This window comes from Pygocentrus nattereri, chromosome 18 (genome assembly GCF_015220715.1).
Source record: "Pygocentrus nattereri isolate fPygNat1 chromosome 18, fPygNat1.pri, whole genome shotgun sequence".
In the NCBI taxonomy this organism is placed as follows: domain Eukaryota; kingdom Metazoa; phylum Chordata; class Actinopteri; order Characiformes; family Serrasalmidae; genus Pygocentrus; species Pygocentrus nattereri.
In genome coordinates this window covers 12,589,067-12,659,666 of record NC_051228.1, presented here as the reverse complement: position 1 = coordinate 12,659,666, position 70,600 = coordinate 12,589,067, and the positions used below count along the sequence as shown (strand labels likewise).

At 41.4% G+C, this 70,600-nt stretch overlaps 2 protein-coding genes across 23 annotated transcripts; one reads left to right on the top strand and one right to left on the bottom strand.

Moving 5' to 3' along the window:
• Positions 1 to 10,461: 10,461 nt before the first annotated feature.
• On the bottom strand, positions 10,462 to 49,257 carry rps6kb1a (ribosomal protein S6 kinase b, polypeptide 1a). 20 transcript variants are annotated; one of them, XR_005131782.1, is made up of 8 exons: positions 48,867 to 49,253; positions 48,300 to 48,343; positions 47,864 to 47,981; positions 46,025 to 46,081; positions 45,754 to 45,794; positions 45,481 to 45,534; positions 44,450 to 44,540; positions 34,028 to 36,370 (listed from the first exon to the last, which is right to left on the bottom strand). XR_005131782.1 is itself a non-coding variant. In XM_037547006.1 (7 exons), exons 2-7 carry the CDS (start codon positions 48,323 to 48,325, stop codon positions 11,238 to 11,240), a joined length of 486 nt encoding a protein of 161 aa, XP_037402903.1. In that variant the 5' UTR covers positions 48,326 to 48,343; positions 48,867 to 49,255; the 3' UTR covers positions 10,462 to 11,237. The 20 variants fall into 20 exon arrangements, 8 of the variants coding, with proteins under 8 accessions (XP_037402903.1, XP_037402901.1, XP_037402904.1 ...); XR_005131775.1 differs by having other exon boundaries at positions 45,703 to 45,797; positions 48,867 to 49,250; XR_005131776.1 differs by having other exon boundaries at positions 45,703 to 45,794; positions 48,867 to 49,250.
• On the top strand, positions 26,287 to 30,700 carry rnft1 (ring finger protein, transmembrane 1). 3 transcript variants are annotated; one of them, XM_017717463.2, is made up of 10 exons: positions 26,287 to 26,321; positions 26,410 to 26,477; positions 26,849 to 27,312; positions 27,406 to 27,482; positions 27,914 to 28,014; positions 28,164 to 28,317; positions 28,421 to 28,579; positions 28,842 to 28,907; positions 29,099 to 29,200; positions 29,738 to 30,700. In XM_017717463.2, exons 2-10 carry the CDS (start codon positions 26,452 to 26,454, stop codon positions 29,870 to 29,872), a joined length of 1,284 nt encoding a protein of 427 aa, XP_017572952.1. In that variant the 5' UTR covers positions 26,287 to 26,321; positions 26,410 to 26,451; the 3' UTR covers positions 29,873 to 30,700. The 3 variants fall into 3 exon arrangements, with proteins under 3 accessions (XP_017572952.1, XP_017572953.1, XP_037402899.1); XM_017717464.2 differs by having other exon boundaries at positions 26,287 to 26,325; XM_037547002.1 differs by lacking the exon at positions 26,287 to 26,321 and having other exon boundaries at positions 26,332 to 26,477.
• Positions 49,258 to 70,600: the final 21,343 nt, after the last annotated feature.

The window sequence follows — 70,600 nt, the reverse complement described above, 5'->3', positions numbered from 1 at the left end:
GCACTCACCAAGACACATTCGAAGACGTGCAATATGCTTGGAGAAATAAACTGATTGTGATTTTGATTCTGATAAGACTCTTGAGGTCAAAACAATCATTTTGCAAGACACTCTTTAAAAAACAATTAGATGCTTTTATAGTTTCCTGGCTTTGCTGCATTTTCTTAAAATAGTGAAAAGTCATTAGTAAAAGAGCCTTTCTTCAAAAAATCTTTACAATTAACTTTTCTGTAGAAAATAATTCCAACAAGGACATTTTTATATCTCTCGTTAAGGGATCTTTTTGGGGACCTTTTCATAGAAACCCATTTAACTAGGATCTCTGATACATAAGGTTTCTTTGCAAGGAAAATGTTTGGGTTTGTTTTTTTTTTTTTTTGCAGTAAAGGACCTTTACTGAGATTTGTCCTCTTCACTAGACAACTCAGTGATGAATTAAGTGTACAGCTGAAGCAAATTCAGAAACATTGTCTCTGTCATCACTGGATTACTCAGTACCTGACCACATGTTCAAAACTTTAATAAAATTAAAGCTAATCTTGGATGTTGATAGGTTGGTAGAATGTACAGAAGACAGCATCTGGATTCACTGTGCCTGAATGTATGTGCAGGGATCTCTACTGGAGAGATACATAATTAATGGGGAGCGTGCGATTTCTCTCAACACACAGGGCTTCGCTCCTTTCAACTGCATCTCAGCCCCCTGCAGGGTTATCATGGTAGACACACTCTTGCGTGCTCACACACACACACACACACACACACACACATTTAACCCCCCTGGTGCCCCCACTTCCTTACTCCATGAAAAAAGACAAAAAGAGAACAACCCTTTCGGTGTTTTTTATTTGTTGTCTTTTGCCTGCCTGTGTGAGCCCCAAAGATGTGTTCATACTTTTTTGGTTGTATCAGTATGTTGAGGGTTGATAAATAAATTTGGTGGCAAGAGAGAGAGAGAGAGAGAGAGAGAGAGAGAGAGAGAGAGAGAGAGTGTGAGAGAGAGAGAGAGAGAGAGAGAGAGAGAGAGAGAGAGATGTTATGGAAAAAGAAAGATAGGAAATGGCATAGAAATAGAAAAAAGGGCCACTAATGATAAATGACAGAGTAAATGCTTGAGGGAACAAGATCCTGTGGAACAGACACCACATACACAAGCTAAAACACAAAGCATACAGCAAACAACATAGGGAAACATGGCCAACCATACATTTCTTAACAAACATGTCTTTGTAGTGGAAATATTTGTACTTTACTTGAGTGTTATTGAAATTGAATGTCTGTACTCTCACTCAATTTCTATTCGAAAAAATATGCTTTCTACTCCATCCATTTACATTTAGACCTTAGTAGTCATTACAGTGCCAATGGTCTTAGTCTTGCCTTTTTTAAATGAGAGCCCAGCTTTGTAAAGTGAAGAGTATTTGACACTAGAATCAACTATTGTAGTGGATGCAGTGGCTAGCTCTTTACACCGGTCACACGTGGCAGGTTACAGCAAAGGCCCGTTTCAGCATTTTGTGCCACTTGCCGCTAAAAGCATCTACAACATTTAACTGGTGTAAACAAGCAAAGTAGAAACCCCTCACTTAACCATCATGCTGCATGGATTCTGGTATAAAGCAAGTATGCATTATTCTAAAATGCTGTTAAAATTCCTCAACCAGCTTCAGTCCATTCAAACCTCAGCAGCAGTGAGAGTCCTCTCTTCTACCATCAGCTTCATTGCTTATCCTCCTGTGGTAAGTATCAACTTCTCCTTCTAACCTTCAAAGCTCTTCATGGTCTCGCCCCTGTTTACCTTAGTGAATTATCTTCATCCATACTGTTTCTCTTGCTCCCTCAGATCTTTACTGGACTTCCTGTTGTCCCATGCTCAAGACTATGGGTGACATCTGAAGATCTGATATACCAATACCAGTCTTTTTGAACACAAATGGTACTCCACATCCATATGCAGTGGTCATCTGAAAATAAGCTAAACAGCAGAACAGAACTGAAGAGCACAACAGAGCTGAGGCAGAACAAAGTTAACACTTGAATGAATCACACAGATAGTGGTTAGTTTTATTGTTTAGATTTAAAAAAACCTACTGAGTTCATAAAAATAATAATCTCTTTAGAAACATCCTGCAATTACAAAAACAGCCCACATATCAAAGTACACACATATCAAACACTTTTTTTAGGAGTACCTCCTTGTTTCTACATTCATTGTCCATTTTATCATATACTTTGTAGTTCTACAACTACAGACTGGAGACCATCTGTAGCACAGACTGTGGTGGTGGCATGTTAGTGTGTTGCACTGGTACTATCCACTATCAGACACAGCAGTGCTGCTTGAGTTTTAAACATTGTGTCCATTCACTGTCCACTTTATTAGACACTTTACCTTGTTGCAAACTCATCTGTTGCTGCACAGTCAGTGTTGGTAATCCACTAGTCCTTTGTTGCAGGATGCTTTCCACAGGACGCTGTTGGGGGGAAGGTTTTGGTTGGTGGACTATTTTCAGGCCAGCAGTGACAATGAGGTGTTGAAAGCTCCAGCAGTACTGATGTGTCTGATCCACTTGTACCAGCACAACACACACTAACAAACCACCACCACATCAGTGTCACTACAGTGCTAAGAATGATCCACCACTCAAATAAGGCCCGTTCTCTGGTACTTGGCAACTTGGCAAGAACATTTTGCCATTGATCAACATCCAGGCTATGGTAGGAGTACCTTCAAAATATCTGTCATTAGCTTGTCCTGACAAACAATTAGAGACAGAAAATATCCATCAACATGATGTACACAGATAAGCAGCATTGGCACTCTCATTGTTGTACATTCTCCGTCACATGTAAGTGAATCAGATCAATCTTGACAACAACCGAAATAGACCCGCCTGTGTCATCATCAATTCAGTACCTTCATTTTTTTTCTCATGTCTTTTACTCAGTGAATGTGTGTGTGGCTGTATATGTCTGCCTGTTTGCCCTGCAATGGACTGGCAACCTGTCCAATGTGTGTCCTGCTTTTCACCCAATGACAGCTGGGCAAGGCTCCAGCATTCCCCTGTGACCCAGAAAGATAAGCGGCTTAGGAATATGTGTGGTTTTTACTCAGCTCTTTATAAAGATGGAAAGATTGAAATGCTAAGCACAAATCCAAAACTGCTCATGTTGAATGTGTATTTGAAACCATGACGGATTAAAAACGATTTTAAATTAAAAGATGAAGCACTAATTTAGAAAGAATTTGGTGTGTCCTTTCAGGTCATTCTAGAGATATTATTTCTGTCGTCTAACCCTTTCAGGTCCTCTATAGTTGCTTTAGTCTCTGCTTTCCTTAATGAGATAGCTTGCCACTTCCCACTTGAGACACTGGCACAGGAATGGCTCCTCTCACTCCTCCATGTACTTTTCTGTTTACTTTCTGGTCGTCCACATGCATTTGTTGTGTTTATATTCCCAGTCCAGCCCCCTTGTTTTGTTACTCCACCCCTGATTGTTTCCACCTGTTTTCCACCTGTCGCTCGTCATCCTTGTGCTATTTAAGCCCTGTGTTTGCCCTTTGTTTTCGTTGGTCTTTGATTTGTTTGACATGCTGTCTGTATGTTTGATGTATGGTCTTTATTGTTTTGTTTGGTGTTTGTTATTCCAGCCCCGTTGTGGTTTTCCTGCGTCTCATTCGTTATGTCTAACTCTGGATTTCTTCATCTTGGCTCATTGACCTATCACTGTTCTGACCATGACCCTGGATTTGCCCTCAATAAATCTCTCTTTTTCAGCACGTGCGTCCACCTCATCACTCCATGTTACATACTGGAAAACTTGGAAAATCATAAAAATCTAGATACTAGGTTGTAAAACACCTGACAAAAGAGATGAAAGTGTATTCATATTTAAATATGTTTAATAGAAAGTCTACAAGCAGGGAAAAAATATATACGATCAGGGGAAGTGAGGGTAACTATCCAGATCCCGTCACTCATTTATAGATTTTTTCAATGACTGTAGATCTAAGTTGACATTGTAAATTTGAAACAGCTATTGTGCTGAGGGATATTTGTGCATAATTAAAAATAATTTTCATGTTTCAACAGACTCTAAACTAGGCTTATTGGTAACAGTGAAGAGCTATAAACGCAGACATTTATTTTTATGTGCAAGACCAAAAGACTCAAGGTATTAACATTTCTTCATTCACTCTATACCATGCACACACAGCAAAGCCACATATTCGGAACAGCAGCAAGACAGGAATTGTCTTTCACAAACACATGCATACACCTTACAACTGGTGATAGTTTCACCACCCTCCCCTGCAACAGACATTTACAGTCAGAGCACTAACAACACTCACCCAAACACACAACAGTTGGCCCACTAACATATCTGACCCTTGGGTCCTGTCTGATTGAGCGCAAGTGTGACAATCATGGGTAGGGAGTGTAAGAGAGGTACTACACATGTGACTCACTCACCTACCACCACCAAATTCACTGTAGTGGCTATAATAGCCTTAATTCCTCTGGGAAGGCTTTTTAACAAGATTTTGCAGTGTGTCTATGGGAATTTGTGCCAATTCAGTCAAAAGAGCATTTGTGAGGCCAGACATTGATGTTGGATGAGAAGGCCTGGCTTGCAACCAACATTCTAGTTCATCCCAAAGGTACTTGAGGTCAGGGCTCTGTACAGGCCATGAGAGTTCCTGCATACCATACTCTTCAACAAATGTCTTTTTGGTCCTAGTTCTGTGCACGAGGGACCTGTTGTGTTGGAACAGCTAAGGGCTTCCCCAAACTGGTGCCACAAAGTTAGAAGCATGTAATTGTCTAAAAAGTTGTATGCTGAAACTAATGGGCCTAGTCCAAACCTTGAAAATAACCCCTGACCATTATCCTTCCACCATAAAACCTTACTGTTGGCACTATGCATTTTGGTAGGTAGCGTTCTCCTGGTATCTGCCAAATCCAGGATCATCCATCTAATTGCCAGATAGTGTAGTGTGTACTGAGCTCTTCAATACGACCCATTCTTCTCATTTTCCCTCCAAAATGTCTTTGGCTCCTTGGAATTGAGGTTGTGGTAAGTCTTGAAATATGACTATTGCCACATCCATGTTGACTGCAAACTAGCACTCTTGTGCACTGAAATTATGTTGCATGTAAGTATCTCTACTACTATGCCATAGTACTGTTATATAACAACAACTGGTACTCTAATTGTAGGCAACTGCTGCCAAAGCAACTGTAGTTAGCAATCATGTTGGTTTTCATGGGGTATTTTGGAAAGATTGTAAGTCAGTCTTATATGATATCTGTTTAATATGCAGAAGTACTAGCTTTCATGTAGCAACATCTGTATTTCAACACTTAAATGACATTTAGAAGAAATATGTACATACAGCAAAACATATCAAGTTCAGGACATTTTTGGCATAAGGCATGATATCCCATACATGATTTCCCATACACGCTTCCCAATATGGGCATGACGTCAACTATAGCATGACATCGTAACTTCACAGGTCTGTTTAGGTGTATAATCACTGTCAGGGCCAGTGTGCCAGTGGCAGAGTTCTGTCCTACAAGTTTTGTCTCTTTTTATTAAGATATCAGTGCCATATCCTCATGAGATATGGTCAAATATGTGATATGGGGTTAAAATTCATCTAGTATTAAAGAGAATTACTAAGAGCCACTAATGCAATGTTAGGCTTTCTTGGCCTTTTTAAGATCTGAGCTTTGCCTGGAGCTGGAGGAAAGACTGACATAGGGACAACTCCACATCTCAGGGGGAATCAGAGCAGAGAGAGATATTGAAAGAGAATGGAAAAGCAAAAGAGGAATATAGCAAGCATTAGTTCAAGGGCACATTTGCAGAGGGAGCATATCCTGTAGCATGTCAAAGGCATCTGCACCTGTGTACATAAACACACACACTTACATGCACTTACATTACTTAGTAGTAGAAGGAGGTTTGGAAATGTTAAAAATCCTGGACATGCTTTAAATGAGACTACCTTGACAGCATATACTGAGCCTGCAAGGGGGCAGTACTTTAGGTTTGAGGAGTTGCTCTTCATTCACCTGTGCCATATTTTCCTCTATTGCCTGTGTAGAAAATCAGCAGATTGCAAGATTCAAAATATTTGTAGGTGTCACATATAGCTTATACTTTATTTTAAAGGTCCCATATAGAAAAATTACACCATTTTCTAAATTTTTCTACATAGTTAGATAAAATGTTAAAACATTTTTTAAAATTAAAGTGGTTTGAAGCGAACCAGATTAATTCCAGTGTCTGAGAAGTTTAAGGCCTCTAAAAGCTACCTCACAGAAAGCTATTAGATTAAATAGTTAAATTATGTTACATGATGCCTGAGATATTGTTTTATTTTAGTTTTGAGATAAGATTTTGGTCTAACATTGATTTAACATGCGTTCATGGCATTTGTGATTTTTTTTATTTTACCATTATCATTACACATACAAACTTGTACATTCATTGATTATTTTGGATAGCAGGTAAAACAGCTTTATTTGTATAGACATGTTTACTTATACAATTACATCTGAATGACTAACGTAGAATTGGCTTACTCAGAAATTTAGCAAAAAGTAGAATTCCTCTTTAGTAAACTGGTGAAATCTGGTGAAATTCAAGGGACTATCAGCAGTGCTAGGGTTATGATGAGGATTAGAACCTAGGGTTTACCAAGGTTAAATGGGATTTAAAGTGTTAACAGTAGATCATCATAATAAGTCTCACATGCATATGCTTCTAGGTCTGAGACAGGTGTTTATGGAAATCAAGAGGGTTTGCAAGTATCAGTATCATCATTTGCCTTTTTCAGTTAGTTTTGTTTTTCAATTTCAGTAATGTAATCATAAATGCTAGTCACAGTACATGTTTTTTGGTGTCTAACACCAATCTATAGGGCAGAGGGGAATCATATGTTCAAGAATATTATACATGCTATGTAATGACTTCAAATATGGGAGACAAAAATACAATTTAGAGTCATGCAGTTACAGTTTGAGAATGCCTTATGCCAAATTTATACCACCATCCTGAAACTCACAGGCTTTCATTTTTTTCACTGAGTTTCAGCTTGGCCTTCAGCTGTTTCAAACCACTTAGACATATGGCAGTTGCGAGCTGTAAGAGACACTGAACTAAATTCTTGCTTTGCTCCATTATCCATTTGCACACTCATTTACAAGTGGTTTAATAGTTCTAGAATGCTCTTGTCCATATACTAATATTTAATTTGGCCATTTTTTTCAGGAGATTCAAAACCCACTTATCAACAGCAGCATGTTGTGTAGGAAAGTTCTTTATTAGGGGTTCTACATGCAGCCTGTATTTATAACAAAGTGAAATAATTCTAATAATTGACAATCTGCTGAGAAACAGTGTTACCCAGTAGTTATGAATTTTTCATCAGAGTAAGTCTGATGGAGAAGACATTAGCTAATGACCTTGTGCATTCAGCCCCCAGTGTGTGATGTATGCAAATGTATGTACAATAATGAGAAGTGATTTTAATGGACAACACACACATTATTCACCTCACTGATCTACAAGAAGGCATGTTGAAAACAGGGCCATAACTATAATACAAAAATTAAGTATGGACCATTTTGCAAAAAAGCCTACATCACAAAGTGGACAACTGCCAAATATGTCTATTACACCGATGATGAGTTTCATCTTCAGATTTTCAACCAAATCATTGCTCCATTTTTTTACCAGTCCAAGATTACTGACTCTTTCCTTTCATTTCTTCTTTTCCCATCCCCCTAATTATCCATAAACTGCTGTTACTGATCTATAAACTCACTACCTTATTTAATTTAATTTAATTACTTATTAAAGTATTTATTTACACATTTATTCTCAGCTGAAAATACATGCTGACAACCTACACTATATTGCCAAAAGTATTCATTCACCCATCCAAATCACTGAATTCAGGTGTTCCAATCACTTCTGTGGCCACATGTGTATAAAACCAAGCACATAGGCCTGCAGACTGCCTCTACAAACATTTGTGAAAGAATGGGTCTCTCTGAGGAGCTCAATGAACTCCAGCATGGTACCATGATAGGATTCCACCTGTGCAACAGGTCCAGTCATGAAATTTCCTCGGTACTAAATATTCCACTGTCAACTGTCAGTGGTATTGTAACAAAGTGGAAGTGACTGGGAATGACAGCAACTAAGCCATGAAGTGGTAGGCCACATAAAATGCTGAGACGCATAGTGCGCAGAGGTCGCCAATTTTCTGCATAGTCATTCATTACAGACCTCCAAACTTCATGTGGCCTTCAGCTCAAGAACAGTGCCTGGAGAGCTCAATGGAATGGGTTTCCATGTCCAAGCAGCTGCATCCACGTCACTCTGGACTCTAGAGCAGTGGAGACGTGTTCTCTGGAGCAACGAATCACACTTCTTCCTCTGGCAATCCGATGGACGAGTCTGGGTTTGGCAGTCGCCAAGAGAATGGTACTTGTATGACTGGACTGTGCCAAGCAGAACACCTTTGGGATGAATTAGAACGGAGACTGTGAGCCAGGCCTTCTCATCCAACATCAGTGTCTGACCTCACAAATGCACTTCTGGAAGAATGGTCAAAAATTCCCATAAACACTCCTAAACCTTGTGGAAAGCCTTCCCAGAAGAGCTGAAGCTGTTATAGCTGCAAAGGGTGCGCTGACATCATATTAAACCCTGTGGATTAAGAATGGGATGTCACTCAAGTTTATATTGTGTGTGAAGTCAGACAAGTGAATACTTTTGGCAATATAGTGTGCAAAGACTGAAGGGTCAATCGCATTTCTCCCATTACCCCTACCACTTACCCCTCTGTTTTGTTAGGGTGTTCCAATTCTTGTTGAGATAGAGAGGTAGAGTGAAATGTCAAGGCTACATGGCTCTCCAAAGTGAGACACACTCGAAACGGAGTGAAAAAATACAATAATCATTGTATTCTCTTAATTTAATGTTGTTTCAGTGTATTGTGGTCCTTTTCTTCACAACAAGCATAAAATATTGCTAATAGTGTGCTAATGTCTCGGTAGCTAGCTAGCTAACTTTCCCGGTCCACCTTAAATAGTCCAGCAGTACTGATGCCCAAAGTGCCAGAATGTAACTGCTGCTCCATTTAAGGTGGATTGGGAAAAATCTAACGAGAAGCTAACGAATAGCTGACTTCAGCTTCATATCAATGAAGAATTAGAGGTGGGTGAAATAATTGCCCACCCTCCCTTTGAAGGCACATGATGCCTTAAATGTAACTGAAGCCCAGCAGCGAGGTTGCTGAACTTCACCCTCCACTGCTCTCACTGCAGACTGGCAGGGTTGCCTACAGAGCACTGTTAGAAGCATTTTAATGAAGCAATGTACTTTTTTATCTGTTGACTTCTAAATTACGTTACATGACACTGGAGATACATGAAAAAACCCTTCTGAAACTCTCTGATATGAAGTTAAAAGGGCACTGGGTCTCTACAGATCTATATGAACTTTTTAATTGATATTAATATTTGGAAAACCATTAATCAAACCAAAAAAATAACATTTCTTGTGGAGTCCCACATGTTTCAGCTTTGGGGCCCTTGTGGTTATCTTTGAGATTGATTTTCACAGCAATGAAAATGACATGCAACTACACCTCTCCATTCCTTCTGAAAATCACAACTTTGCTGACATGCTTACCAGTTGTGTGTCAGATATTTCTTGGTGGGTGTCCCTTTCTTTCAATGTTTTTTTACAATTAAATCAAGAAAAAAACTAAATTAAATCATGTGACCTGCAGATACTGCAATTCTGATATGACAGATATGTATGAAGTCAACTGGTACCATAATTACATGACAATTTTTTCTTTTATATTCATCCCAGAATTAAATGTATTTTTTGTTATCTGATTATTCTTAATATTATACATTTTCCTTTTGAATTGTCATTTGCTATGTTTGATTTCTAGTGAACTAAACTACATTCTAAAATTGTAAAGCTTAGTATGATTTTTGACATTTTACTTCATACGTGTGTACTTTGTGGCTGAAGTTATGTACATGTACACCTCAGCAATTTTTGTTACAGTTGCATTTTTGGGAATCTCAAAGACAATTTTGCTCAAAGACAATCATTAACTTTACAGTACAGAGATGGAGCACCAATATACTGTCCAAGTGGCTTCACATTAGTTTCCATCTATGGTTACTATGTGCCTACACTGTGCCAACAATTAATTAGGCAGTCATGAAGTATTCACAATTTTAAACTTAACACTGTCCAAAAAATCTGTTTAATCCAATTTTTATTTAAAAGTTTACTTTGTGTTAAATTTTTAATTCAATTTATGCTACTGTCTCAGTATTTTAATTAATACTCAATGTTCATTTACTCAGTTTTATTAGTAACAATAATGAGTAAAGGATGAAAATCATTAAACCCAACTTCATTTTCTTTTACTACTTATTATTACAACTCGGTCAAAGATGCTAACCGAAGACGGACGGACGGACGGACGGATAGATACTTTATTGATCCCGAAGGACATTTAGCAGAGAAACGGTTCAGAATGTTCCTCACACACAACCTTTATTTAAAAGCCAATATAATAATCTATACATTACACAGTGAGTTCATACACAGTTCTGCAAATGGAATGGAATCCTGTTACATGAAAGAGGAGGCAATATGTTCTGGAACAACAGCTTCTGTTGCTTCTCCATATGGGATCCATGGCAACAAGCTTGAAAATTACCTAACCACTTTACACATGGCACATTGTGACACTGCAATTTAGTGGTTATCATGTATGGACAATATTAATAATTTGGAATCTAATTTGAAATGGAAAATTTGTATATGCATTTACATTGGATGATAAGAATTTTGGTTGATAAGAATATAAAAAAACTTTAAACATTAAAATAATGATAAGTAGAGGTCCATTTTTTATTATGATTATGAGAAACTGTAAATTAGACATAGATACAGCAAACACACACACACACACACACACACACACACACACACAACCAAGTGAGACGCATTAAGATGAAAGACCTTCAAGACAAGGCACAACAAGTTTAGTAACCTAGTAACCTTGTTTCTAATGTAATGAAGCAACAAACATACATATAGTTAAACACACATACACACACCTGAGGGCAGGTGATCATCTCACTCTCCACAGAGCACCACATCCACAAGAGAGCAGGTTGTCATGGTAACTGACCCACAAGCGGATTAAGCAGCCTGTGATTGCTAGAAAGAGTGAGAATGGTGGAGTAAATGAGACACTACATATGGACAAAAGAAAAACATGGCAGACACAATTTGCTTTCCTTTTTCTTTGAAATCATAATGGCAGTGAATACAAATCATAGTCTTCAGTCACTTTAGTCAGGCAGAACAGCAGTAATCCAATTCCATCCAGAAAATTGTTTTACAAGTGTTACAGACCATTAAATTGAAACTAATTTAGATCAGTGCAAGGCTTTTTTGTGCACTTTCCATTTTTTTCCTTTGAGTTGGAAATCCTGAGGAGCTGCATCATAGCATCTAATTGAAAATCTCTCTTTCTCTCCCTCTCTCACAGACACATACACATCTTTCATCTTCTTTTTCTCTTAGCATTCACACAAACACAGTACTCTACGGTTTCTTTGTTGTAAGACAACTCCTAGCCATGTGGTGCCATCTGGTGTTTGTTAAAAGAAAACACACTCTGTGAACAAATGCTTTAAAGGAGAAATGATATTTCAAAATCTCTGAATAATTAAACCATTAAGATGTGAATGAAGTCATTCAGAGTGGTTTGCTGTGAAATTCTCTGTTCTAGAAACATATGTATTTTAGCAGCAGTGTAGAAAAAAACAAATAAACATTGCACAAACGGGCAACATTGAGTTATTTTGAACAGGCACTTCAATGGAGAAAGAAATACCCAGCCAAGCACTATTCCTACACAAAACACAGGCATGGGGTAACCCGAGGAGGGAAGACACTTCCAACACACTGTAACCCAACCTTCTTGGTCATAATAACTCTAATTAACTACAAACAAAACCACCCAGTGATAATGACAAAGCAGTGAAAACAAACATTTTTTAACCAAATAAATTTTTTTTAAAAAGACCTTTTTAACTTGGAGGATGGCACAATCTGAGAGCCACAGTCCCTAAGCTCCTCATGGATGTCATACAGCCTCACTCAATGGTTAGCCGTCCTGGCGATCCACGCAGTCACCTGCTCCGTCAGGTGTCCTCCCCAACTGTTTGCTGGGCACTTCTCAAAGCTCACAGCATCAAATCTGGTGCTACTAGGGCAGCAGCAGCAGCGCTCCACTGTGTCATCAATGCCAGCGATGGTGCTGCTCATGTGCATTGCCCAAGGCCTTCAGGGACCCATCCACCAGCTCTGGCGCAGCATGTTCAGCTCCTCCTGCATTGGAGGCTTCACCTATGAAAAGCTGTAGTCCCTTCAACCTGACAGCACACTCCACCACTCGGGGGTCCACCAGCCAACTGAACCGAAGGCTATGTTGCCAGGGGGCCCTGACTCTCTGCCTTGGCTCCACCACTAGCAGCTACAGCTTCACTTTTCCCATCTCCAAGCCCAGTGTTTCCTTCCTGAGGTTCAGTAAAGCCCCAGCTGCAGCACTGAGTGATGTATTGTCCCTTCGTCCTGCAGCACCAGCACAGCATTCACTCAACCGCTCTTTTATTTAATTTCAAAACAAAAATCTTTTTGAAAAATCATCTGTGCGGTAAATAAAAAATATCACTGAATCCTCTGAATTATGAGGTCATTATTAAAGAGTTGAATACTAATATTATTACATGCAAGCTAATGCTGCTGTGCACCAATGTGACTTTACTAAGTTACACAAAAGTAACTGTTAAAACAATAGAGTATATGTATATTTTTGCTCTGTTGCCTGGTTTCTTTCTTTTTCCTTTTTGATTTACCCTCATTTAATGTTTGAGGTTGATGCATTGTGTATATTGATATTGCTGTAATTGTATTATTTGCAAAAAAAAAAACACACATAACCTCAAGAATGCAAATTTAAAAAACGTGATGGAACTTTTTGCGGTAGATGGATGACACCAAACCAAATATTGTGATGAACTGTAATCTGAAAATATACATTGGCGAGCTCTACTGACATAAACCCATCCCCAGGGTGGAGATAGCCTTCTTCTTTGTCACTACTGGGGCCTTCAGGACCCGGAGGGGAGGACCCTTTCCCCAGTCTTCATTTTTTGAGTGGCATGAGTTTTCCTTGGGTGACTGAGGCTTAGGAGGGGGATTCCCCAGAGAAACTGCTGTGGCAGAACTCTTCAATGGTGGAAGTGGCATGGAGGGCTTGCAATCACTTGTATGCATTTTCTGATTCATCTTCTGCCTTAGCAGAATAAATCACAGGGTAAAATTATATCATAGCTTAAATTTGACATGGATGGCTTTCAGCAGATGTCTCTGTGTGACTGGCCACATAGCCCTGCCAAGTAGACTCTAGGTCTATAGCTTCAAATAAGTCATCTCTGTCTGGCATATCAAACAGTGTCAGCCACAAGTGGCACTGAGCCACCACAGTCAATGCCATTCCTTTGCCCAGCAACATCACAGCACAGGAGGAAATACGCAGGATATAATTCAAGGCAATTTTAACCTCATTAACAGAGTGGTTAGTGGGCTCTCCATGGGTAGTTGGTCTCTGAGTCAACTGCAACTGCTAGCGACAGCTCCATGGGAGGGGGATTTAGCAGCCCTACCTCCTCAGCTTCCTTGAGAAACTGAGAATAGCCAGATACAGCAGTGTGGCTCAACAGCTGTTTAGCCCATGATAATGTCAACTCAGTTATAAAGTCTGGGAACAGTGAAAGGAGATGTTTCACCATTGTCAGGACTGGGGGAAGGAAAAACCCCCTCAAATCTCGTTGCCCTTTTAGTCGGCTTGGAGGCAGGTCACTCCACATCTAGTTTCCGCACCATAGAGATCATGCTCCTCTACCCTGAGATTTAATTAATTGTCATCATTGAGGTCTAGCTGCTGCTTGGAGACCTGAGGCTTGTTTAGGAAAGCCGATGATGGCAAATCCAAGAGAGTGTAAGATCTGAGGAGAGATGCAGGTGAGAAGGGGTTATAAGTAGGGGGCAGGCCCACCTGCCCTCATCAGGCCTGATTAAAGTTGTACTAATATGTGCATGCTTGGTAGGATCACTCAATAGGTGGGATAAAGTTTTAGAACATGGGCTGTTGTAGTCATATCTCTTTGTGGTTTGTGAGCCTTCTTTAAGGTTGATCAAAAGAGTATTAAAAGAGGTGAAAAGCACTTTCAGTCTGGTCATGTTGGGCAGTGTAGCCTCAGTGAAGGTAAGCTTAGGGCTACCACACTGACAAAGTGTGCAGTTTTGTGCCAGAGGACCTCTCCCAGGGAAAGTCTTCAGCCCTTGGTCTAAAAAGCGTCATGCGGCAGGAAGATCAGAAACTCTAACCTTGTTTACGCCTGGTCACTTCATTTAACTAGTTTCTGGATTGTATCCTGATAAGATTTTATCCATATGCATTTACACGTGGTAGTCAAACGATTCTCTAGTTAGTCGGATTAAAATCTAATTGCTATGATGCAAGGCTGAGACGGAATGTTACGTGGAAATCAATTACCAGGTGTTTCTCTGTTCAGCCTCACTTCACTTCAGCCATGTTCTTTGGAAGTGCTTCTCCAAGAGCTGTTTAGATATTTGTTAGAATATTGCAAGCATCCTGTAATTCGTATGCAGTTTGTTTTGCACAGTACTGTCTGTTTATATTGTTGTTAAGCATTTGTTTGGTCCCCAACCATGTGTGTCCTCCATAATTATCTTCCTCACAGAAGTTGATGAATGTGTCTGTTAGGGTTCATTTACAGTACTTTGCCAGTGTCTAGGAAAAGTCATTGCCAAACAGAAATGCTATGAACAACAAAAGATTAAATACTGAGGATGTGAAAAGTGATCAGAATCAAGCTTTATTGGCCAGTTATGCTACACAAACAAGGACTTTGGTTCTGGTTACAGGAGCTCACAGTACACAGTATCAGACAGACATTCACATATAGGGAATCTTCTTCTTCTTTTTTCGGCTGCTCCCTTTAGGGGTCGCCAAAGCGGATCATCTGCCTCCATCTTGCCTTCCTCTACTTTGACACCAACCACCTCCATGTCCACCTTCACTACATCCATAAACCTTCTCTGAGGTCTACCTCTTCTCCTTCTACCCAGCAGCTCCATCTCCAACAATCTTTGACCAATATATCCACTATTCCTCCTCAACACATGTCCAAACCATCTCAACCTGGCCTCTCTGGCTTTATCTCCAAACTGCTCCACCTTCACTCTGATCTGCTCATTTCTAATCTTGTCCATCCTTGTCACTCCCAACGAAAATCTCAGCATCTTCATCTCCGCCACCTCCAGCTCAGCCTCCTGTCTTTTAGACAGAGCCACAGTCTCCAAACATAGCAAAGTCTCCATCATAGCAGGACGCACTACTGTCTTGTAAACCTTACCTTTCACTCTTGCTGCTATCATTCTGTCACACATCAGCCCTGACACCCGTCTCCACCCACTCCATCCTGCCTGCACCCTCTTCTTCACCTCTTTTCTACACTGTCCATTGCTCTGGATGGTTGTCCCGAGATATTTGAAGTCATCCATCTTTACGACCTCTATTCCTTGCATCTTCACCTTTCCACCTGCCTCCCTCTCATTCACACACATGTATTCCGTAGACATTCACATATAGGGAATAAGATAAAATAAATACAAAATATAACAAAATAAAATAACATAAAATAAAACCTGCATTCCTACCTCACTCACTCAGACACACACACACACAGTCATACCTGTAAACCTTACATTGTGCAAAGTATGAGTCTAAAGTTAAAGTGCTGAGTGCAGCAACAGTTAAGGGTGTATAGTGGCAGAGAAAGGGATCAATGAGGTGACAGTCAGATAAGTGGGGTAATATGGCAGGTGAGTAAGATGCTAGAACAAACACTGGTTTGAGCGGCAGTTCCAGAGGATTGGTACATACATGTATAGTTTTCTTTTAAATAGTAAAATAATCAAAAATGGTATGTTATGTGCTTTCAGACATGAGGCCAAAGAAAGAAAAATACCTTAAACAGTAACTTCATTAACAGCATGCATTGCTCTGTAATAATAATATAAAACAGCCTTGCTTGAAATGTTGAAACGATATGTCTTCATACAAAAATCACAATTTCCAAATAATCCAACGCATGTTACTGCCCCCGATGCTGTCCTATTGGTGCCGCACTCATTAATATGAAAGCATAGGAGCCTAAAGCGAAGATAATCACACTCACATGCTGAGCTAAATACCCCAGCACCATCTGCAAATAACCCAATTAATATAAGCTTAGTTTGTAATAAAGATGTTATGAATAGCACCTTTATTGATAATGTTCAATGTATGTTTAGGTAACCTGAAGGATTCTTGCAAGTCTCCAAGTGCCGGTGCTCACATTTCTGATTCACATTACCCTTCACAAATCAAACCTGCACTGACAACAGAAATCAAGAGCAAGCAACACTGGAATCACAGAAAGCGAAACATTTAATGGACACTGACTGTGTCAACCTTTCGTCCATACATCCTTTGTTGAACTTTTTTTTTGTTTTCCATAGTTCCAGTGTTGCATGGCATTGATTTCTACTAAGGTCGGGTTAGCTTTTTGCTCCATCAACTTTTAACATACCTCAGTCACCTCCCTACTGTTCTCAATAGTTGAGAAATGTGCCCACAAGTGCACCTGTATAGAAAGAAATGGTAACCTAAAAGCCCTAATGGAAGAACGTTTATTATAGCTAGATGTCAAAACGAATGAAGCTAACACAATGTTCGCATAAATCCACTTTATTTACTCAGAATTTAGTACATCTAAGAAATCAGGGTGCAGGTTCTATGGAGTATGGATCTTGCTGAACAGATAATTAGAACCTAGCTGTCATGGTTTTAGGGAATGTTCTCTCCCACTCACATCTCTCCCACTCACTGTTAAAAAGTTTCTGGCACTACAGCAGCTTGAGTCAGTGGCTCATATTGGTAAGGCTCAAGACACACTGTCTGATTCAAAACACCTTCCCTTGTCAAAGATGGGAATGGTAGAGGAGAAAAATTGTCAACCTCGTAAGACTTCTCAATTGTAAAATTGCCATTTCATTCTGTCACTCTCCATATTTTCTAATAGCTAACATTACTAGCTAAACACTGCAGCCCAATTTGTCCAGTTCCTTTTCTAACTTCGTTCGGCGTTTCACAATGGTGAATCACCTTGAGCGTGACCAACTACGGAAGCTCCAGTAATATTACATCTGTCCGTGACAAACAGGTCGACCTGCGACCCGGCTCCGCCCCTGCCCTATAGCCATGGTCGACCTCTCCGACAGAGTCATTCACGCTTTCTTCCCGTGAAGAACTACAAGCTCCCTCAGCGCTCCAGGCTAGGCTATGCTTGCTTAACAGTTCTCAGGCGGTCCGTTTTAAGAGCCCGTCACCGAACGCGAATACAGTTAAGCGCTGGATTAGCACTGAAGAACTTACTTCGTCAAGGAGTACCTTTGGCTGTTAGCTCAGCCACATTTATGAGAAAAGCGACCACATCAAGGTGAGCTGTTCTCTCTATCCAAGTTACTCGGTGTTAAGCCACTTGGGTAGCCAATTGCAGCATTCATTTGCCAAAGCTTATGTTTCTTCATAGCATTACTTTGCCAAAGTAAAGAATTTTACAGCAGCTAGCAGAACTAGCATTCAGAGTTTAGCTAACAGGTCATGCCGAGCTCTCTCTGAACTGGCCATGCTAACCAAACTTATCCTTCAGGCTAGCGTGTTGTGGCGAGTCGAGGTAACAAGTTTGGTAAAAAATTCTCTTCTCTCTCAGTATCATGTCCACCACCCCCACCAAAGGGAGGGAACCAGACACTAAAGAGGTTGCATCCCACCCGTGCCTGGCGTCATGCGGAGCCACCATCTCGGGCAAGGAATCTTAACCGCTGTGCGTTGTTTGCATGGGCGCTAAACATGCTCAGGCAGCTCTAGCCAATCTGCAAACATGCAGCCATTGTGCTTTGATGCCACAGAAGATTCGAGAGAGGAGGTTGCAAGTAGCTGTAGCGAACGGACAGGACCTGCCCGGGGCTACAGCCAAAGCAATCGACAGTGACCATCAGCCACGAGCCTGTATGAGCTGGGCGGACATAATGGAAGCTGAACCCCAAGAAGTGCCCCCCCTATCTAAGGACCTCCTCACCCAAGTAGAGCGAGAGCCGGGAGACGAGGACTCAGATGGCATGGACAATTCCGATCTCCTCGATGGGGGCGATATAGAGGAGGATGAGGAAGATGATTCCACCTTACCCGCCCAACAGTCCAGACACCCTAGCGCAACCGACACAGGCCCTCAGGCGGACAGTAACCTGTACGTAACTGTAAACGCACGGCTGCGAAACTGGCCATACCCTGGCTGGCAGTGCAAAATGCAGAGGGCGCTGAGAGAGACCTTTATGAGCGGAAAAGACTCCCTCCAGCTCAAACTCCTGCAAGACAGCTCCTACCCGCAGTCCCTGCATGCGTGGAAGAGATGTGTCATTACCTGTCCAGCCCCATTAAAAGGAAGCTTCCCACCAAGGGCTGCTCTAAGCGGGAAATCCATAGGGTGGAGGAGCTGGGGCTTACCGGACCCCCAGCAGCAGAGTCCTCAGTGCTCTATCACCTCCACCCGAACCCCTGTGCTCCACCCACATTTCCCTGCCCAGTAAAATGAATCGCCTCACCGCATCCACATACCAGCACATGTACAAATATGCTGCTCAGTCACTATGCTCACTGAATGCTGTTACAGTCTTATCAGTGTATCAGGCAGAGATTTTGGAGGAAATGGGGCGACAGCTGGGGTGCCAAACCCTGTTCTCTGGGACGAAATATGTGTGGTGAACAACTTGGTTCTGCGCTCCTCCCATAGCACAGTACAGGGCTGTGGACGCGTGATGGGCCTGGCTGTCTCAGGTGAGAGAGCCCTCTGGCTAAGCCTCTCAGGCCTTGGCAACACTCAAAAAGCAGAGGTCATGGACACAGCTTTTGACCCCACCAAGGGTCCTTTCAGACCAGCCCTAGAGAAAATGAGAGAAACCAGCACTCTCAGGAAACAGGAGGATGAGGCTTTCAACCTTTGCCTGCCAAAGGTACCACACCCTCCTCAGGCAGGCCAGCCAAGCTTTGCAGCAACAGCTGTGAGAGCAAAGCAAGGGGGTGTTAGAGCCCAAAGAACAGCACCAGCAGGTCACCAGGCTAACCAGCGCCCAATAGCAGCAAACCCTGGGCTGTGGGGAAAACATTCCCTTGCGGCTGTGGCAGCTAAGAACTGGCCACCCCACCCTTCAGAAGGAAAGAAGAAGCGGGCGGCCTGACCCCCTCACAGCCTGCCCCCTTTAACCCCTACTTCCCCTGCAAAAAGGAGGAATCTGAGGGAAATGTTTGGAGGGGCTCCTCATGATGACAGATTTTCAGCGATGGGTTGCATCTCATCACTTGTTCACACCTCCTCCATCTCAGTCGCCCGGTCAGAATAATGGCGGCTTCTATGACAGCACTCCGTTATTGGAGAAACTCCGCTGTTCTGGCAGTGGGAATTCCTTTAGGGGTGTATCCACAAGGATAACCCTAACAGATGCATCCCTGTGAAGTTGGGGAGCAACTCTGATGGGCAGAGCTGTGAATGGCGTGTGGCCTCTGCAGCTGAGTCAAGCGCACATAAATTATCTGGAACTTCTTGCGGTGTTCTTAGCAGTGAAACACTACAGGAAATCTCTCCAGGTCCAGCACGTATTAATAAAGACAGATAACTCCACGGTGGTTACATATATCAACTGACAGGGTGGCACTTGCTCGCTGCAGCTACACAGGCTGACGAGAAAGCTTCTTCTGTGGTGCGGCACATGGTTTTGATCACTCCATGCCACACAGTGCTCTGAGGAATATTACTTCCTTTCAGTGCTCACTAGCAGACTTACTCTGCTTCCTCCAGGATTTGTTAGATAAAGCTAAAGCCTTTTCAACAATCAAGGTGTACCTGGCAGCTATCTCAGCTTGCCATATGGGTTTTGGGGACAAGCCTGTGGGGCAGCACCCCCTGGTCTGTCGTTTAATGAAAGGGGCATGCCGTAAATGGCCTGTTTCCAGGCAGCTGGTCCCACCATGGGACTTGTCCTTGGTGCTGGATGCCCTTTGCTGTCACCCCTTTGAACCCCTGGAGGATGTGGGGCTAAAGTTTCTCTACCTCAAGTCTATCTTGCACAGCAAAAAGGGTGAGTGATTTACAGGCATTGTCCATACATCCATCATGCAGTTTGACCTGGGCTACACGAGAGTGTGCTTGCGCCCTAATATGTGCCAGAGGTAATGAACTCAGCCTACAGATGCGTGACAGTGGAGCTAGTGGCATTTCACCCGCACCCTTTGCGACTGCAGACGATAAGAGACTGCACTGCTTATGCCCTGTTAGAGCCTTACATCAATATTTAGTTGGAACAGCAGACTTTAGAAGGCATGACCAGCTTTTTGTGTCATGGGCTGCTCCTTATAAAGGGAAGCTGTTGTCTCAACAAAGGTTATCTCACTGGATTGTGGAGGCTATAGCCCTGGCTTATAAGTGTAAAGGCTCACAGCCACCGGAGGGCCTGAGAGCCCACTCTACTAGGGGCATGGCAACACCTTAGTCTCAGGGGTGTTTAAGTTCTGGATCTGTGCACCACTGCTAGCTGGGCTTCTGGAAACACATTTGTGTGTTTCTACAGATTAGATGTCACAGGCCCATCCCTGGTGCATGCAGTGCTAGGAGATGATGCCTCAGCATCAGTCTAATCCAGTGGCAGCACAGGGCCTTTGAGCTATGGATCAGTGGGATAGCGCAATCCAAGAGTAGTCTATATCTCCCATAGTGAAACACCGAATGAAATTAGAAAAAGAACGTTGGGTTACTTAACGTAATCCCTGGTTCTTTGATAACAGAGTGAGGTGTTTCACTAACGCTTCCCTCCTTGCTTAGGTATGGGAAGAAATCTCTTTAGAATGACTTGGTCAGAGAGTTCCATCAGCTCCATCCAAACCCATCACTGCAGTGCCTCTCACAGTGTGCCCCCCATTTTTGAGCATCTTTCAAGGCTGAGCCAGGGTGCAGTTAGCTGAAAATAGTGGGGAGTAGGTACTTTAGGTCTAGATCTTTAATGATCTAGACAACTTGCGAATCTACAAGATAACTTAGCTAGCCAAAGTGGGCCTACTCATGCTTAATTAAGATTAAGCGACCCTTATTAGTCCCACAACAGGGAAATTTTACCTCTGCATTTAATCCACATTCAAGTGAAACACCACATACACACTAGTGAACAATGATTACACTTGCCTGTGGGTGGGCAGTGGAGGTTGGCAACCTGGCAACCTTCTGGTCACAGGGCCGGTTCCCTAACCTCCAGCCCATGACTGCACCCAAGCTACAAGAAATCTACAATATTGAGAGCAATTCCTTTGTTTAATGCCAAAAAATGAGCTGAAGCAGGACAAAGTAACTAACTGGCAAGTGGCAAACATCCAAACTGTGCTCTTTCCCTGTTAATTTCATTTCATTTTACAAGAACAGAGAAAGGCATGATCACGTCACACAGCAGCTTGTAGCAGATAGGATCAGAGGCAGTAACCCAGAAAAGTGCCTCTAACAGTAACTCTAAATGCTGTTAAGCTACAGCAGTACAAACACTTCTTTGTAGTGCAAGTATCTGCTAGACTAAACAGCTGTAGCTCAGAGCCATCAGTATTTTTAGAATCAGTAATGATTTCTTCAGAATTACCTCTTGTAATGTGTTAAAGTTGATAACTTGGTGCTTCACTCATGACTTGGTTTGCTGTTGCTGAAGAGAACTGTCCTTTCACAGATTCACTGATGTCAAGACTGGACATGAATGGCTTAACTTATGAGGTCTGATTTGATTGACCAAGGCTGGATTTTTGTTTCTTCCCAATGCCAAACAATAAAAGATCTCCCAGTTAGAAAGTAGGTATTACTAGTTAAAACTGCCTTCTGCATAGTAATAATTGAGATACCAATTATTGATTTAGGTATCAATAATTTTATTCTTATTAGTTACAAGAGAATTCTAGATATCTACACCTCTGTTTTAGAGATCTGAAACTATACACATCACACACACACACACACACACATTATCTAAGCAACATATCCTGGATAGGCTGCCAGTCCATCACAGGGCAGACATATACATTAACAAACAAATTGCATATCTTTCGCGTTTGATAGTGCATGTCTGCAGCTAGACCCTTCTCAAAAATGTATTCATACATAAGACCGAATGAAATTTCATGTAAATCAAAGGTAACATATGACTACTCAAAATTACATTATGGATATTGTAACAGTTGGTAAATAGTTTGACACATGCAGAGCAGGCTATAGTAAAAAGTGTTTAATGAAGGGAAAATCCGAAATCAAAGTACAAATCAGGCGATGGTCAGTACACACGAGACCAAACAGAGTCCAAAGGCTAAAGTCACAAACAAAAGACAGGCAGAATCACAAACTGTACAGTCAACACACACAAGGCATGGTAATGCTCAGGAGCTACAACAATACTTTGCAAAGACCTCTCGTAGAAAAACGCGTATAACCCTCAAAGCAGGTGTAACAAACCAATACTAAGGCGAGCTAGAACGTTGATCGGTGGATGACTGAGTTCATGATGATGTGGCCTCCCAGTGGATTCTGGGAGTTGGAGTGCTGGACGCAGTGAGGAACATCAGTCTGAGCTATGGAAGGCATGACAGATATGTCATCCTGGCAATCTGACTAGTCAAAATAGCTCCATTAGATATGCATACTTGATATTATGACCAGTAAAAACTGCATAGCAGATATGTGGAATCATAGTTTTTACTAGTAGAAAATGCACTACAGAACTTTCAAATTTGAAAAACAGAGTTATGAAGGTATAGTAGCAACACATTGAAAGAAGAAATAGAATTGAAGTAGCAGTGGATTTAAATGAATTTGAGCAACCACCTAGCATGATCTAATTATTATTATTCTACTTTTTAAAAAATGTTTCTCATCCTGCAATTTTTGAGAACATTGTAGGTTCGTAAAACCTTAGCCTCATTAGATTACTTGTGCTTATCTAAGTAATGTGAAGTATGATTTTTGTAAAACAATTGTTAAGGTAGCAATGGATTTAAGGTAAGAGTACATTTAAATTGGCAGAGAAATTAAGGTGGCAATGGATTTAATGTTGCAGTGGATTTTACTTAGTAATTGATGTAAGTTATCTGAATAGAACCAGTGGATTAAAAATGGCAGTGAATTTAGGGTAACAGTAAAATTAAAGATGTAGGATATAAGTGGAAGTGGCTTTAAGGAGGCATTGGATTTACAATATCAATAATTTTAAGGTGGCAGTAGATTTAACGTATCAGTAAAGTCAGGGTGGTAGTAAATTTAAAGTGGCAATAGATTTAAGTCTTTATCAGTAAAGTTGAGGTTGCAGTGAATTTAAGGTATAAGTAAGTTTAAGGTGGGAGTGAATTTAAGGTAGCAGTGGAATTAAAGAGGCATTGGATTTAAGGTAACAATTCATTTAAGACAGCACAAGATTCAAGGTGGCAGTGGAATTAAGGTATCATTAAAGTTAAGTCGGCAGGATGGATGGCAAAGTTCAACCTCCCAGAAAACTTTGACTTCAGCTGATAAAAGCAATGGCCAGAATGCTGCAAGCAGATCAAGAGTCACCATTTTCACAAAGCTAAACAAGGAAGATGGAGAGGTACAGGTTTGCGCTCTTATCTGTGCTTTGGGAAAAGAAGTCAAAACATTCGCATTTGAAGAGAGGGAAGAGAGGAGAAGGAAAAAAGAGGGAGGATTGTTTTGCCTACAAAAGATGACAAAACTGCTTAAGCTCTCAAATGCCCACATGTTTTCTCTCTTGAATGCTGCCAGTGGCAAATGCCACTTGAGAAAAAGACAGATAATGTACAAGTTTTATCACACCAGCAGGGAGGTTTTTTTTTCCATAGATTACCTTTTAGTATTAGTAGTGCTCCACAATATAGAAAGGGAAATTTCTGCATTGTTGAAGTGTACATGGATGATCTTCATCTTTCGCAAGATAGCAGAGGAACGTGAGGCAAATGATAAACATCTTTTGAGACAGTCACAGTTGCACTATCCAGGACACTGCATTGATGAAAATGGCATCCACCCAGACAAGGAAAAAGGTGACTACTGTTGTGGCGCTTGAGCCACCATCAGACATTCATAGTCTACAGTGAATTTTTGGAACACTATGCTGGGTGCTACCTCCCAAATTTCTCACAGGTAACAAAGCCACCGAATGACCATTTTCAGAATGACACTGCCTGGATGTGCAGCAGAAAGATTACAAGTTTACTCTCATAGGCATGACATCATACAACCCAGTACTGTCAGTGCAGATGCCAGTACTCATGGAATGGGTGTCATTTTAATGCAACAACAAGGCGAGCAATAAGAACCAGTAACACTTACAAACACGTCTTATGTTCAGATAAAAAAAGACTGTTTAGCAGGTTTGCCAAAAATTCTCCACTTACTTGTATGGTCCAGACTCTTTCACTCTTTGTACTGATAACATGCCCTAGAAATCCTGGCTAAACGACAAGGATCTGAATGCTGTGCCACTGAGAAAACTTTTGATGAGAATGATGAGATACAACCCAACAGTCAAACATGTATCCGGGACTGTTACAGACTGCTGACTGTTGCAGACAGACTGTCTACACACCCACTGCCAGTCAGAGACCTGGAAGTATCAGAATTTTTGAGTTAAATACAAGCAGATGAAGACTCAAGAGATGCAATTTAAACCTGAACAAGTCAAACAGTAGAACAAAGTGGATCCAGAGTTACAGGTGCTGAGTTCTGTAAATCATCATAGCTGGCCAAGGTTCTCCTGTACAGTCCCAGCACAGATTCTGAGATATTTTCCCTGGAGAAACAGGCTCACCACATCCAAAGGTCTAGTGTTGTTTGGTGATGAATGAGCAAAGAGCTCCTGCAGTGGCTGCATGATGGGCATCAAGACATTGTTAAGAGCATACAGAGAGTGGTGGCCTGGAATTGGGATACAGCTTGCAGAGTGCTTCGAATTTAAGCCAGTCCAACAAAAGAAATGCTATCGCCCACACCACTACTATCACGACCATGGAAAAGCAAAGTTATAGGTATTTGTGAGTATGTGGGAGTATATGTAGTATGTAATTGTCTGAAAAACATCTTTACAACATGGAGACATCCAGATGAGCTTGTTATAGACAACAAACTACAGTTCAGTGGGAGTCAATTTGTTGCAGATAATGATTTTGCCACTTCACCACCAGCCCACACAACCCTTAGGGAAATGGTGAGGAAGAATAGGCTGTTCAGACAGCCAAGAAAATCCTCAGACAGAAAGATCCATTTCTTGCTCTGATGAGCTACAGGGCAACACCCCATCAAACAACAGGTTCAAGCCCTGCACAGCTTATGCTTAACTGTTATTGATGGCTCACATATGTGCCCTCAACACTGTTCACCTGTGAATAAAAATATTTATTCAGTATTATTCAGTAGATATTATAGAAAGTGTCATCACATTATGAACAAGTTTGATCATTTAATGGGCATGCAATATGTGTGCGTGTGTGTATAACCAAGAAGCAAGTCATCAAATGGGGTACAGGACTGTAAAAAGTTTGGGAACCTCTACCCTAGAGGACACTACTTGGCTAGCTAGTATTTGCAGCTGCAATTCCAAAAGATGGTGCTACTTCGTTCATTCGTAAACAACTAAGTTTGTCGTTCAATTCTCAAAATCACAGTTACATAATTTACATAGGTCGACACAGGTACTATAAACATCCATCCATTTTCTAAGCTGCTTCTACATTAATAACGTAAAAGGAATGTGACAAACATTGCTGTCTGAATAGATTGTAATGTGACTAAAGAATTAATTTAAAGAGAGCTGGAGTTGCTTTTTTATAACTTTAGTTTTCACCCCAAATTTTAAGAGCACTGGGACATAGAACTGATATTTTGTAAAACGTGAAAATGCCGTTATTCCATTGGCTTTGATTTAATGAAACTCGGAGACTATTATTTTGAAACGCGGTCAAACTGTCGACCATGTTGGCTGTTTCGGATTCTTTGGATGTAGGTCAGACGGTATTTCCGCAATAATAATAAGCCAAAGTTAATTTGTTGTAATATTTGCTAAAGTTCATTTTTTTGTTTCCTTCAGTAAAACACGTCTGTCTCCTTCAATGGAGGTCAGCGGCCTATCATGAAACTCCGGCCTCAGTATGACAGGTATCGTTATTTTGCTTGCATGTAGCACAAAGTTAGCTGTATGCTAATACCGCTGTTTATATTAACTCGCGTTATATGAATATAACATTGAGCAGTAAAAAATGCAGCGTTAATATACATATACTATATATAATATACGTGGTTAAAACTAATTATGATAGAGTTTGTATGTATGTAGTATTTTAAGGTGAGTAAAGAAGTGGTTAAAGTGTCATGACGCGAGTTGCAAATTAGAATGTGTTCTGACGCATTCCGTCATAGAATGTATTACAACATAGTTTACGTAGCTTTCAGTGCAACAGCTGTTAAGATAAATATTTAGGTCTGCAGTATATCTTTTGTCAACACTCGGGTGTTATTGAACGTTGCAGGAGAGCTTTTAGCGAGTCCAGAAGAATATTGAAACCGAGGGAATCGACTGTGATGCCGACCGAACTGAACTCTCACGATGGAAGCGGTTTATCTTTAGCTTTGCAACCCGGACACCTTACCAGGACACCAGCGGCAGCAGTGTCCATCTCCCAGGAGCTCGACGAACTCCAAGTGGCAGGCGGCAGCACAACCGGAGAGAGCAGCGGGCGACCTGCTTCTCGGAGACCACGAGGGGGAGCTCACGGTTACCGTCACCCTCATTCCCATTCCCATTCTCATTCTCACGGCCCCGGCACAGCTCACACACAGCTGGATCCCGAAGCAGAGCGATCTAGTGCTGAGCAAGACTCCGGAGAATCCAGCGCGTCTTTCTCTGAGCTACGCTACCTGTTCCATTGGCTGCAGAAAAGTCTTCCTTTCATCATCATTCTTAGTGCAAAACTTATTATACAACATGCCCTAGGTAAGTTGACTAACAGTACATTCTTTAGCTAACGTTACTCATGTGTAGTTAGTCTGTGTAGTCTCTAAATATGTCCTCTTTACTCTGGTACAGGGCTGGCTGTTGGAGTTGGTCTGTTTACAACTTTTCTGTACGTGAATAAAAACATCCAAACACAGGTTTTTCTCCAGGTAGGAACTCTCTTCACGTTTACCAATAAAGGACATGGATTCAGGTATTATGGTTTACAGCCTGTAAATGATCAGATCCGCTGTGGCAACCCCTAAAGGGAGCAGCCGAAAGAAGAAGAAGTCTGAATGATAAACCCACTTTTCTTTGTTTTACAATCAAGGCTTATTAGTAGAAGAGGCTTATTAGTAGAGGTTGTAGCCCACAAACTTATAAAGAGCCCTAATATGTTTGGAATCTTTTACATTGTTGGATAGTGAATAGCACACTGGAAGTTGACCTGTGAAATGTGAAAAGAAATCTAGACCTTAATTACTGTACCTTAAGGTCACAGCTGTAGATTCTTTGGTGTGAAACACTAGTGTAGCTTTAAATTAAATCATCTATCTGTAATCTGAACATTTTAATGCAAATGCATTCTTGTTTTCTCAAGGACCGGAGGTCAAAGCTTCAGTGTTTATGGCTTCTGTCTTTCCTGGTAGCCTCTTCCCTGCTTTTCTACTACACATTTCAGACAGAGTCACTTTACTACTGGTTTGTAAAAATTTAGATTATATTCTCTTAGATAATGAACTTCAGTAATGCTTTTTCAAACCATTTTTAATCTAAAAACAAAAATTGAATGTCATCATTGGGCCCTACATCATACAATCTGACACTTTGTCTGCTTATTCCACTTTTAGCCTCATCCTTATCAACCCCCATGTTGAGCACCTGGATTTCTGGGAGGTTTTATGGGCTGTTGGTGTGACCAGTTTCATTGTGAAGTTTGTTTTCATGGGATTCAAGTGCCTTATTCTTCTCCTCCCTTCCCCTGTCATGGTGTACAGAAGACGGGTACGGCCTCCTGTAGATTCACCCTTGGAACTGATATATCTTTTGATTTAAATTTTTTGATTTAAATTTTTTTGTCAGTGTATTTTTTCTGTTTTGTTTGTAGGCTCAGTGGTACATGTTCATAGAAGAGATTAGTCAAATATATCAGGTAATTGCACCTATGCCTCCTTGGTTCCGCTATCTGGTCAGCTCCCTGGAAGTGGACGGCTCTGTGGGATTGACCCTGGGTGTTTTACTAGCATTGCTATACCTCATTCTGAAGGTAAGTTTTTAGAAAATATTAGCTTCATGTTTAAGGAGTGCCTTATATAGGAAGGCTGATTTAGGATTAGTTTATATGTCCTGTGATCGGATAGCTTTTCTGATAATTAGGACTTGTAGTAAATTATGTACAGTTGCCATTTTCTTTCTAGTATTCTTTACATTTTTACTGTACCCATTTGGCTTCCTCACAAACTGCTGTCAATATAAACTTGTAATATAAACTTATGTTTTGTTAAAGTTGTAATTCTGTTTTACTTCAGCTTTTGGGACTTTACAGTCATTGGGGATCCCTGAAGAAAACAGTCCGGGCTTTTCTCAGTTATGATGTATGAATGATTTTTACTTTCTGAACATTGCAGTTAAATAACACACTTTAGTATTTGATATAATTATTTGAAAATTTTATTCATTTAGTCCTCAGGTTGAAATCTATCTGAAATCATGCCAGTTAGCCTATATTTTCAATTATGTGGTGAGCATTCTTGCCATTTCCTATTGTTTTTTGCTTTATATGAAGGTGAATGGTGCCCCTGCCACTCAGTCCCAGTGCACTGAGGCTGGAGATATCTGCCCTATCTGTCAGTCAGACTTCAAACAACCTCGAGTCCTGCTGTGTCAGGTGAGCAACCTTCTCATCTCATCATGACCTTCTCATCTCCAGAAGCCAGGGTGAAAGCAAAGCTTTCTTACTATCTAGATGTTGATACTTCATAGCTCACAACAAATTACTGCTATTACTTCAAGCTGGTGGCCTCTAAACATCTTATAGCAAGTCAGAAATTTTTTCTTAAAATCTATGATGTATTTAGTAAATGTGTTCCTGCATTCTTTTTCCTTAACTAACCCAGTTCACCCAACTGACATTGTTTGCGATGTAAACATACAGTTGTATCAGGACCATGGTTGGGAAAATGATATAAAATAACACGTCTTTTCTGCATTGAGGTGCATAGTAAAATGCATTAATTGGTGCAATGGTTCAGTTGTTCCTGTACTAGCTAATGCATGGACACAAGCAATTGTTCCTTGAAGTTCCCATACATAGTGGAATTTCTATTTTATTTCAGTTTTAATAGTTTGACCAAACATATACTCACGTACCAATTCATGTACAAGTTCATTGTTAAGAGAAATTATTATTGTGTTTTTTTGACAGCACATATTCTGTGAGGAGTGTATTGCACTGTGGTTTAACCAGGAAAAGACCTGTCCTCTATGCCGCACCATCATTACAGATAAGGTATACAAATGGAAAGATGGGGCAACGTCACCTTACCTGCAAATCTACTGAGAATAATGACATCTTACCCCACATGTCTCTTGAATGAGAGATGACTCCTTGCTTTCTTACTGAAACAGAATGGGAAGTAAAAGAAAAGCTGCAGTATCTTGTCAAAACAACTGTGTGCTCTAAGAATGTACATTTTCTGCCTTGCTGAAGTGCACATTCTTTTGATTGAGCAGCAGGTGATTCAATGGCAATACTTAGTGTGTTTTAAAAACCATGTCTCATGCTTTGTTGATATAAGGGCTGTGATTTTAAACCCAGTTAAAGGCAATGGTGCTTGTGTTTGCAGTTCAGAATATTACTGGACCTAAGTTCCTTTCTGTATTTTTTTTTTTCTTTTCAACTATCATATGCTGTTTCTTTACATGACAACAGATTTCTGTCTTTCTGACTTCTTTTCATACTGGTATGGCTTAGCCCATAAAGGGTTCTGTCCTTAGGGAGAGAACTTTTTATTTATTTTTGAAGAGATATTTTGCATCAAAATGCAAAAAAAAAAAAAAAAAAAAAATCACTCCACTCAAACTGTTTCATTTATCTTTATTTTATATATTTAGAAGTTACCACTGAATCTGCCATCATGGTATATCCCTCTGGTATTACAAACATCAAATATGGTCCTTGCCAGGAAGCAGGAACCTTTTATGTAGTGAGTTACATAGTTATGGAAAGTTGCCATATTGAGCTTTGAAGAAGCTAATTTTATTCATTTGATTTGATGTGTCTGCAGTTAAGAATACATAAAAAAATTCAGGTGTACAGATTCATAATTTTCTAAATCTTGTCCACCTACAGCTTTGTAATAAACCAAAGAATTTATTGAAAATACTATTCCTGAAGTTTGATTGTTTTTTTTAAGCAATTGGACATTTCATATGAATATTTTGATATGCATATTGAATAATTTTTGAAACCTGTTACTACAGTACTATTATACATTAAAAGATGAAAGGAATTTAAGTGCAATCTTTTTAAAATCAACATTTAAAGCACTTATGACTTGTCACACCTTACTGCTAATCTCCCACTCTGTGCTCAATTATAATCGAAATAAAGTGAGACCTCTGAATTGTTTTAATTTTTTGCTGGAGGCAGAAAAGACCAATGAACATGCTGACAACAGAGAAGAGCATTAGTAGGGATAGGAACCCTTCCTCAATGCTATTACATGGTGAAATATGCTTTGAGTTCATTGTGGGAATGCTATGTAAAGGTGGTGCTAATGCACAACAGATTATAGTAATTAGTGGCACAGCAATCTGCTGCATTGTAGGAAGACAATTAAGATGAAGACCTCAGTAGTCCTTGTCGCTGTGCATAGCACAAGGGGGCACAAAGGGAAAAAAACATACATTAAAGCTGCTTCTAAATTAACTTCCAGACAACTTTGTACCTCAAGTTACCTGTAATTCCTTTGGCCACTTCTTTGCAAAACTTCTAAATTCAGTTGCAATTTCAAGGTCAGAAGTCTCATTTTTCAAATCCTTTGAAACAATTTGAAATATTTACACATGCAATTTAAGTGATGTCAAGTATTCTAGACATGTGATAGTCCAACCATGTTTCCTCTGGCAAAATTAACCAGCTCCAACTAATGTGCTTTATTATATAGGTTCTTTACTGTTGTGTGAAATAAATCATGCAATGACCAGACCTACTATCAGGTTACTAAACATAGTCTGATCCAGATAAACATTAGTCATGGTGAGATTTCAGAAAATAATATCTGAATGAATAAATAAATAATACATTTTTAAAAAGGTCCTGAAAGTGGAACATTTTATCTGTAAGTCAAAAATGAAGTAAAACTACTCAAAACAGTAGCTAATGATACATCAGTCAACCAGACTTTGAAAAGTATTGTTTGTATTTTGTTTGTATTGCCCATATGCAAAATTACAGATCAATTGGACACAAACACCAGAACTAGCAAAATAGCAATAAAAATGAACACAAGAGGAAGAATAAGTGCAAAAATGTAAAAAGCCACAAAACTATAAAGTATGCATGCAGAAAGCAACCATCAATTCTGAGAGGTGGCACATCAAATTGGTTATGAAGACAAATTTCAAGTATGCCCATGTTCAACAGCTGCCTAAATTGAAGAAATAAAGAAAATCATTTGGATAAACATTCAAGTTTGCATTTTTTCAAGTTAAACATTTTTTTCTACTTTACGATTAAGTCTTACACCATTGTATTAACACTTAACTCACACTCTTATGATTTTAAATGGCAAATATTTCATGACCTGACCAAAAAGAAACAATTAAATTCTGTGTGGAAAACTGATCGAGAGTTGCTAAAAAAATGACTGATGAAAGTTGTATTTCTGTTTGTTTGTTAGTCACCTAGCTGAATGATCAATTCTTGCATAGTCTAGCGACATAAATAAAATAGCAATACATTTGACAAAATAAATAAACGTAAGAGAATAATCCTGAAAAATACTTGCTGGAACAGCTTAAATAGCATTTAATGCATTAAAACAAACACAAGAACACAAAGTGTCTTAACATGTCCAGTAGTAACCCTTATGGGACAGATACTGTAATAAGTCTAATGATTTAAATTTTTTTCAAATTAGCAATGCGGGGAAAAGGTCAATGATTATTCTTAAAATTTTTCAAGACACTGTCTATAATTATTGTCAGTGATCTTTCAAACACATTCAGAATATGTCCGCCAGTTACCTCAATACAGGTGCTAAAACTAACTTTCAGGTGTTCTAATTGCTTCCATGGCCACAGGTGTATAAAACCAAGCACCTAGGCCTGCAGACTGCTTCTACAAACATTTGTAAAGGAATGGGTCACTCTCAGGAACTCAGTGAATTCCAGCATGGTACTAATCAGTGACCAAATAATTTTTTTCCAGTTTGTTTTCCAGTTCCAGACAGTTTGATGCAACTTACAAAGTACAAAAAAAAAGAACTGAAAAAACTAAGAACACCCTGATCACAGACCACTTCCACGTCTTCACTATTTGAGAAATCTTTTCATTGATCATCCAGTCTTTCCATTTCAATAGGGACAAAACAGCTCAATAAGGACAAAACAAACAGTTTGTCAAAATGTCAATAATGGCAGGGAAATAGGCTGTACTTGCTGCAGGCAAGGGTGTGATCTGTCCCACCTCAGGCAGTCAAAGCACATCTAAGCATGAGCATTTTAAAACACCTCACATTAGGGTAAACGATAACAAATCATGACAAAAGTTTCCTCTCTGCAACCTGCTGTTACCCGGAATTCAGCAGTTTTGTTCTATAATTTTCAGATGCAAAAGTATCAAGGTTAAAATAAAACCCATATTTTTGAGCATGTGGACCCTAAAAAATGACCAGGTTTCACAGCAGCACTGCAGTGTCTAATCCACTCAGACCAGCACAACACACACTAACACACCACCACCACCACATCAATGGTACTGCAGTGCTGAGAATGATCCACCACCCAAATAGTACCTGCTCAGTGAGGGTCCATTGGGTCCGGACCACTGAAAAACAGGGTAAAAGGGGGCTAACAAAGTATGCAGAGAAACAGATGAACTATAGTCTGTAATTGTAGAACTACAAAGTGCACCCATATCGTAAATGGAGCTGATAAAATGGTGAATGAGCATAGAAAAAAGGAGGTGGTCATAATGTTATGCCTGATCACACAAACCCAAACACCACACAAGGGTTAATATACTGACCCTTGTGTGGTGTTCGGGTTTGTGTGACCCATTAACCAAAATAGAGAATGATGCAATTTATTATTTTGGCCTTGGCCTTTGCACATTTTCTTTGAAGAACATTTTCAATGACTTCACATTGTACACCCCCTACACATTTGTATTACACATTGGTGTTCAGGTGAACCCGCAGGGACTAAAAATGTGGAGGTGCTGTGTCCCTTCACTCTCCTCCTACATGGCCTACTGTTTGTGTGTGTGTGTCTGTGTGTGTGTGTGTGTCTGTGTGTGAGTGAGTGAGTGAGTGAGTGAGTGAGTGAGTGAGTGAGTGAGTGAGTGAGTGAGAGAGAGAGAGAGAGAGAGAGAGAGAGAGAGAGAGAGAGAGAGAGAGAGAGAGAGAGAGAGAGTTGACAACACGGACAATGTTTTTTCAAATAGTGAGTTTTATGTTTGATGTATATGCATAATAAACTGTACTTTGTGTTATCATAAAATATTTTTATTGTTTCCATGGTAAAAGCATATTAAGAGTTTAAAGATTACATCATGATTAAATTACCTCACACATGCAGTGCCAGAATGACAGATTAGTAGGAATGAAGCCCTGCTCACCTGCTTAAACAAACATTCAGTTAACCTGCTGTTACAAAACATGCATGAGCACTGCTCAAAGTGTTTCTATTCCTCTAATACTACTGCAAAAATTTACGCTACTCACACAATAAAAATTTCTGTAATATATAAGTAGATACTGCCAAGCAATTACCCCCTGGTTAGGACATCAGGAACAGAGCTGAGCTGGAGGCCTAACATCTCAGATTAACCACTAACTTAATTAGGAACTGATGGTGGAATCAACCGAATCACTTTTTCATTTCCAATGAGTAAAACTAAGTTTTTGAGAAAAAAAGGTCAACCTAAGCATATTTCACTGAACATCAGTAAGAATTACAGCCTATTTGCCAAGGTGCTTTTCTTTAAGAATCTTTATAAAACTGCAACATAAAAGGTAAAGTATGTGTTAATATGTTTGTTACATTCTTCAAAAGCCACATTAATCTAGTTTGGTCAAATAATGTTAATTTGAATCACAGTTAGCTTAAAGCTAATATACTACTAGAATCCAATAGAGGGCACAAGCTAAAATTAGTACTGTAATAGAGATTTTCTTTGGGTGTCCAAGCGACAGAGGTCCTACTAGAATTATTTAGATTCTCTTCCTTATTCTTTCTCCTTTTCTTTGTGAAAAACATGTTGCAAAGAGACATAATACAGCAAACCAGGAGGGTGGATGCAGTGTGTGCATCTAGTCATACATGGTGGTGCTACAGTGCAACGTTTTACATTTTGGCTAGTATCTCCTGAACCACTAGACATACCAACAAACTTTTTTTCATCTGAATCCTTGCAAAATTCCACAAAAATCATCTAAAATAAATAAATTAAATAAATAAAATGTCTATAGTCTTGAGTCTATAGGTCAAGAATTATATTAAATGTTTGTATTGAACAGTATGGCCACAACAAAACAATCCCTTTAGGTTGAAAAGTACTTGACAAAAAATGGCTATTCATAAAAAAGAATAAATCTTAATAGGTATATCCTGGATAAAAACATAATTTCAAACCATTCTTTACACTGACATTTTTTCAAATACAAGTATTAGCTTTTTGAACTACTCAATTGAATTTTAGTAATAAATCTCTAGATAAATAATTATTTTGAAAAAATCTTGATTTTTCTGACATAGTATAAGTCTATCAGTGTTGCTTTAATTATGACCAAATTGGGTGCAAACGTACATAAATATCATCTGAGGAAACATGCAAAATGACATATCCTACTACTTATTCATTAACGTCACGTTAATGAATCACGTGCATCACAGGCATCATCAGCTAACCAACTAGTGAACAGAATGAGCCTTCGATGCAAAGGTGCATTACAGTGAGACGAAGACTAAAAGGGTGAGATGTGTTTCTTTTCCACTGTTTACAGGCTTTAGCGTCAGCGTCTGTTCGGCAGTGTTGCCATGGTAACACTAAATGATGGCGCATGCTCAGTGGAAAAACAGCACATGAATTCCAAATTGAGCTTTTACATTAAGGCGGCATGGTCACAAACCGGATACGTATTTGATCTAGGACCACATATGAAAGTGGCTCAGGTCTAAAGGTTTAAATTTGTGTCCACACAGCCCTGAAAACATCAGATCTGAGTCACATTAGGGCAAAAAATCTGGTACTTAAACCTGGTAATCTGAACGTAGTCAAAGAAACCTTTTGAACGTTTTGCATTCCACCATGCCTGATAATTTTGCTATTATTGTTTTCCAGCAAATCAACAGTTTAAAAAGTAATTTTTTCATACTCCTCCCTGAATTTTCATTGCATTCTTTTACCTTGGCTTTACAACATCTTACATCTTAATGTGAATAATTATTTAAAATAATCTTGCCCTTTAAGCACACTGTGGCTGCAAGATATGAATAAATCAGTTCAGTCTGGCTCATTCATAAGCAAGGCTATAAATAGGTGAATGATGCTCTGTTTGAGACTAATTATGCACTTTTCAACATTTATTGTTTTTCTTAAACCATTTATTCTTCTTCTTCTTAAACCACTTGATCCTGCTAGCATTGCATTATCAATGAGGGACACAGAATTGCAGACAACTGTCCCCCGCAACTTCCTCCAGCTCATTCTGGGGATCCTGAGCCACTCCCAGGCCAAATTGGATGCGTCACCGCTTGAGATCTTGTCCCAGGTGGCCGTGCCTGGTAAATCTCCAATGGGAGGCAGCCACAGGACATCCTAATCAGATGCCTAAACCAAATATGGAAAATATACAGCTAGAGTTAATACACAACGCTAAACTTTCAAAGTCCTTTAAAAAGCATGTAGCTGGCATCACAGAGAAATCATCACAGCTACTGGAGCAATATGAAACGGAGTTTGAAAAGGACCCATTTTCTGATACCACAAATTAGGAGAGGCATTCATAGAACCTCTGGGAAAGGAGAGGCAGAGAACCTGGCAAGACCCAACAGAAAACACCAATATGTCTCAGAAAAGCAAAACAGCCTGGGTCACCATGCACAAACTAAGTGGAGAGAAGATCACACCACTAACCCCACCGGACATCACCCCGAACCAGGTTGGGAGCCAACTGGTAGCCAATGGGAAACAGATACGCAGGTGCAGGGCTAAAAGATACCATTACTATACAATCATCCCAGGAAACCAACAGAACACGTATATATTAATCAAGCCATTCAATATGGAAGTGTTTGAATGCTCCTCACATGTCTATCCTCACAGACAGATGCCCAGCTAATCGACAATCTGCTGGCTTTACACCCAGAAAGTCATGTACAGGAAAATTGCTGAACCTAATCCAATATATTGAAGATGGATATCAATCGCTTTTGTCGACTTGACAGCAGCCTGTGACACTGTTCAACACAGGCTGCTGATCAAAAAACGATATAACATGACAGGCGATGCTAAACTATGCAGTGAAATCAGATGCCTAATGAGCAACCAGATATTCTATGTCACACTCAACAACAAGACAAGCAGATAGTTCCACCAGACCAATGGGCTGCCACAGGGCAGTGTCTTGGCACCTCTCCTGTTCAACCAGCCCCTACCAGAAGGATGCAGCAGGTTAATCTATGTGGATGACCTAGCCCTGGCAACACAGCAGCATGGCTTCCCAGAAGCTGAGTCTACCCTGGAAAAACGCCTCTCAGATATGTCAACATACTATCTATTAAACCACCTGCGCCCAAATCCTGGGAAGACCCAAATCAGCAGCTTCCACCTCAAAAACAGGGAATCAAAACAGGTAAGCAAATCAAGAGCTTAATATAACCTGGGACAGCACAAGGTTAGAAAACAACCGGTATCCAGTACACCTGGGAGTAACCTTAGACCATACCCTGAGTTGGGAATATGAGAACATATTAGGAAGACAAGAGCAAAGGTCTCCACCAGAAACAACCTGCTACAACAATTAACAAGCTCGAAGTGGGGGGCCAACCCAAGCTTGCTGCAAACAACAGCATTAGCCCCGTGTTTCTCCACCACTGAGTATGCCTGTCCAGTGTGGAGCAGATCCTGCCACGCACAGAGAATTGACAATATCCTCAATGAGACCTGCAGGATAGTGACTTAAAACAACTCCAGGACCCAGTCTCCATTCTCTCTCATGTATCGCTCCCCCCTACATCCAGAGAGCAATTACCACCCAGGCTGAGCAGACAAAGCAAGCCAACGACATCCGGCACCTACTGCATGCGCATTGTGTTGCCCATAAACAACTTCCTGGACACCACAGACGTACTGGAGTCCAGTCCAGTCAACACCAGGGCCAAGGAATGGCTCAAACATTGGAACAGCCTAGGCAGTCAGACAGCCCAGTGGATGGAGAGAGAGATTAGCCCAAATGAACAACTATCCTCTGGCCAACCTGAACCGCCTGCGAGTCGCTATGGGCCGCTGCAAGGCATCCCTGAACAAATGGAAGATCATCTGACTCATGCCTGTGCGGTGAACTCCAAACCATAGAACACCTCATGAGATGGCGTTTTGTCCCACAGCGCACCGCAGAAGACCTGGCCGAACCAAATGCAGCCATGCTTGCCTGTGCAAGCCTGTGTAATAATGGTTAATGTGTAATAATATAGATGACGGCTGGAAACGAGGAAGAAGAACCCTATCAAGTAGAGTGTACCATGCCACCTTGCAAAGAAGGCTCATTTCCGCTACTTGTATTCACAATTTCCTTTGTTCCATCATTACCCAAAGCTCATGACCATAAGTGAGGGTGGTGATGTAGACTGACTGGTAAACAGAGAGCTCTGACGTACAGCTCAGCTTCCTCTTCCCCACTACAGTCTGGCTACAGTGACTGCTTTACTGCTGCCACCAGTCCCAGACTGCAGCCGATCCCACAGTTCCTCTTCCCATCACTTGTGAACAAGGACCTGAGATGCATAAAAACTTCGCCTGGGGCAGGTCCTCTCCTCTTACCTGAAGGGGGCATGCCATTTTTTTTCCAGGTTAAGACCATGGACTTGAATGGGCTAATCCTCATACCAAGCACTATAGTGTGTGCTGGAGGCATCCATGTGATGAAGCCATAAAATATCTGCAAAAACCAGAGACACCACCTACCGGTTTCTCCATCCCTGCTTAGTACAACTTGAGCAAAGCCACTCCAAAATCTCCTTGAAAATCTCACTGAAAGATTTTTCCATGGCCTCTCCAAAATGTTGTTCTGCCATAGCCAGTGCAGCTGCTTTTTAAAAATCATACCGAACGGGGCCTCTGCCAATCATTCCAATCAAAAATGAGTACGCCCTCACTATTCAAGTCTACCAGGTCTGACTGCCAGTCTTCGCTGGCATCTGACCCATCTTACCACCAGGTTTAGATCGGACAGGCCATTCTTCCCAATCTCGCCCCTCCAGGTTTTTTTCCAATCATCATCAACATGAGCATTGAAAAACCAGCCATTAGGGGTGTACTTTGTGTACTTCTGGTGCCGGTCCCAAGCCCGGATAAACGGTGAGGGTTGCGTCAGGAAGGGCATCCGGTGTAAAACTTGTGCCAAATCTATCATGCGGATCACAAATGATTGCCATACCGGATCGGTTGAGGCCCGGGTTAACAACGACCACCTCCGGTGCCGTTGACCAGCAGAGTGCCGGTGGAAATTGGACTACTGTAGGTCGAAGACCATCAGAGAAAAGAGGAGGAAGGCGGGTTAGACGGCAGCGAGAGAGAAGGAAAGGCAGGAGTGTGGAGGTTAGAGTAGGGACTCTGAACATAGGGACAATGATTGGTAAAGGCAGAGAGCTTGCAGACATGATGGAGAGAAGGAAGGTAGATATTCTGTGTGTCCAGGAGACCAGATGGAAAGGAAGCAAGGTCAGGAACATTGGAGGTGGATTCAAACTGTTCTATCATGGTGTAGAGAGGAAGAGAAATGGAGTAGGGATAATCCTAAAGGAACAGCTTGTGAAAAGTGTTCTGGATGTAAAGAGAGTGTCAGACAGGATCATGAGCCTGAAGTTGGAGGTTGGTGGTGTAATTTTGAATGTGGTCAGTTCATATGCACCACAGGTTGGTTGTCAGTTAGAGGAGAAAGAGGAATTTTGGAGTAAGATGGATGAAGTGGTATGGGATGAAGGTGTCCCTAGAGAGGAGAGATTGGTGATTGGTGCAGACTTCAATGGACGTGTTGGTGAAGGGAACAGAGGGGATGAAGATGTCCTGGGTATGTATAGTGTGAAAGACAGAAATGCGGAAGGTCAGATGGTTGTAGACTTTGCAAAGAGAATGGAAATGGCTGTGGTGAATACGTATTTTCAGAAGAGGGAAGAACACAGGGTGACATACAAGAGTGGAGGGAGGTGCACACAGGTGGATTATATCCTTAGCAGGAGATGCCACCTAAAGGAGATTGGAGATTGTAAAGTGGTGCCATGGAAAGTGTAGCAAGGCAGAATAGGGTGGTTGTCTGTAGAATGAAGTTAGAAAAATTGCAACAGGCCCTTGGGGGCAGTGAGGAGCTACCTGAGGACTGGGAAACTACAGCTAAGGTGGTGAGAGAAACTGGCAAGAATGTGTTGGGTGTTTCGTCTGGTCAGAGGAAAGAAGGTTGGTGGTGGAATGAGGAAGTCCAGGAGAGTATTCAGAAGAAGGCAGCTAAGAAAAAGTGGGATAACCAGGGAGATGAAGGAAGTAGGCAGGAGTACTGTGAGGCTAGTCGCATAGCAAAAAGAATGGTGGCAAAGGCAAAGGCTCAGGCCTATGATGAGCTGTATGAGAGGCTGCACAGTAAAGGAGGAGTAAAGGACTTGTATCGCATAGTAGTGCATCCTGCTATGATGTATGGTTTGGAGACTGTGGCTCTGTCTAAAAGACAGGAGGCTGAGCTGGAGGTGGCAGAGATGAAGATGCTGAGATTTTCTTTGGGAGGGACAAGGCTGGACAAGATTAGAAATGAGCAGATCAGAGGGACAGTGGAGGTGGAGCAGTTTGGAGATAAAGCCAGAGAGGCCAGGTTGAGATGGTTTGGACATTTGAGGAGGAATAGTGGATATATTGGTCAAAGAATGTTGGAGATGGAGCTGCCGGGTAGAAGGTAGACCTCAGAGAAGGATTATGGATGTAGTGAAGGTGGACATGGAGATGGTTGGTGTGAAAGTAGAGGAGGCAATGGATAGGGCAAGATTTAGGCAGATGATCCGCTGTGGCGACCCCTAAAGGGAGCAGCCGAAAGAAGAAGAAGATCAACATGAGCATTGAAATCTACCAGTAAGACTGAAGTCTCACCCCAAGAAGGGTGAATACTTCAAAATATTCTTTGATGCATACCACACACAACAGTCATATTTTTTCTCCCTGCAATTTTAATTCTCCACATTGAGGCAACCCTCTTGGCCCCTGAGACAACCTCACACCTGGTGTCTTTCACCCTGTGCACCTCCTAAACCGGAGAGGAACCAACCCCTAGTCTCGTTTCAGATCAGACACTGTCAATGGAGGTGAACGCACCTATACCTACTTGGTACCTCTCAACCTCCAGTACAACTGTCCACTTAGGAAGCAACACTGATCGACAATCAATTTTACATGCTGTTGTGCAAATGGAATAGACAACAGGTGGAAATTATTGGCAATTAGCAAGACACACTCAATAAAGGAGTGGGTCTGCAGGTGGGGACCACAGACCACTTCTCAGTACCTATGCTTTCTGGCTGATGTTTTGGTCACTTTTGAATGTTGGTGGTGCTTTAACACTCGTGGTAGCATGAGACGGACTCTACAACCCACACAAGTGGCTCAGGTAGTGCAGCTCATCCAGGATGGCACATCAATGCGAGCTGTGGCAAGGTTTGCTGTGTCTGTCAGCGTAGGGTCCAGAGGCTGGAGGCGCTACCAGGAGACAGGCCAGTACACCAGGAGATGTGGAGGAGGCCATAGGAGGGCAACAACCCAGCAGCAGGACCGCTACCTCCGCCTTTGTGCAAGGAGGAACAGGAGGAGCACTGCCAGAGCCCTGCAAAATGACCTCCAGCAGGCCACAAATGTGCATGTGTCCGCACAAACGGTTAGAAACTGACTCCATGAGGATGGTATGAGGGCCCGACGTCCACAGATGGGGGTTGTGCTCACAGCCCATCACGGTGCAGGACGCTTGGCATTTGCCAGAGAACACCAGGATTGGCAAATTTGCCACTGGCGCCCTGTGCTCTTCACAGATGAAAGCAGGTTCACACTGAGCACATGTGACAGACGTGACAGAGTCTGGAGACGCCGTGGAGAACGATCTGCTGCCTGCAACATCCTTCAGCATGACCAGTTTGGCACTGGGTCAGTAATAGTGTGGGGTGGCGGTTGGCCCTGGGTTCCTCCTAATGCAGGACAATGCTAGACCTCATGTGGCTGGAGTGTGTTAGCAGTTCCTGCAAGATGAAGGCATCGAAGCTATGGACTGGCCTGCCCGTTCCCCAGACCTGAATCCGATTGAGCACATCTGGGACATCATGTCTCGCTCCATCCACCAACGCCATGTTGCACCACAGACTGTCCAGGAGTTGGCGGATGCTTTAGTTCAGGTCTGGGACGAGATCCCTCAGGAGACCATCCGCCACCTCATCAGGAGCATGCCCAGGCGTTGTAGGGAGGTCATACAGGCACGTGGAGGCCACACACAATACTGAGCCTCATTTTGACTTGTTTTAAGGACATTACATCAAAGTTGGATCAACCTGTAGTGTGTTTTCCACTTCCACTATCCAGGCCTCCATTGGTTAATAAATTTGATTTCCATTGATGATTATTGTGTGATTTTGTTGTCAGCACATTCAACTTTGTACAGAACAAAGTATTCAATTGAGTGTTCCCTTTATTTTTTTGAGCAGTGTAGTTCCTAAAATGCCCTTGGTTCCTCATTGCTTAACAATTAAAAAAAGACCCATGGCCTTGGGCAGCTTGTGAGTCCCTACCAGGGATGATTAAAGTTTTCATATAAATCTTAGTGGACATATTTCAGAATCTTAATTTAAAAATCTGGTGATCTTTCTTTAAAAATGCACTTGTCTGCCTTCTACAACACATTGTAGAACACAAAACACCTCATTAACCTCATAATGTTTGAAACCCACAAATTGCCACTTGCAATTATATTTCTTACTCTTTGTCTTCCCAAAACTGATTGAGAACAGACACTAAGTCAGTCCAAACATCAAACTTGAAGGGTATGTTTAGTAAACCCCCCACTTCTCAAGCAAGTTTAATGACTCTAGTTGGCCTGACAGTGGTGCTATAGGGCAACATTTTATGTTTTGGTCCATACCTCCTAAATCAAGAGAGCTACAGTCAAAAATCTTGCTTCTTCATAATAATTGGCTTATTCAACATAAACACTTCACTAGGTCTTTTAAACTCCACCCCCAAATCTTTATATAATTGGCAAATTATGTGAGACTTATATTTTTCTGCCAGTCCAAGGTATTTATTGGTCTCAAAATGTTCACAAAAAAGTCTGGAGGACAACAATTCCTTAAAGTAAATGCTAAAATTACTTTTAGCGTGATTCACAAAAATGGCTACAGATCAGGAGCAGTTTGGCAGTTTATATTTTAACTTTTATTTTAAAATGTGAGGGTTACAGACATAATGCCTGGTGCTGCTAATTTTTTTTATTCATACTAAAGCAAAATTCATCAAAAACTCTAAACACCCTCCCTAATCTATATGAAACTGGTATCAAGAACTAATTCTAAACAATATGCCCCCCCACTTGCCAATTAAATCCTTCTGGGTAGAGATTAATTCACAAAAATGGCTACAGATCAGGATTATTTGACCAATTCTCATGTAAATAAACAGTCTTGTGTTTTGGAGAAAGTTTGACACCAATTTTTAATAAGGGGTGCTATAATGTCCAAAAAACTACATATCTACGTTTCCAACTACATATCTCATTAAAACATAAAACTTTGCAAATACATGAATGCTCCAAAACTGCACATTAAATTTAGCAATGTGACAAAGTCATCTTGGTCACAAAACCAGGGATGGCAATATTTTCTCTAATTACTAAAGGTAGCTTAAGCAGTAACTTGATAACTTCAAACATTCAGTCATAAGCTTCACTGCATTTCTTTAAGGCAAAGACCATTTCTGAGTGTTTTGCATTTTGACGAGCCTGACAATTTTACAAATACAAGTCTTTTAAGAATCTCAAAGCCATCAAAGATGAAAAAATGCCTTTTTCACACTATTACCTGTAGATTTTTATTTCAACCTCTCTAACCTGGTCAGTTATTTCAGAAGTTTAGCATTTTCAGCACAATGTAGCTGTGAGACATAAATCAAATGATCTGGCTTGTTCCAACATAATGGTCTGTACATTTTCAGTGATTGGTTAAAAATAATTAATTTTCAATGCTAGTAAGGACAATGAACGAAACTTTGGAACAAGCTGCTATAAATAGTGCTTAATTCCTTATTACTTACTGAATTTAAGATGCTTCTAAATTAACAACACTGCAATGAGCTGTTTGTGGCTCACTATGAAAGCATCCAACTTTGAAGATGAAGGTATTGGGATAGATTGAAATAATCTTTATTAAAATAACTTAATGAAAATGGATAAACCTTACTGGACCTATCATTTAGGGATTTCAATCATAAGCAATGGAGATCTTCATGAAAAACCCAACAATGTCCAGTATGTCAAAATTGTTGATCACTCTAACAAACAAAAGTTTTATATGTATATGCTACAAACTCAATTATTTTCTTTTACCACAATGAGAGATTCTTCATCTAGCAGTTTTCCCTATTCAAAACATTAAAATGAAGAAGGGACAGTGCACTTACCGCACCTGTGAGCATGTCGTACATAAAAGTCCCCAAACTCCACCAGTCCACAGCTCGGTTATGACCACTCCTCCGCAGGATCTCTGGGGCCCTGAGAGACAGACAGATAGTCAGTCAAACTGCATGGAAAGTGGTGAAACACAAAGCTTTAAAGATGTGAACATTCCCATGAAACTTTTTAAGGACTGAATCAGAAGCTATTCTGAATATAACCTCAACTTGACTTAATTCAATTAAATAGAGCTATATTTTTAAAGCCTGTCTGAGTAGGAGTGCATTTTCTTGGTAAAATTATGTTTAATATATAGTGACACAGTAAATAATTATTGTTTATTCAGAGCAGAACCTGACCAACACACAAAATAAACAGTTACAATATCAAACTGATCACACTGGCAGCACCGACCTGAGCTTAACAACAACACCTCAGTCTGTTACTGATCAGCCTGATCACCCAGCACACTACACACTGAGCTCCACTAGTTCAGATGACTGTATGCTGTGCACGTCATCTGTGACTAAGCCTTATTTCTAGTATATTTATATATTTATAGTGTAACTGTTTATCTAAGATGTTACCTGAACATTATGCTGCTACTCTCTACCTGCACTGTACATTTTATATACAGATCACTGTTTACATCTCTTTTTTCACCACTAGTACTTCTACATTTACTGTACTGTACTGCAATTCACTATGCACATTTCTGTCTATATATCTGATACACTTGAATATCGGACTATGCACATACTATACGTTTAATATACCTGTTATAACCTTTGCCTATGCACATTTTGTCTATGTTCGATACTTGTCCTTACTGACTATGCACATTTTGTCTTGTCTTTTACTGTCTTTTGTCTTTGCACTGTTTGCTATTTATCTTCTATTACTGCACTGGAAAAGCAGCCCGATAGTGTTTCGTTATATTGTACTGCCCTGTATTGTATAATGACACAGTTGAATTGAATTAAAGTTGAATTCAATGGAATTGAAATAATTCAAACACCCCAATGAGTGTTTGACTTACATGTCAGGTTCCACAGAAGGTGTGGGTCATTGTGCCACCATGGACTGAAGTCAACTTCACATGACATGGAAAAATACCAAAAATAGCAAAAGACTGCATCAAAAAGCTGCTGACAAGATAGTTACTTTTCCTCAAGTGTATTCTGGAATGCACAACAAATTTTGCCTGCCACTGAAACTGAACAGCACTCTGAATGTTGTCGGAGAAAAGTGAGTTTGTTACCATTGTTAATGAGCATGATGTTTTCTGGTATTAGGTCTCTGTAGATAATACCTTTCTCTTTCAGTGCAGGTGACCCAAGGCCATGGAGATTTCTGCTAGGTAAAAGCAAGTAAGACAAAAAAGTGGAATATGGGATGCCACAGCATAGTTTCAGTCGCAAGGCATTTTAATGACAAAGACAAACTCACATGATGCATCACCTTCCCTTATTAAACCCGTGTTTACTCAACAAGAGAAACAGCACACAATAGCCTAATCTCTGTCCACTCCTGCTATGATAATATCTAACTACTACAAATACATCCTAAATTTCCTTCCTTACTACGCTGTGTCCTCCTGAAGATCCCCCCTCTTTCAAGCTGCATGGAAAGCTCCCCTCCTGAGAAAGAAAACGAAGTTGTTACTGGATCAGTCTTGCAGCACAGTCTTTTAAGAATAACAATCAATCAAATCAACTACAGTGAAAAAAATTAAGATTTAATCCAACAGTGTTTAACTTAATCTGCTCTGCTCCACTGCTGAACCCACCACTGAGCTACTCAAGGATGAGATATAATTTGCCTCCTCTCTGAAAGGCATATATAAGATCTACCATGAATGGCTGTTTCACCTCTTCCAAAATGCTCCTCTCAGCTTTGGCGTGTCCTTAGCATTACAAACAATCATAGCGTGTTCAAAGAGACCAAAAGCAAACTAGAAAAGGAAAGTTTGTGAACGAACTTTAAGTTGGCTTGACAAAACACAGTTGATTGTTTCTGATAACTGGGTTTATACAGTAATTCCAGGTAGTTGCGATGATGTTGCTACAAAATCGCAATGGGATTCCAGCTCATTTTTAGGACATTGCTTGGTGGTTGCTGAACTGCTGGTATGCTATTGCTGTGCTATACCAGGTGGTTGCCAAGGTATTGCTACCATACTTGTAAGATGGTGAAATAAGAAGAGTTTGGCTCGCTGTGGTGAAATAAAAGGCAAAGGTATGACCATTACATTTTTTTAAATTAGTAAAACAGTGAAGAACAAACCTATCTAATTTTATTAGGCTGTAAATGAATACAAAACAAAAAAATATGAATGAACTCATTTACCGTTGGTTCCATGTTTAGGAAAAGATGTCAAAACAAAGGGTTGGAGGCTAAAATCTAGGCATGTGACAAAAGCAATGTTGTAAGTACTTTGGTAATGTTACTCTTTTCCTAGTACACTCTGGGGCAGAGATGTATGATAAATGATAGATGGTCATGCTTTAAACAACTATGAACTGCAAATCCAATTTGGGACAGGAATGTAAGGAATTTGGACCACATAATTTTGACTCAACTGTTGAAAATAACAAACGTCTGTTTGTGTATGATTTGGCTGGCCTGCCACTCTCATTCACCAGACGTGATTTTGTAAAATCTCAGACATGTGTTTGACTGGCACTGCCAAACTAAGCAATACAAGTATTAATGTGTTAGGGTGGACATGTTTAATGTTAAAAGGGGGGAGAAAATGTTTTATTTGGCAACTATGATTTCAAAGCCCCATTAGGCTACTTCATCATCAGCTGTGAAAGAAAAGAAATAAGACAGCAGGTCCACCGACACAGTGGCAACCGTAAATACAGGCTGCTTAAAACTATAAACATGAACACTGCCGAAACTCTCCAGGGAAAGAGAAAATGCTTCCCAGACCACACACAAATTAAACAAACACAGTGAACTAAGCTGACAATGTGAAATGAGGGGGACAAACAATATGAACTTTCCAAGCCAACTGTCATGGGAAAGTTAAAGGAAAGGAATGCTTCCTAAGAATTAAACCAGAAGTGTGCCAGACCTTTTTCAAAACCTTCATTGCAAATATTTTCCCAGAGTTCACCCCAGACACCTTGCAAACCTGGAAAACTTGTTTTAACATTAAAATTAGATAATCGAACTAAAGACAATCATCAAGATAGTGAGTCATAAAGACCAGTACCAACCAACTGACTGACAGCAATACTGACGACAGCAAAAACTTTTCATTCTGCATAGAGTTTAAAATGGCACAATACCCAGAATTCCTAACGAGTTGCACACTACACACTCATGTCATGGATAAGTAGATATACCTACATACTTATGATACGCAAGGGGCTGGAGAACATGGCAGCAAGTAGGGGACTTTTCATGCTGACCTTTCCATAGCTACCTTTCCCCAAGATCCGTAGCAGCTCGAAGCACTTTGGGTGAACACGCTCAGCGCCCGTGTTCAAACTGTCCTCAGAGATTTCAAACCTCTCACAGCCCTCAAAACTGCTTGAAAATACACGTAAAAATACATGCAGGAGTTATATTTCCATGCTGACGAGATTCCTAGTGACATTTACATGAAGTCCAAGTTTAATATAGGCAGAAGAAAAAATGAGAGCAAAATGAACTGCAGTACTCATTCTTTGCTTTGCATTTCTATATTCAGTCAACATGCATGTCAGTATATTCCTCACCACAGCCAGTGATTTCTTTTGTTTTATTTTTTTGCATAATCTGATTTTATAGTGCTCTTAAAGCAAAGGTCTAAGAACAGATTACATTTTTTAATTCGCATGTACAGAATGACACTTTAACACTTACAAATCAAAGCTGCCACACTGCTCCATATATTCACTGGTCTGAGTCTGTAGAAAGGGAGAAAACAACAAATGGACAAATCTTTTTGTCCTCTACAGAAAAAATATGACATTCATTTGGTTTTGAGTTATATATACAGTATATATCTCGAACACTGATATAGAATGTTGTCGCTAATATTGTGTCCGATGACTGAACCGTAAAAGTGTTTGTCATTTGGTGTCTGAGATTCTTCTGTTTAACTACTGCTAGACATAAAAGGGAACTTTTTAAAAGACACATGCAGTTCTTCAGAGATTCTGCGCGGTGACCTGAGGCGCGCGTATCTGATTTTTAACCGGCTAAAGAATCTGCACTTTATCTGTCAGAAATTGTATCATTTTATTTAGCTGTATGTCTTTGTATGTCTTAACAATCTGTACAAAAGCAAATGTGTACCCTTTCAGTTTAAGCTGTGAAAAAAGAAAGACACATATGTTAATTTGTTGTAACTGCAGTGACGAGCAGGCCCCCCAAGGCTACTTCAACTCAACTGCGACACTGACCAGCGTGTCATTAGCGCGCACTTACCCCGTCCTCGAGCTCATCTTCAGTGGCAGCCTCCTCCACTGGCTGGTCCAGGTCGACATCAAACACAACAGCCACGACCACACACCTTCCCCGCGGTCTCGGTCCCCAACCGCTGTGCTAGTTCTCGGTTCATGGAAGTTCACACACAGCCGCCATAACCAGTAAAGCCTCACACACAGTCGTCCACTGCAAGCCAGAAGTTTCCCAGCGTCAGCGAGGGAAAACGCTAAAGCAACTCAACAGGGTGTTTGCGCACGCGCCAAGTTTAACCTAATAGCACACTGCGACAAAATACAATTACTGGCATAGATTTTTAACGATACCTGGTGATTTTAATAAAATATGCACACTGAAATTAATAGTGGTCGCCATACAAATGAAAAGCAAGAAAAATATAAAGGACGTCATGCATACTACCACAGTTACACTAAGATGCCACACGATGGCACTCTATGACCTTCCATTTCCGAGTTTGTCGTCGAGCCGTGTTGAGGCCGTTGTTCTCTTAAAGCAGACGGATTCACAGCAGTCAGATTACTTACTTATACACACACATAATCACAATCACTCTCAATCTAATTCGTTCCATTTGTAACGCTGCTTTCAATCCGACTATCATCTAGATACTAGACCAACCAATTAAAAACATTGTCGCTAAAAATGCACATGAATTGGTAATAACTTTACAAAAAAATACAAGTAGGTACATTTTGTTGTAATACTATGTGCTGAGGTAGCAACATTTCAGCACATAAAAAACGTTAACTGATCATTGGAATTTTTGGAGATACAAATGGCACTTTGTATGAAACATTAAAAAAAAACAACCATAGAGGTTCTAAAGAAAAAAATAACCTATGACACCAAAAGAAAGTAGAGTGGACTTGGTCTGCCTCAGCATGCTATCTCTGGGCTAGGGTAGGTCAAAGGGCTGCATCTACATCATGTGTGCTGTCTCTCCTGGCCATGGTCTGCAGTGACATTCTCCTATTCTTGCGAAAAGATCGGCTGGTCTTAAGAGTATGTTTGGCTGGTATGAAGAGTTTAAGTGTTTTCTATTCCCACCTGCATCAATGCAGTACTGAAATATACAGGAGCCAAAAAAGACAAGTAAAGTATTATGAATATTTTCTTCTCTGGACATTTTCATTACTGAAGCATCTGAAAAGTAGCTCAGATTTGGCTGTACCTTTTGTCCAGCTTCTCTCCTTGTCATGCCATGAACAAGAACATTGCAGATGATTGCACATGTATGTAATAGATTGTCTTGCTTGTCTTTTTTTCTTCCTTTCTTTGATCAACTCCTCTCAGATGTACTCCTCTTCTGTTTTTTGGTTGATTTTTGTTTTTAATTTGAACAGGTATCCCCAAGAGATATTTTTATACATAGGTGCTCTACAGAGAACACATCTCTACACATTTCAAAGCATGATTCTTGGTAATTTGCTAAATTTAACACATTGACAAAAGAAAAAAAAACAAAAAATGTGGTCTAAGAAAAAATATAGCACATGTTGTATTTTACTTTTTGTTTGTTCTATATGTCTATATGTTAAACTCAGCAAAGAAATGAAAATTGTGCACTAAAACTTTCTGGAAAAAAATCATGTTTGTGTTCTGTAGAGGATGCGTTAACTTTTTTTTTTCACTTTAAAGATCAATCAATGTGTAATTTGACAGCAGATGTTTAAAGTTTTGCATTTTTATCATTGTTTGGTATTTCACAGAGCAGGATTTTAGCTGGATGACTCAGGACAAAAGTGATGACAATTTGTTCTATTGTACAGGGCTTGCCATTTGACTTATTTGGTTAACTGAGTAATCTTGCTTTGTGAAATACTACCCCTGTTACCAACTGTGTTTTCTTAAACGTTACATGCTGAAAACTTTGTTTAATCTCAATTTTCAGTGTGCACCCAGTCGGTCCCCTCCCTCAAAAGAATTAAGACTTGTTGTACTACTTACCTAGCAAAATCATTTGGCCCAGTCACCACTGTACTGCAGGACAGTTGGAGGAGTGTCAGTTGTGAATCAGTCTGGGCAGAGCCATGGGTGAGCATGAATGTTTGACTTAGGAGCTGTTTTAGGTTGTCAGCAACACCAGTAGCACCATTAAAGAAACTATTTGGTCAAAGAGACTAGTGTTGCTAACATTAAATGCAGGGTGTAGCCAGAAGTTTTACAATGTAGTGGCCAGTGATTTTAGTGGTGTGGCTTAAAACGAAAAAAAAATATTGTGTTGATGTTCTATTTTTTATTCATGTGGAGATGATGCACACATTTGAATCAAGTCAATTCAATGCATCTCTTTTTTTCAGTGTGCAATGTTAGCTTTAAGTAAAACATTTCATGTAGCCAGGCCATAGAGGGGACCACTCTCAGTAGAGCTTAAATATGAGTTTAATGATAAAAAATCTAGCCAGACAGTTAACTTTAGTAAGTTAGACTAAGTTAACCTTTTGAGAGAATAATCTTCGGGTTACTGTAGCATTCGCTTTAAACTTAGCAAAGGATTCATCTTAGATGGAATCAACCCTGCATTATTAAACACACATGTTCATAGCTGTAAAAAAATAAATAGCTAATATAAGATATGATTATAGCTGACTAATCATGCGGATCAAACTATCATGCGGATCACAAATATGATTGCCATACCGGATCGGTCGAGGCCCGGGTTAACAACGACCGCCTCCGGTGCTGTTGACCAGCAGGGTGACGGTGGAAATTGGACTACTGTAGGTCGAAGACCATCAAAGAGGAGAGGAGGAAGGCGGGTTAGAAGGCAGTGAGAGAGAAGGAAAGGCAGTAGTGTGGAGGTTAGAGTAGGGACTCTGAAAACAGGGACAATGACTGGTAAAGGCAGAGAGCTTGCAGACATGATGGAGAGAAGGAAGGTAGATATTCTGTGTGTCCAGGAGACCAGATGGAAAGGAAGCAAGGCCAGGAACATTGGAGGTGGATTCAAACTGTTCTATCATGGTGTAGAGAGGAAGAGAAATGGAGTAGGGATAATCCTAAAGAAACAGCTTGTGAAAAGTGTTCTGGATGTAAAGAGAGTGTCAGACAGGATCATGAGCCTGAAGTTGGAGGTTGATGGTGTGATTTTGAATGTGGTCAGTTCATATGCACCACAGGTTGGTTGTCAGTTAGAGGACAAAGAGGAATTTTGGAGTAAGATGGATGAAGTGGTAGATGGTGTCCCTAGAGAGAAGAGATTAGTGATTGTGCAGACTTCAATGGACATGTTGGTGAAGGGAACAGAGGGGATGAAGAGGTCCTGGGTATGTATGGTGTGAAAGACAGAAATGTGGAAGGTCAGATGGTTGTAGATTTTGCAAAGAGAATGGAAATGGCTGTGGTGAATACGTATTTTCAGAAGAGGGAAGAACACAGGGTGACATACAAGAGTGGAGGGAGGTGCACACAGGTGGATTATATCCTTAGCAGGAAATGCCACCTAAAGGAGATTGGAGATTGTAAAGTGGTACCAGAGGAAAGTGTAGCAAGGCAGCACAGGGTGGTTGTCTGTAGAATGAGATTAGAAACAAAGAAGAGGAAGAGAGTGAAGACAGAGCCAAAGATTAGATGGTGGAAGCTGAAGGAGGAGGATGGTTGCAGGCAGTTCAGGGAAAAATTGCAACAGGCCCTTGGGGGCAGTGAGGAGCTACCTGAAGACTGGGAAACTACAGCTAAGGTGGTGATAGAAACTCGCAAAAATGTGTTGGGTGTTTCGTCTGGTCAGAGGAAAGAAGACAAGGAAAGTTGGTGATGGAATGAGGAAGTCCAGGAGAGTATTCAGAAGAAGAAGGCAGCTAAGAAAAAGTGGGATAACCAGAGAGATGTAGGAAGTAGGCAGGAGTACTGTGAGGCTAGTCGCATAGCAAAAAGAATGGTGGCAAAGGCAAAGGCTCAGGCCTATGATGAGCTGTAAGAAGGCTGGACAGTAAAGAAGGAGTAAAGGACTTGTATTGTTTGGCTAAACAGAGAGATAGAGCTGGAAAGGATGTAAAGCGTATTAGGCTGATAAAGGATAGAGAGGGAAATGTACTAGTGAGTGAATAGAGAGTGTTGAGTAGATGGTAGGAGTACTTTGAAGAACTAATGAATGAGGAAAACGAGAGAGAGAGGAGGACAACGGGGAGAGATAGTGGATCAGGAAGTGCAGAGAATTATTATGGTTTAAGTGAGGGCAGTTTTAAAAAGCATGAAGAATGGAAAGGCAGTTGGTCCAGATGACATACCTGTGGAGGTATGGAGATGTTTAGGAGAGAAGGCAGTGGACTTTTTAACCAGGTTGTTTAACAAAATCCTGGAGAGTGAGAGGATGCCTGATGAGTGGAGAAGCAGTGTATTGGTCCCCATTTTTAAGAAGATGTGCAGAGCTGCAGTAAGTACAAAGGTACTACAAAGATTACATTTAGCAGACGCTTTTATCCAAAGCGACTTACAAATAATGAGGTACATAGAACAAACATAGTCAGGCCTTAAAGGAGGCCAAAGGGTGCAGGACATGTATGAGGATAGTGAGACTGTGGTGAGGTGTGCAGTTGGAGTGACAAATGGTTTCAAGGTGAAGGTAGGGTTACATCAGGGATCAGCTTTGAACCCCTTCTTGTTTGCAATGGTGATGGACAGGTTGACAGATGAGGTCAGGCAGGAGGCTCCATGGACCATGATGTTTGCAGATGACATTGTAATCTGTGGTGAGAGTAGAGAGCAGGTGGAAGAGAATCTGGAGAGGTGGAGGTTTGCACTGGAGAGGAGAGGAATGAAGGTCAGTAGAGACAAGATGGAATACATGTGTGTGAATGAGAGGGAGGGAGGTGGAAAGGTGAAGATGCAAGGAGTAGAGGTCGTAAAGGTGGATGACTTCAAATATCTTGGGTCAACCATCCAGAGCAATGGACAGTGTAGAAAAGAGGTGAAGAAGAGGGTGCAGGCAGGATGGAGTGGGTGGAAACGGATGTCAGGGCTGATGTGTGACAGAAGAATAGCAGCAAGAGTGAAAGGGAAGGTTTACAAGACAGTTGTGTGTCCTGCTATGATGTATGGTTTGGAGACTGTGGCTCTGTCTAAAAGACAGGAGGCTGAGCTGGAGGTGGCGGAGATGAAGATGCTGAGATTTTCGTTGGGAGTGACAAGGCTGGACAAGATTAGAAATGAGCAGATCAGAGGGACAGTGAAGGTGGAGCAGTTTGGAGATAAAGCCAGAGAGGCCAGGTTGAGATGGTTTGGACATGTGTTGAGGAGGAATAGTGGATATATTGGTCAAAGAATGTTGGAGATGGAGCTGCCGGGTAGAAGGAGAAGAGGTAGACCTCAGAGAAGGTTTATGGATGTAGTAAAGGTGGATATGGAGATGGTTGGTGTAAAAGTAGAGGAGGCAGTAGATAGGGTAAGATCGAGGCAGATGATCCGCTTTGGCGACCCCTAAAGGGAGTAGCCGAAAGAAGAAGAAAGATTATAGCTGACTAATATTTCACAATTAGTTCATTAATTGATGATGGCTGAATGTGTCACTTTGCGTAATTGGAGTAGCTAGAGCAATGGCTCTTAATCATGCTAGGTTGGCACTGGCCACATTGGCTACCCCTTAACTGTGCCCCTAAATGAATGAAAAGAAAGCGTCACCAATTAGCATTATGCGAATTGAGTAAGGCTAATAGGTAGTTACTAGCTTCCATTGTTGGTTACCCATGTTAGCATGTTTTGTTGAGCTCTTTCGTTAACATAAAACTGTTGGTAATATTAGCTAAATAACTTAATTTTAATGTTAGTTAACTTTAATGTTAGTTGACTGTTATTGTTATGAATAAGAGTAGTCCCTTCACACTGCAGTCTGTGGGTGCTAATTTATGTGTATAATTATACCATAATGTATATATGTTAAATAAATAATTGGTTTACACACAGATATAGTTGTTATACTTATCATGCAGTATATTGTATTCTATTCTGTATCTATTTTTATGTATTACTTGTATTATATTTATTTATGGCAGTTGTTTGTAACATACACTATATTTCCAGAAGTATTCACTCACCCATCCAAATAATTGAATTCAGGTGTTCCAATCACTTCCATGGCCACAGGTGTATAAAACCAAGCACCTAGGCCAGCAGACTGTTTGTACAATCATTTGTGAAAGAAAGGGTCGCTCTCAGGAGCTCAGTGAATTCCAGCGTGGTACCATGATAGGCTGCCACCTGTCCAACAAGTCCAGTCATGAAATTTCCTCACTACTAAATATTCCACAGTCAACTGTCAGTGGTATTATAACAAAGTGGAAGGGATTGGCAACGACAGCAACTCAGCCATGAAGTGGTAGGCCACGTAAAATGACAGAGTCAATCGCAACAGACCTCCAAACTACACGTGGCCTTCAGATTAGCTCAAGAACAGCATAGAGAGCTTCATGGAATGTGTTTCCAAAGCTGAGCAGCTGCATCCAAGCCTTACATCACCAAGCACAATGCAAAGCATCGAATGCAATGGTGTAAAGTGCCACCACTGGACTCTAGAGGAGTGGAGATGCATTCTCTGGAGTGACGAATCACGCTTCTCCATCTGGCAATCTGATGGGCGAGTCTGGGTTTGGTGATTGCCAAGAGAACAGTACTTGTCTGACTGCATTGTGCCAAGTGTAAAGTTTGGTGGAGGGGGGGTTATGGTATGGGGTTGTTTTTCAGTTCCAGTGTAAGGATCTCTTAATGCTAAAGCAGACCAAGCGATTTTGGACAATTTCATGCTCCCAACTTTTTGGGAACACTTTGGGGATGGCCCCATCCTGTTCCAACCAGTGCACAAAGCAAGGTCCATAAATACATGGATGAGCGAGTTTGGTGTTGAAGAACTTGACTGACCTTCACAGAATCCTGACCTCAACCTGATAGAACACCTTTGGGATGAACTAGAGCGGAGACTGTGAGCCAGGCCTTCTCGTCCAACATCAATGTATGGTCAAAAATTCCCTTAAACACACTCCTTACCTTTGTGGCAAGTTTTCCCAGAAAAGTTGAAGTTGTTATGGCTGTAAAGGGTGGGCCGACATCATAGTAAACCCTATTTATTAAGAATGGGATGTCACTCAAATTAATTATGGGTTTGAAGGCAGATAAGCAAATACTTTTGGCAATATAGTGTATATAATAGCTTCTGAATAAATAAGTAAAATAAATAGAGAAAAATGGCACCTGTACCCAATTTCAAGAACTTGTTCAAAAAAATTTGGTATTACTGAAAAAACCACCTCCTGTACAGTCTGATAATTCTGTAGAATCATGCTCTTCTATTTATGGGTTGTGAAAGCAGCAACTAATTATTTTAACTAATTATTTATTTTTAACATGGGCTCCTACTGCTCATTCCCCTGAGCAGTTCCTCAAAAGCACTAACATTACCAGCTGGGTTGGGCCACTGATTCCACAGACTCTAAATATTGCTTATAGGTCAACTACTTGATTGGGATGCAACCTTTGATGTCCCCAGACTAGCATTCCTACTACCCAGGCTCAATAAATGGCTGATAATTTTGGCTTCCCAACTGAGTTGGCTATTCAAACTGAGCTCCACTGCTCAAACAGTTGCTACTAGTTGGACTGCTTTCATGCAAATTAGCACCCATTTCAGAGTGGCTCCCCTATAGTTCAGAATGAATATGTTTAGTGTTCAAGAGACATGGTTAATGAAGCTAGTTACTATGTAACTAGCTCTTGTTTTCATCTGGACATTTGCCACAGTTAACTTCCACAGTTAACAGTTAACTGCTTTTCCTCAGCTCTAGTGTTGGCTGCTACACTTAACTCAGTTCAGAGGCTATCTGCTACCCATTGGATCCACCAGCAGCTGTATTTCCCAATTTCCCATAAGAACAACACCTAGTGTAGATATGCTTGTTTTTTCACATAATTAACATGCCTTATCACTGCTGCCCTATTGCTGCTTGTGAGGCTGTGACACCTAATTATTTCCCCTAAGTAATAGAATAGGTTCATTGGTGTCATTGATTTCCCCAATACTAAGCTGATATGTATTCTGTGAAGCTGCACGTACTAGCTATTGGGTTCACAATGTCATGTTAAATTCAAGTTACTGCAATTCTGCACTGCTGTTAGAGCAGAGGTTACTAATAAGTGGACTGAGTTTGACATTCAGTTGTTCACTGTATAAGATGGGGATATACCTTCTAGACTACTTCAGTAAATAGTATATGGTACTAAATCATGATGCAAGTTAGACATTATGATGTTTTGGACCTTTGTTTGAGGAAATTTTCTTTAACTGGACCTTTGTGAATTTTAATTAAAGACCCCTGGTATAGACCAAGGTCTTTGTGGTTTTGCAGTCATCTTTTCTGACAAACCTTGAGCCAAGAAGTGTTAAACAGCAGTACCAACAGTGACTATGGCAGTTCTACCAGACATTGACCCTTCCATTGCTCTAGAAAGCATAGAGGTACCAGTGACGACTACATACCTTTGTCTTGCACTTCATTATATTGCTTTCCACTTCCATATAAGACAGCCAGATCAAATAGAAAAGATGTTTCTTAAAAGTGTGTACTGAGCTGTCTACTGAAAGGTGGAATTGAGTTCCACAGTTTAGAAGCATGAAAGAAAGAGGCCTCTTCAAGTTTTTTGTATTTTATGGAAGGTAATTGCAGAAGACCATAATGTGTAGATCTAAGATCATATGTTGGAACATAAACAGAGAGATTTAAGTGTCTACTACAACATGTAGTACATCAGGTACTACATCATTTAGAGCCTTAAAAACCTGTTGCAGAATGAGTAAATCTATTCAAAACAGGTTGATTTGAGCTTTCTTTTTTGTTTTTTTTTTTAGGATCTGTACTGCTGCACTTTGTATAGGTTGTAGGGGATGTACTGTTTTCTTAGGAAGCTCAGTGAGAAGAGTGTTACAGTAATCAACTCTGCTTGTAACAAATGCATGTTCTGAGATAGAAATGGCCAAACCTTAGCAATATTTCTCAAATAACATGAAAGCTACTTTAGTGACTGTGTTTAAACACAGGATAGACCGCAGCTGAGAATGTAAGATTACATCCAGGTATACGAAGTAAATCAAATCAAATCAAATCAAATTTATTTGTATACCGCTTTTTACAACGGATGTTGTCACAAAGCAGCTTTACAGAATTTCGAAAAAGTTTCAACAGGACTGTAAGAACGTACAGAAACCCCCTGGTGGGCAAGCCAGGGGCAACAGTGGGAAGGAAAAACTCCCTCAGAACTGAGGAAGAAACCTTGGGAGGAACCAGCCTCACCACAGGGGACCCATCCTCCTCTGGTCAAACTACCTACAAGTGATTATATTACTAATATTAATAGCAGTAATATTGGTATTAGGAATAACTAGGAGTCTATGAGAACATCAGTGTAGGGTGGGCAGCTCGTCCAAGGCAGGTGGTGGCAGCTGGGGCATGGGCAGCTGGTCTGAAGTGGGTAGCAGGAGGGCTCAGCAGTCGGTCGTCCTTCAATCTCCAGCCGGACATATGGGTGATTGTATACTCGGAAAGAAAGCAGGTAGATGGAATTAGTTTTATTCTATCCGCTTGTACATAAACAGGGAATGTAAACATTTACAGAGTGTGGCTAACGACTCCGGCAGATCTGACTATGACAGCTGAACTAAAAGGAGAGAAACAGAAGGACACACAGACACGGCAGCACTCTGAAACAGTTTGGCATCCCTCTGCTCCACCGTCCACAAACTTGAGGTAATGCGTGCGAGCAGCGGGACGACAGCACCAGCGTCTCAGTTTACTATAATTCCCTGTGTCCATGGACCCCTGGATCTGCTGCCTTTATCTAAGGGGGAACATTAGCTACCAAAAGCTAAACTGAACAAGTGAGTTTTCAGTGTAGTCTTAAAGATGTGTCTCAGACTGTGTCTGAGTCCCGAACAGTTTCTGGAAGATCATTCCAGAGTTTGGGGGCTTTATAAAAATGCTCTTCCCCCAGCTGAAACCTTCTGAATTCTGGGGACTATTAATAAGCCAGCACTCTGTGATCTGAGTGGTCGTGATGGCTCATAATGAGAAACAAGGTCTTGTAAGTACTCAGGAGCAAGACCATGTAGAGCTTTATAAGTCAATAAAAGGATAATCAATTATAATCAATACAGAATTTAACATACTATACTATATATATATATATATATATATATATATATATATATATATATATATATATATATATATATATAGTATACTATATATACTATAGTATAAATAATACTAGCTTCTTACAGAGCAGCATTATCTAAATTTATGAATAGTATCAAGGATCAGTATTTCATTTTTTTCTTGATTTAGTTGTAGGAAATATTGTGACATCCACTGAGAAATATCTGACTCACAGCTGGTAAGCCTGTTGACATAGCCTTGATTTTCAGAAGGAATGGAAATGTTAAATTGTTTGTCATCAGCCTAACTATGAAAATTGATGTCATGTTTCCTAATGAGATCACCAAGAGGAAACATGTACAAAGAGAAAAGGAAAGACCTTAAAAATAAACCTTGTGGGACCATGGGACTCCACAAGAAATGTAATTTTTTTGATGAATGGATTCCCAGTGAAACCTAATACTGTCTATTTGTTAAACATGATGCAAACCATTCTAAAACTGTTCCTGAGAGGCCTACTCACTATTCAAGATAGTAGATAAAATTGTGTGATAATGGAATCAAATTCTGTACTAAGACCCAATAAGACCAGAATAGAAGGATTTTGTGCATCAGTGCTAAGCCTGCAGTCATTCACAACATGAACCAGTGCTGTTAAAACCTTAAAACAACTTGAAGGTTTTACTCCTTTTTTTAGTAGAGGCTTTACCAAGGCATTTTTAAAAGCATCTGGAAAGATCTGTTGACAGAGAACAGTGTACAAGAGTAAAGACATTGTTTTGAGCACTTAAATAAGAACAGGGTCAAGATCACATATGGATGTTTATAACAGTTATAAGCTAACAGCTAATTGCTAAAAGAGAAAGATGTCATTACTGATGTAGGTGGCTTATCAGGAGGCTATATGGACTTGTATCAGTAGGCTGAGCTAGACTGTGTCTTATCAAGGCTTTTTAATTTTGAAAATGAATTGCAAACATTAGCAGAAAAGTTCGAGTTCATCAGTCGGTTGCTTGCATGTGCTTCCATGAGGAGGCAACAATGACGGCAACAGGAAGGCAGGGCCCAAACAACAAGTGAGGACAAACCATGGGGAGGACAGCAGGGAGAGTAAGGCAAGTTAGGTGGGTGATGGCGCACGAGTCCTGAGCCTTGCACCCCCTTCACCGTCCCCGCTCGGTGGCTCGGCCGCCCGGGTCAAACATGAGGCAAATGATAGTGACGTCTGTGCGGGACCGCAGGTAGCGCCCAGAAGGCAGGGCTCAGGACTCGTCAGCCATCCCCCACTTATTCTCTGTTTTCTTCCATCTTGGCCAGGGATCGTTCTTGCCCCATGGTTCGGGCCATGCCTGTAGTGCATATAATCTCATTAGAGTAAATGAAGGAGATGAATGGAAAATGGCATTTCTAACCACAAGGGGGCACTATGCTGGTTATGCCAGGCTCTCTATCGTCCTCTCTGTATTTCAAGCATTCATCAATGATGTTCTTAGACACATTAGGCCGCTGTGTCATTGCATACCTGGATGACATTCTTATATACTCTCCCTTCTACGAGTCTCATGTACAACATTTTTGTTCCATTCTACAAAGGTTGCTAGACAATAATTTGTTTCTTAAAGGTGAAAAATGCAAATTCCACTTACAATCTGTAGCATTCTTAGGCTATGTCATCAGTTCACAGGGTGTCATCATGGAAGACCACAAAGTCGAGGCTGTACTGCAATAGCCAAAGCCCTCCTCAGTAAAGGAGTTGCAAAGGTTTTTAGGTTTTGCAAATTTTTATCGCAGGGTCATTAGAAACTTTACTAGCCTTGTAGCCCCACTATCCTCGCTATTAAAAGGAAACTCCAAGAGAATTCAGTGGGCTGAAAAGGCAGATCAGGCTTTTCAGCATCTGAAACATGCTTTTACCAATGCCCCCATTTTGAAACATCCAGATCCCTCACAGCCATTTATAGTAGAGGTAGATGCCTCAGAAATTGTATTCCATAGCCTTCTTTTCTCATAAGTTGTCGCCCTCAGAAAGGAATTATGGTATCGGGGACTGTGAATTGCTTACATTTAAACTCGCTTTGCAAGAATGGTGTCACTGATTGGAATGAGACAATCATCCTTTCACTGTACTAACAGATCACAAAAACGTAGAATATCTTTGTACTGCTAAGAGACACAATGCACCCCAAGCTAGGTGGTCCATATTTTTCTCACGCTTCCAATTCCACATATCAACCGTGCTCACATAACACCAAAGCTGATGCACTTTCTAGAGTTCACCAACAGGACACACAAACTCTCCAGTCGGTCACACCCGAACGTATTCTCCAACCTACAATGACCATTAGATGGCAGGTTGGAGAAGAGATCGAAAGGGCTTTGCCCAACATACAAGTGTCCAGTCAATGCCCACAAGGAAAGCACTATGTACCCAAACAGTTCAGAACCCAGCTCATCACTTGGGCCCATTCCTCTTTGACCTTAGGACACCCAGGATAAACCAGAAATATTTGGTTTGGGCTTAAATGGCACAAAACTCTTTGACTTGTTCCACTACTGGAATGACCCCTTTCCAGTGCATTTTAGGTTACCAACCTTCAATAGCTCCCTGGACTGGCTCTCAGATGGATGTCCCGGCTGTAGATGAGTGGATGACGTGCAGCGAACAAGTGTGGGAAGAAACCCTCTAATGCATAGAAGCAGCCAACGTCTGTATTTCAACCAGGGGACTATGCCTGGCTATTTATGAGGGACTTTCACCATAGTGAGGGAAGTTGCAGAAAATTGCAGCCCAAATATATTGGGCCATTCAAAGTTCTGAAATGTTTTAATGATTTGACTTACAGATTAGACCTTCCCACACATTTTAGAGTGTCTCGCTCATTCTGTGTATCTTTCTTGAAACCTGTTGTTACAGGGCCCTTGGATGAGGCTAGACCGGATGTCTCACCCCTGCCACCAGAGCTGATAGATGAGGCTCCAGTCTATGCTGTCTGAAGGCTGCTGGACTCGAGGAGATGCGGCAGGCTATTACAGTACCTTATGGACTGGGAGGGCTTTGGACCCGAAGAACAGTGTTGGGTGCCTGCTGCCCCTGCCCCTGTTCGGGAACCCGGTGATGTGCATGGTGACCGTCCTGGTCGACCTCAAACCGAGGCCCTCTTAGACTCTTTGGAGGGGTGTACTGTCACGTATTCAGCGAGCTCTTGCAAAGAGACAGACTTCATCTCCCAGACTCCATCACATGACGGAGCAACTTCCCTCCAACTCGGAATCAGACACGCACTCCATTACCCACAATATAGTGGGAGCTCACGTGACTTCTGACTCTTGTTCGTGCACCTATCAGCGCTCTAAATCACCGGAATATTGTTTTTTGCTCTGCCCTTTTGCTTTTTTTGCCTGATTCTATTAAAACGTGTTGTTTTATACATCCGTGAGCGTCTGTATTCAGCTGCCTCATCACAGTACAGATTCAAACATATCCATCTCAAATTCATGCAAAGGAAGTCAAACATATGAGTGGACTTTTGTGGATAATACATAAACCATTATGTATGCTTAGTTTTATGGATGTGTTCCTGTAACCTGCAGTAAAAAGATATTCTGTTAAAAGAATTAATTACAAAGGTTCTTAAAGAAATACTTTTTTCTTTTTTTACCTTAAATACATTTATGATCATGCACTTCTATATTTAGCCAAAAAAATGTCATACTTTTTTTTTTTTTACCAGATTACTAGTACTTTTACTTAAGTAAGTGCATCAGCCCTTCTCCAGGTTGCTACCACAGTGGTGGAGAACACAGGAGCTGGCCTCTGGTCATCTTACTGGGAGTTGAGTGAGGCTTGGAGGCATGCTGCAGCTCTGGTATGAGTGCCATTGGCATGAGTTTAGTTAAGCTTTTTTATGTTTAATTAATAACAAGAAAAGACATTGAAATAAAGAACAAAAAACAGCTAATCAACCTTCCATTTACTGTGCCTCTGGAACTCCTTTACTCCAAGAAACTGAACAGTCCCTAATAGAGAGGTGTTTTCCAGTGGTTTGTAATGACACTAAGCAGGTATATCACTGCTGTTGTGTCTAAACACAATGATGAAATTATGGCCCTAGAAGTGTCTGATGTCCCATACACCACATAAAATGTATTTAATCCTGCGGAGTTCAACATCCCTGAGCCTTGGCCGCTGCCTCCCAAGTCCCACTGATACTACTTTTTCCAGCTGATGGACAAGGGCCAACTGCCCCATCCCCCCCAGATTTGGAGAAGGCATGCCGATGCTAAAGGACAAGGACCACATCCTCTCCATCTAGGCTCTCCACTGGTGTCCCACAAAGCTTGGTGCCGGGTCCCCTTCTCTTTTCTCTTTACACTAGCTCTCTTGGTGATGTAATATCATCTCATGGTTTCTCTTATCACTGTTATACCAATGACACTCAACTAATGCTTTCTTTCTCACCCTCTGACACACAGGTCTCCAGTCACATCTCGGCATGTCTGTCTGACAGCTCTTCATGAATGGCGGAAGGCAGGATACACCCTGGACAGGTCGCCAGTCCATCACAGGGCAGCCAGACAGACACAATCACTCACACACTCACACCTAGGGGCAATTTAGCATGTCCAATCAACCTGACTGCATGTCTTTGGACTGTGGGAGGAAACCGGAGAACCCGGAGGAAACCCACGCAGACACGGGGAGAACATGCAAACTCCACACAGAGAGGTCACCCAGCAGGGGAATCGAACTCAGGCTCACTTCTCGCTGTGAGGCGACAGCGCTACCCACCACGCCACCGTGAGGCCAAGTATTGTATAATTCCAAAAAAAAAAATTTTTTTTTAAATAAATGGCAACTCACCACCTGAAGCGCAATCCTAGCAAGACTGAGCTGCCTAGCAAGACTATCCCTGCAGCTACAGGTCCTCATCATGATCTTTAAAAGTTTAAAATGATTGAGTGACACATTGAGGTTTAGAGACTTCTTTAGTGAATTTCAGCTCACTGGTGCACTGAAGCTAAAAGCAGATTTTCCCAGTTTAGTAAAAACTCCAGTCCACTCTATATCGAGTCACTACAGTGGGAATGATAATTATTGCTATTTATAGATATAATTGATAGATTTATGAATAAAATCATCATATCATAGAAGAATGATTTATAAATAAAAATAAGTCAGTTTGTTTGCTACTAGTAAGAGCCAACCAACTTTATCATACAGTCTGCAATGGTATTGTGTTATAAGGGTCAGTAAGGGCCAGTAATGAATCGCAAAGTGAGTGAGAGATGGTTTGAGGGCACTGGCAGATAGATGCATGTCTGTAACCTATATCACCAAAGTGCAGTTATGGTAGCAAAGTTGTCTCCACAGATCTTTTTCTCTGGTATACATAGGCAGACATAATTTATTTCAATATAGGAAGCTAAGCCTCTGTCTGCTATTACTGACTAGTTTACTTATATAACATTTAACTATAAGCTCATCCCACCAAATGCCGCAGTACTTATACTCTGTGACTTGCTAAATGCTGGATCCTGTCAGGGTAGTAACATTCATAGTTTTAAAACCTGGAAATACTGTTAACATTTTTGTTATGGAGAAGATGTGGAAATGTTAGACAGTTTTTGTCATGTTGGATCAATTATTAACAACAGTCAGCACTCACCAGAACAAAGATGAAGAAGCTTGATAAGATCTTCAAATGCAACAGTTTGTTGGTACAAAGAAACAAACAGAATTGTCTTTTGTATGGTCCTGTCTGTGGTTGTTTATGAATCTGAAAGCTGGACAATAAACACGCTAAACTGGAGAAATATAGATATCTTTGAATATTGGTGTTGGCAAAGACTTTTAGGAATACCTTGGATGGCAAAGAAAACAAACAAATGGATCCTACACCAAATCAGGCCTCATCTCTCAATCCAAGCACAAATGACCACTCTTATTCTGGACATATTCTAAGAAGAGTCAAATTTTTTGGAAAATACCAGTATGCTTGGACAGTTGTAGGTAAAAGAGGATGACCAACAACAACTTGATTGATAAAATTAATGAATTTGGCCATTCAATTAGTTGTAAAATGTGTAACCAAACTGGTTATCTGTCAGTAGGGATAAATCTTGCTGCAGTTCCTCTTCCAATCTTCATGGGGTCAGTAGAGAGGCAGTAGAGAGGTGTATAAATAGAAGAAGCCAAGCAGGTGGAATTGAGGGACTTGTTTCCAGGTGGCACATCCTCCATGCTGGTTATCTCCTTGATAGGATACCGTGTGTTTGCTGCCTGTTGTAAGTGTTTTTGGTTCTTTTACTGTTGTTTGAAGGTTGTGCTGGATGCTTTTAATGTTTGTGTACAGTACACTTTTATGGAGCCTGCATGGCAGTTGAAACACTAGGTGCTGTGTATATTATGTCGTTGCTAATACTGTGCTAATGCTATACTAAAGCTATGTCAATGCTAATACTGTGCTAATACTATGTTGAAGCCATGTTAATTGAAAGGACTACTTGGCATTGGTTTCAGACTCAGTCTCCCTTTTTATGCAGAAGGAGACTTTATAGGCCCTAGATGGATCTGGTTTGCTGAAGTTGGGACTTACTTGGGCCTCCTGGTACATTTATTCCTGCTTCACTCAACCACACCATTAGCCACTAAGACTGGCCACCTTCTGCTTCTCCATCACAATCTACTATTGCAGAAGCCTCCTGTATGAACTGTTATACCACCTACTTATTGAGACACCAAAAGTAAAAGCTGCAAAGTAGTCAATGGACTTTACTTGTGTGGTGTATTGGCCACTCACTCGGTGACTGTTTGATGGTTTGGGTTGGGTGCTGTAAATTACTTTGGTTGGTTTGTTTGTTTGTTTGTTTGTTTGTTTAATATATTTTCTATTGTGCATTAAAGTTATCTTGTATACATCTCAGCCTCAGGAGACTGCTATAAATCGGCCTAACTCGCTGCTTAATTGCCACACACTACGCAAGTTGTACGTGGTCCCAGGTGATACCCTCCCTCATCAAAATATCTTTGTAGCAAACCTATTAGTGGACTCTACACTAGTGGTTGCAAAGTGGTGCCCGAACAGGGACCTGGTTCCTTTTTGTTGTCTTCCATTGCTAACTGTGTTTTTGTGTGTTTGGCAGGGCAACCCAGTGGTCTGAGACTGGGGAGGGGGCCTCACCCCTTCTGGATTTCACTGCAGGGCTGTTTGTTACATGGAGTGATGAAGTCAGTGAAATCATCAGTACCTTGAGTTGAAGGTGAGGAAGACAACTCTGCAGGACCAGAGGGCTTACCTGAGTTGCCACTTCCCCCACCACCTCCTGAGAACAGCGAGTCATTCCAGATAGCTGAGCACCTCCGAACCATTGAGGAGAGGCTCTGCAACCTGGAGGCCAAGATTCAAGAACCTTCTGGATACTCTGCAGATATTCCAGCACTGCAAGTGGCCCTGAGGACCATGAGGCAAAAGATTGCGCAGGAAACCCAAGCTGTAGAGGAGCGCCTCAACTACCAACTACAGAGACAGAGTGAGAAACTAAAGAAGGTGATCGACCTGGAAGTGCATGAGTTAGGCAAATCTGTTATGGATTGTTTCACCAGGAGAGACAAACAGCTAGAAAGGCGGTTCCGTACCTTGAATTCCATTAGCCTCTGCACCCTTTCTTCCAACTCATTCTGTGGTGCATACTCCAGAAGACCATGGACAGCTAGAGTTTCCCAGGTATGGAGGGTATGGTGAGGAGCAAGATCCCTTAGTGTTTATAGAAAAATGTGAAGAGTTTCTAGCTGTAAGACCCCTGGGTGACCTCGAGGTCCTGGCTGCTCTCACTGTGGTGCTATCAGGCACAGCCAAGGCCTGGTGGCAAGCAGAGAAGAAGGCTGTCGGGACATGGGCCCAGTTTAAAGCAATCTTTCTTCAGTCCTTCCTGTCAGAGGACAGGCAGAGGCAGAGAGATGGCTAAGAGACAGACGACAAGGACCTCAGGAGAATATCAGGGATTTCGCTTTCCAGTACAGAGCCCTATGTCTTCGCTGGTGAGAGGATATGTCTCAGAAGGATCTACTCCAAGCTTTTCTGAGGAACTGCAACCCGATTGGCCAGCATACTTCGAGGAACAGTCAAGACAGTGGATGAGCTGGTAAGAGTGGGAACTCTGGTAGAACGGGACCTATCAGCTGTCAGGGGCTACTGGAACCAAGCCCATACTGACACCATGGGGAGCAAATTGTTAGCTTCTAAGGCCAACAGGAAGGGCCCAGCCCAGAATGCTGCTCACTCCAGTGCTCTCCAGCCTGCCCCTCCTCCAGGTAACACACTGACTCTCCCTCTCCTGATAAGGGACTTCTCACATAACACCTACTGCCTGCCATATGGAACATCTACACCATTCGGTACCCCTGACAGCTCTGATCCTCAGCAACCTTGCACTGTAAGCATGCACCTTTACCTGGCACAGATAACTCTGACATCCCCTAGTCCAGAGACACAACAGCTATTAGAGAATCTAGTAGCAAAATTAGATATCACAGATCAATATCGGCACCAGCTGAGGGACCTGCTACATCGATGGCCTACCGTGTGCACTACCCAGCTGGGGCAGACTACAGCAGTTTCACGTCGGATTACCACCATCAATGAGCTGCCTATCTGCCAGCGACCTTACCGGGTGTCTATGGAGAAACAAATATTCATCAAGGAGGAAGTGGAGAACATGGCAAAAGAGGGCATAATATGGCCATCAACATCACCTTGGCCTGCTCCTGTGGTTCTGGTGCCCAAGAAGGATGGGGGCCTAAGGTTCTGCATGGATTACTCTCACCTCAATGGCAGGACCCACCTGAATGGGTACCCGATGCCATAGGTCCAAGAGATATTCGTCTCTCTATGGAGCAGCCGTCTTTAGCACCCTTGACCTGATAAGCGGATATTGGCAAGTTGCCTTGGAAGAGGATAGCATTCCCAAGTCAGCCTTTGTTACCACCAAATGGCTATATGAGTTCCTAGTTCTTCTGTTCAGCCTCAAGAATGCAGCAGCATCCTACCAACACCTCATGGAATCTGTCATGGGGGACCTCAAGGGAAGATCTTGCTTCCTCTATATAGATGACATTGTGGTGTACTCAGCCTCAGTCCAGCAACATCTTCACCACCTGCAAGAGGTGTTCGACCGCCTTCATTGAGCAGGGCTGGCACTCAATCTGAGAAAGTGCAACCTGTTACAGACATCCCTCAACTTTCTAGGTCAAGTGATTTCCAAGGATAGTATTAGTATAGAACCTGGAAAGATAGAGGCGGTAAGAGACTTCCCTCAGCCCCAGTCAGTGAAGGAAGTTCAGAGGTTTTTGGGGTTGGCCGGCTGGTACCACCGCTTCATTCCACATTTTGCTGGAAGGGCTGACCCCCTTAATGCCCTGAAATGGAGGAACTCTACTTGGGCCTCGACAGGGGAGTGCCAGAAAGCTTTTGATGACATCAAGCAAGCTCTAATCACTGCCCCGGTCTTGGTTCCTCCTGACTTCAGTCAACCATTCCAGCTCCAGACCGATGCCAGTGAGGTGGGGCTTGGTGCAGTGCTCACCCAGGAGGCTGAGGGGCAGGAGTACATTATTGCTTACTCTTCAAGGCTCCTGAGGGGGGCGAAGAAAAACTATTCCACCTCCGAGAAGGAGTGTCTAGCTGTAGTGTGGGCAGTGGAGAAGTAGCGAGTCTATCTCTAGAGTCTAACGACACTTCCTGGTGTTTACGGACCATGCTGCTCTTACCTGGGTGTTTAACCACCCAAAACCATCTTCGAGGTTAACCAGGTGGGCTATCCGGCTCCAGGAATTCGACTTCTCTGTCCAGTACTGAAAAGGCAAATGTAACATTGTGCCTGACACTCTCTTCCACAGCTCCTTCAAGCAAGCAGAGGGTGTCTTGGCTACATTTCGGGTGGCTGGTACCGTGATTGATGACCTCCCCGTAGATTGGTCAGAGTTGGCTAAGGCACAGGATGAGGATGATGCCCTAGAGCCACTCCGACAAATGGCTAAAGACCCAAAGGCAAAGGAGGATAGGATTCATTTCGTTGTCAGGAATGGCATGCTGTTCAGGGAAGTGCCCAGGCAACATCAGGTTCAGGTTTTGCAGGTGGTGGTTCCAACAAAGTTTTGCAAGGCTTTCTTACAGTATGCTCATGACAATCCACTGAGTGGGCACCTGGGGCAGATGAAGACTTTGCTACGGTTACTAGAAGTGGCATACTGGCCATGTCTAAGGAAAGATGTTTGGGCACACTGTAGGGGATGCAAGATGTGTCAAAAGTACAAGCCCCGTATAACCAAGATATCTGGCCTGCTGCAGTCTACCCTGGTTGTGGAGCCTGGGTACTTGTTGTTGGGGGTTAACCTCATGGGCCCGCTGCTGAAGAGCCCACAACAAAATGAGTATCTCCTCGTCATGGTGGACTACTGCAGCAAGTGGGTGGAAATGTTCCCTCTTCAGACAGCTAGGGCACCACAGATAGCCCGCATCCTGGTCACAGAAGTGTTTACTCGGTGGGGTACACCAGCCTATCTTGTGTACGATCGTGGAGCCCAATTTACGTTCCACCAAATCCATGAGACTTGTCGCCAGTGGGGCGTTGTCCAGAAACTCACCACCGCATACCATCCACAGACCAACCTCACTGAACACATCAATCGAACAGTTAAGACTATGATTGCTTATCCCGTACATAGGAGGCATCGACTGTGGGAGCAGTGGCTCTCTGAGTTCCGGTTTGCTATCAATAGCGCATGGCAGGAGAGCACTGGGTTCACCCCTGCAGAGGTAGCCTTGGGCAGAAAACTCAAGGGTCCCTTAGAGCGGCTCTTGAGCTGGCCCCAGATCCTGAGCAGATGGCATACAAAACTATCCAGCGACAACAAGGCCTAATCCAGCAGATTCGATCGAGAGGCACCCTTGGGCTGTGTATAAATAGAAGAAGCCAAGCAGGTGGAATTGAGGGAATTGTTTCCAGGTGGCACATCCTCCATGCTGGTTATCTCCTTGATAGGAAACCGTGTGTTTGCTGCCTGTTGTAAGTGTTTTTGGTTCTTTTACTGTTGTTTGAAGGTTGTACTGGTGGTTTTTAATGTTTGTGTATAGTACACTTTTTTTTATGGAGCCTGCACGGCAGTTGAAACACTAGGTGCTGTGTATATTATGTCGTTGCTAATACTGTGCTAATACTATGTTGAAGCCATGTTAATTGAAAGGACTACTTGGCATTGGTTTTAGACTCAGTCTCCCTTTTTATGCAGAAGGAGATTTTATAGGCCCTAGACGGTTCTGGGTTGCTGAAGTTGGGACTTACTTGGGCCTCCTGGTACATTATTCCCGCTTCACTCAACCACACCATTAGCCACTGAGACTGGCCACCTTCTGCTTCTCCATCACAATCTACTATTGCAGAAGCCTTCTGTATGAACTGTTATACCACCTACTTATTGAGACACCAAAAGTAAAAGCTGCAAAGTAGTCGATGGACTTTACTTGTGTGGTGTATTGGCCACTCACTCGGTGACTGTTTGATGGTTTGGGTTGGGTGCTGGAAATT

Excerpts from the sequence above, each read along its gene's own strand:
- rnft1 (XM_017717463.2), top strand. The coding sequence starts at position 26,452 with ATGAAACTCCGGCCTCAGTATGACAG. Across the intron at positions 28,580-28,841 it reads TGCTATACCTCATTCTGAAG|CTTTTGGGACTTTACAGTCA; the intron begins GTAAGTTTTTAG and ends GTTTTACTTCAG. Across the intron at positions 29,201-29,737 it reads CTCGAGTCCTGCTGTGTCAG|CACATATTCTGTGAGGAGTG; the intron begins GTGAGCAACCTT and ends TTTTTTTGACAG.
- rps6kb1a (XM_037547003.1), bottom strand. The coding sequence starts at position 48,325 with ATGGAGCAGTGTGGCAGCTTTGATTT. Across the intron at positions 45,795-47,801 it reads CCCTTGCGTATCATAAGTAT|AAATCTCCATGGCCTTGGGT; the intron begins GTAGGTATATCT and ends TTTACCTAGCAG. Across the intron at positions 36,371-44,449 it reads ACGACATGCTCACAGGTGCG|GCATCTGATTAGGATGTCCT; the intron begins GTAAGTGCACTG and ends TATTTGGTTTAG.